Source organism: Paralichthys olivaceus, chromosome 3, assembly GCF_024713975.1.
Source record: "Paralichthys olivaceus isolate ysfri-2021 chromosome 3, ASM2471397v2, whole genome shotgun sequence".
In the NCBI taxonomy this organism is placed as follows: Eukaryota; Metazoa; Chordata; class Actinopteri; order Pleuronectiformes; family Paralichthyidae; genus Paralichthys; species Paralichthys olivaceus.
The window spans coordinates 27,260,007-27,332,095 of NC_091095.1; the positions used below are offsets into that span (position 1 = coordinate 27,260,007).

At 39.8% G+C, this 72,089-nt stretch overlaps 1 long non-coding RNA gene across 1 annotated transcript; it reads right to left on the minus strand.

The window, feature by feature from the left end:
- Positions 1-9,351: 9,351 nt before the first annotated feature.
- LOC138407321 (uncharacterized) lies at positions 9,352-21,159 on the minus strand. The gene is made up of 5 exons (XR_011240751.1): positions 20,825-21,159; positions 19,328-19,440; positions 17,746-18,649; positions 16,953-17,065; positions 9,352-11,728 (listed from the first exon to the last, which is right to left on the minus strand). It is a non-coding gene; the product is annotated as an uncharacterized lncRNA (long non-coding RNA).
- Positions 21,160-72,089: the final 50,930 nt, after the last annotated feature.

Genomic DNA, 72,089 nt, shown 5'->3' on the forward strand with positions numbered 1-72,089 from the left:
TTCTGTGTCAGTTGCCAGTTGCAGCTCGAGGCATGTATCCAAAATTATCTTTTCCAGGCACTATACTGATACTGTAGTCATTACAAGTTACGCACGTTCCATTTTGCCTGGGGGACATTTAAAACAAACCAGTCTACAACACAATAAAAATCACATGAAAATCAACCTCCCTCCTCATCTTTTCATATTTTCTTCTCCTCAATTTTTTAATGTGGATTTAGAATTTGATACTGAGCATAGCCGTGAAGTTGCCCCCCCAAATAGAAATGGTACAAGTTGTCAAATAAATGTTATCTACATAAATCCCCACAGATTTCAAAAACCTTCTCAGAACAAAGTTAACATCACAGTATATTGTAAGGTATCACATTTTTTATTACTCACCTTATTGATGGAACCTCAACCATATTTACTGTCCCTGGCTCAGACTCTCTCTCAAGCATCTACAGTAGGTGTTTTCATTCCCAAAACACAGGCTCTCTTGTGGTTCCAAGAGTCTGTAAGAGTAGAACAGGAGGTAGAGCATTCAGCTACCAGGCAGACAACTTCTGTGCATTTACGGTTAAACTTAAAACACCCCCCCCCCCACACACACACAATCCACAATGGGACCATGGTTGTTCTCATCTGCATGGAGGAAACTGACTGTCACAGAGTCATCAGCAAATTTGAAAAGTAATCTGTTGTCATGCCAGCTGCGGCAGTCATCAGTATACACATTATAGAGGGGAGGTGAAAGGACACAGGAGGAGACCCTGTGGATGATGACAATGTGTCTTACATGCATTACTTTCTGTGTCAGTTGCCAGTTGCAGCTCGAGGCATGTATCCAAAATTATCTTTTCCAGGCACTATACTGATACTGTAGTCATTACAAGTTACGCACGTTCCATTTTGCCTGGGGGACATTTAAAACAAACCAGTCTACAACACAATAAAAATCACATGAAAATCAACCTCCCTCCTCATCTTTTCATATTTTTTTCTCCTCAATTTTTTAATGTGGATTTAGAATTTGATACTGAGCATAGCCGTGAAGTTGCCCCCCCAAATAGAAATGGTACAAGTTGTCAAATAAATGTTATCTACATAAATCCCCACAGATTTCAAAAACCTTCTCAGAACAAAGTTAACATCACAGTATATTGTAAGGTATCACATTTTTTATTACTCACCTTATTGATGGAACCTCAACCATATTTACTGTCCCTGGCTCAGACTCTCTCTCAAGCATCTACAGTAGGTGTTTTCATTCCCAAAACACAGGCTCTCTTGTGGTTCCAAGAGTCTGTAAGAGTAGAACAGGAGGTAGAGCATTCAGCTACCAGGCAGACAACTTCTGTGCATTTACGGTTAAACTTAAAACACCCCCCCCCCCACACACACACAATCCACAATGGGACCATGGTTGTTCTCATCTGCATGGAGGAAACTGACTGTCACAGAGTCATCAGCAAATTTGAAAAGTAATCTGTTGTCATGCCAGCTGCGGCAGTCATCAGTATACACATTATAGAGGGGAGGTGAAAGGACACAGGAGGAGACCCTGTGGATGATGACAATGTGTCTTACATGCATTACTTTCTGTGTCAGTTGCCAGTTGCAGCTCGAGGCATGTATCCAAAATTATCTTTTCCAGGCACTATACTGATACTGTAGTCATTACAAGTTACGCACGTTCCATTTTGCCTGGGGGACATTTAAAACAAACCAGTCTACAACACAATAAAAATCACATGAAAATCAACCTCCCTCCTCATCTTTTCATATTTTTTTCTCCTCAATTTTTTAATGTGGATTTAGAATTTGATACTGAGCATAGCCGTGAAGTTGCCCCCCCAAATAGAAATGGTACAAGTTGTCAAATAAATGTTATCTACATAAATCCCCACAGATTTCAAAAACATTCTCAGAACAAAGTTAACATCACAGTATATTGTAAGGTATCACATTTTTTATTACTCACCTTATTGATGGAACCTCAACCATATTTACTGTCCCTGGCTCAGACTCTCTCTCAAGCATCTACAGTAGGTGTTTTCATTCCCAAAACACAGGCTCTCTTGTGGTTCCAAGAGTCTGTAAGAGTAGAACAGGAGGTAGAGCATTCAGCTACCAGGCAGACAACTTCTGTGCATTTACGGTTAAACTTAAAACATTCCTTTTTGATAAAGCCTTGCTGGATCAGGTGAGTCCTGAACCATCCCTTAAGCTGCTATAGGTCTAGACTGCAGGGGAAACTCCCATCATCCACAGAGCACTTCTCCACTTCTCTCTGTCTCTCTGCCCCCCCCCCACCCCACACTCATTTATTTTTTTTAATAAATGTCAAAAACTATGTTATTGACGTGTCTCTTTTCTCCCATAGTCCCTCTCTCTCTTTCTCTCTCTCATTGCAGATACCTCTGACTCAAGAACTGAAGGAGAACAACTATTATTATTATTATTATTAACAACAATGCTTATTATATTAATTGTTGCTGCTATCATTGATAATCAATAACTTCTTTACACTGTTATTGTTTACATTTTAACTAGTAAGAGCTGATACCAGATGATCCAGGCAGATGATCGTCCACACTGTGGGCTGAGTGTCATAAAATTAACAACACATTCATAGCATCTGCAAACAATACTATATAACAACATTCAAGCATACTATCTATATAACAACAGATCTTAACTGTGTTTGTTCTCAAGTGTGGGGTGTTTTATACATTTTTAATAACATTATACGGATCACATTATAGCGTGACATATTTCTGGTTGAGGACAGGAGGAAATTACTGCAGTAAAGTGTGAAAGATGGGTAAAGAAGAGTTGAAGTGGAGTATAAAATGACCGTGGTATTAATGATAAACTAATCACATGAGGGATCGTCTCAGTTGTTCATTTGGAAAAAGGGAAACTGTAATAAAGTTATTGCATTACCTGAAAGGTTTCACAATGTAACTTGATACGAATCCCCTTGTGAGTCTGCTATTGATCCGAAAAGTCTGAATCTGTGAATGTCTTTCACACTTTCCTTCAGTCACTTTCCTCTTGTTAATCGTTCCTGCTTCAGCTCACCGGTCGTAGCCAGAGGTGTGTTCCATCCAGGGCCGAAGGTGATGTTGCTTACTGCGGGGTTAACCCCCTTCACTTCCACCAGCAATTGGAAAACAACACAGGGAGCTCCGCATCATATCAACTCGTTACGCTATAATGTAATCCATATAACGTTATTAAAAATTAAAAAACAAAAAAGATCTTACCAGCCTATACACCTCTCCTACACAGGGGAAGACCACGCCTCCACGACACACACTTTCATCAGAAATGAAACTTATCTCTCTCTCTCTCTCTCACGTGTCTGTGTGTGTCGGGTCAGATCAAGGTGATCAGCGGGACCTTTCATGTGACACCTGCATTTAGAGACGCGGTCTTTCAGTCGCCTGCAAAGACCCCCTCCTTTGCGCTTACCGCTCTGAACGCTGTCTCTGTCCACGCGCACAGTATGGAAGCCCTTGATGGTGGTGTTTTCGTCGGGAACATCCTGGTGCAGCCATGTCTCCGTAAAGCATATTAAACTACACTCACGATACTCCTTCTGACTTTGGACCAGTGCAGTCAGCTCGTCCATCTTATTCCCCAGCGATCTCACGTTTCCCATGACAATGGAGGGAAGACTCGCCTTTTCCTCCGTAGTTTTTTGCGTCCTCTGCATCCCCTGTGTGTCCGTATCAAGATTTCAGCCGGAATATCATTGTCCGTGGTCACCGAAGGTCGCTTGCTCTCTCCAACTCCACGCAGGGAAAGACCGCGTCTCTAAATGCAGGAGTCACGTGAAAGGTCCCGCTGACCACCTTGATCTGACCCGACGCACACACACACACACACACACACACACACACACACACACACACACACACACACACACACACACACACACACACACACACAGACACGTGAGAGAGAGATAAGTTTCATTTGTGTGTGTCGTGGAGGCGTTGTCTTTCCCTGTGTGGCAGGAAAAGTGCAAAGGTAAGATCTTGCTTGTTTTTAATAACGTTATACGGCTAGAAGGCAGCAGGGGCAGACAGGGAATTTCTTGAGATTATATCAAAGAATAAAGTGATTGAAGAGAGTAAGGTATTGAGATGAATCGCATATGATTCAGACTTCACACCAAACACAGCAGATAGTAGATTCAGTAGATGGGACGCGGGACCAAAAATATTTTGGGAACTTTTTAAAAAGAAGACCATCAAAAGTTTTCAGGATCTAAAAAATCGGTATGGATTAAACAATCAAGATTTATACAGATATCTACAGATGCGGCATTATATGGAGAAAACTATAAAAAACTTTAATTCAGATGAGCCTGAGTCAGGAATCATTAAGTTCTTTATCTCAGCATATGATTCAGACCAGGGAAAGAAACTAATCACAAAACTATATAAAGAAGTGGAAAGATTAAAGGGTAACAATATGACATATATAAAAGAAAAGGGGGGAAAAGAGGCTGGGTGGCAGTTAGATAGATAGATAGATAGATTACTTTATTCATCCCCGGAGGGAAATTAAGTTGTCATAGCAGCTCGTATATCAGAACACAACAAAACACAATACAATAGAACAAAACAAAACATTGAGGTAAAAATGAACAAAAACAGAAACACAAGATGAATAGGCAGACAAGTAGTGCAGTGGCAATATGATGGTAATAGTAATGATGATATGATGGTAATGTTATTGTTAGACAGTATATAAGAATAGTAGTACAGTATATATATATATATATATATATATATATATATATATATATAGTATACAATATAACATAATATATATTTATATAGATAGTACTTATACCAATATAATAGCAGTATATAGTAATAATGGCAGCAACAGTATATATAATAATAATAGTAATAGTAGTAGTAATAATATAATAATAATAACATGTACACATGTATAAATATGTGTATATAGACTTATATATACGAAGAATATACAGAGAATATACAGAGTATGATATAATATGATATGATATATAGTATATAGTAGGGTATAAATATAAGTACTTGACTATACAATATACTATCAGTGTAAGAATATGTAGACTGGGTGTGCAAAAGACAATATTATTGTATAAAATGGTCTGTAATATCAAAATGGTTTAATTAACACATATCACAGAAGTAAATGTTCCAGTATATGGGGCGTAGTGTAGTACAGGGTACATGGTGCAAGGGTGACAGGTATGTTAGTGCAGTTCTGTGATGGTGGCTCTGACAGAGGTAGATGAGTTATAGAGTCTTATTGCGGTTGGAATGAACGATTTCCTGTATCGCTCCTTAGAGCAGCGGGGTTGGATGAGCCTGTGGCTGAAGCTGCTCTTTAGCTTGTCCAGTGTTTTGTGGAGGGGGTGAGAGGGATTGTCCATGATTGCCAGCATCCTGTTCTCCACCACCTCCTCCATGGTGACAAGCTTAGAGCCAACCACAGACTCTGCTTTCCTTATGATTTTGTTCAGTCTGTTGGCATCCTTTGTCCTGATGCCCGCACCCCAGGACACCACAGCAAAGAAGATGGTGCTCGCCACAACAGACTGATAGAACATCTGCGGGCATTTTGTTCCAGACATTGAAGGACCCGAGCCTCCTCAGGAAGTAAAGCCGGCTCAGGCCCTTCTTGTAGACGGCCTCTGTGTGGGTGGACCAGTCCAGTTTATTGTTCAATGTGATACCGAGGTCCTTGTATGCAGGTACCACCTCCACATCCGTCCCACCGATGCAGACAGGAGAGGGCAGGGGCTTGTTCCTCCTGAAATCCACCACCATCTCCTTCGTCTTCTCCACGTTGAGCTGCAGGCGGTTCTCCCCACACCACTTCACAAAGCGGTCGACCAGGTCCCTGTACTCAGCCTCCCTCCCGCCCTCAATACACCCCACAATGGCTGTGTCATCAGAGAACTTCTGCAGATGACACGACTCAGTGCAGTGCTTAAAATCAGCAGTGTATGTGGTGAAGAGGAAGGGGGACAGTACAGTTCCCTGGGGGGCCCCGATGTTACTGATCAGACGATCAGACACACAATTCTGTAATCTCACAAACTGTGGTCTGCCCGTCAGATAGTCATCGACCCAAGTGATGAGGGGAGCACTCACCCGCGTGCCCTCCAGTTTGGCCTTCAGCAGTCTGGGCTGGATGGTGTTGAAGGCGCTGGAGAAATCAAAAAACATGATCCGGACTGAGGTGTTGGGTCTGTCCAGGGAGGAGTAGGCCTTCTGCAGCAGGTAGATGATTGCATCATCAACCCCAACATGGGGCTGATATGCAAACTGCAGGGGGTCTTGTGATGGGCACACCAGTGGTCTGAGGTGTGCCAATACCAGTCTCTCCATGACCTTCATGATGTGAGAGGTCAGTGCCACCGGCCTGTAGTCCTCCAGTGCAGCAGGATGTCCTTTTTTGGGCACTGGGACCAGGCAGGATGTTTTCCAGAGCACTGGCACTCTCTGAAGGTGTAGGCTCAGGTTGAAGAGGTGCTGGAGAACTCCACAGAGCTGGCTGGAACATGCCTTCAGCACACGAGGGCTGATGCGGTCCGGTCCAGCAGCTTTCCTCTGTTTGAGCCTCTCCAGCTCTCTCCTCACCTGGCTGGCTGTGATGTGTAGTCCAGACTGGAGGGTAGGGGATGTCAGTGGTGGGTTTGAGGGTGGTGCAAAGAGGTGTGTGTTGCAGGAGGTGGTGGTGGTGGGGGACTGTGGGTGATGTGAGGATGTCCTGGGGGTGGGAGGTTTGAAAAAGTCTGTGGTGAAAGCCAGCGGAGGGGTGGGGGGAGATGGTGACGGGTGTGGTGTGGGGCAGAGGATGATGGGGGGAGGTGGGGGGTTGTTGCTCTGAGAAGCAGTAGAGGCAGTCGTAGAGGCAGTGGAGGGTCCGCTGGGGGTGGGGGGGTTGTTGTTGAACCTATTGAAGAACGTGTTCAGCTCGTTCGCACGTTATCAGAGGAGGAATGGGACAAGGTAAATGAAGGACAGTGGAAAACAACATGCTCCCTCTCATGTAGAGAATATGGTTGGAAGAACATTGTAAGATACTTTATTACACCAACACAACAGAAATCTCAAGACACACGACGTTGGAGACTGTGTGGGGAAAATAAGGCCAACCATTTTCATATCTTTTGGGGATGCCCTTGTATTATACCTTTTTGGCAAGAGTTAAAGAAGAGTATGGAAACAATTCTGAAAGTGCAAATTCCACTTTCATTTGAAGTTTTATATTTGGGAAAAGAGAACCAGGAGATTAAATACATATTTCGAATAATGGTGGTGGTGCCTAAAAAGGCCATCACCAGAAAATGGCTAAAAAAAGATCCACCAAAAATAGAGGATTGGGTAGATGTAATGCTCGATATATATAGAATGGAGAAGCTGACTTTCTCAGCTAGACTAAAATCAGAAACTTTTAAAAACTACTGGGAAAACTGGATTGATTTTGTGTCTCCATTGAGAGTAGACTTTGTGCAATAAGGACAGTGTGTATTGCAGAGTGTTGACCCCCTTGGTTCAGGCTACAAACTTGTTTATTGTTCATTTATTTATTTGATATGTTTACCCCAATCAGGAGACAAGGAACAATGCAGGAGAGGTGTGAAAATAAGGACAAGAGTGAAAAAGCGGTTCATTTTACTTCACATTTACTCTACTGTAACTTTACTTGAGAATTCATGTCCAATTATGTCTCTGCTCTGCGGTGGAAGTATAGGAATGTTTTATACTGTTGTAAAATTATACACATTATGTAAAATATTGATGGAATATTGATATGTGGAATCAATAAAAAAGATAATTGAAAAAAAAAAAAAGCTCTGGGTGTTGCAGGTCAAAAGATCAAATTTGGAGCCTTTTGGGTTCAAATGTCTGGTTAGGGTAACTACACATGCTCTTACTGCTGCTGGTGTTAGAATAACTTTTTGAACATAAAAACACAAGAATAAACAAAAATACTGTTCTCTAAGTGCTGCAACTGACAGTAAACATTACAACCATAACATGAATATGCTCTAGTATTAGAATTAAAGAAATTTAATGTTGAGGTCGTATTTAAAGAGACCACTTTGGTGAGAGAATGGGCTGTGATTGGTGGGTGACTGACGAGCACCCATAAACCTATCGGTAGCTGAGCACACAGAATCAAATTGTCATATATCACAAATCATAAACTGGATTTATTTTCATAATTAATTATGGATAAAATTACAAAGTATGTTGCAGAAATCTGAAATGGATATCTATATAATTGAGCATTGTACAAGTTACATGTTCTACTGAATAAGGGATCAGCCACTTGCTATCTGTAAACCCCCAACCCCCAAGTGAATCTCCTTATATTATGCTAGGTGTTGTTTGGGCAAAGAAAAAATTAAAAGAAAAAAAGTCTAATTTTTGCATTTTAGCAGGTGCTCTTAATAAAAAGGTTCCCTTTTTAGCACCATGCATCGTATCCACTGAAATATCCACACTTACATCACTGATATAAACATATACCTATTGAGATTTAATTAAAGTAAATGGAGAATTACAGGATTACCTCCACATTTGCTATGGTTTGAGATACTGCTGCTAGTGCGACATCTAGTGGCAGTGAATATCGCTAATGAATATCATATGTACATAAACACTCTCAGAGGTGGGAAGTAGAACCTGTGGTGAACTTCAGCTGACATAAAAACTCAAAAGCTTTAGTTTGTCCAGTTTGGACGCACTCCTGATGTAAATATAAAGTATTTAAATCTAGCAGGGCCCATTCTGTTCAATCTGTACAATTTTGACGATTGCCCACTGGTGGATTATTTTATATTCAATTCTTGCCAATAGATCACTTTCTCCTAAGTCTTATACACTGGACCTTTTAAGAAAATACTTCATTCAATACATTGTACTCATTTTCTTGTGGACAGTTTTTCATGCTCAAAAATCTTTGCTTTAACCCTCCGTTTAAGTGAATTGTTTTTTACTTTATTTGAAGTAAGAGTAGTTCAGTTAAAGAAGTCAAAGTACATTTCAGAACCTGTACTTTTATACTTTTACTTGGTTAAAGAATCCGAAACAGTGGTTAAACTTCAGCTCAAGTTATTTTTAATACAAGTACCTGTACCTCTACTTGAGTAAAGTATGTGTGTGCTTTTATCACCTCTGCACACACATACACACACACAGTGGATTTTTTTTAACAACAGGGAGAGCACAACTTCGCAATAACACAACGATACCCACAAGCAACAGTTAAATTCGAAAAAACAAGCTGCAAAGCAAATAAAACTCACGCCATGCAGTAGCAAACTGCCAATACAACTGACTGGACACTCCAAACAATTTGTAGAGCAACACATAATGTCCTGAGCACGTATTTACATAGGCATCAGGACAAACACCAAATGTTAGCTCTCAACTTGAACCCGGTTATGATGCTGTGGCAAGACTTTAGAGTACAGCATGAATGTACAGTTCATGCTCAAAAACCTATGTGCTGGATTTTAAAAAGTCCTGCAATGGCAATGAACTAGGTGAACTACACTGGCCATGCTCTTTCTGCAGATTTATTGCAGAGTTTAAACAGCAACATGGATTTGTTATTATGTTCAGTTAATAATGAAATTGCCTTTACACCACAGTGATGGACATGAATTGGAAAGAGAGAGAGCTGAGGGAGAGTTCAAGACAATAAGAAAACAATTACTCTTTCTTAAGTAATTATTCACTGACAAAAATGATCACCTCCGATAAAATGTGAAGATCGATACCTAACACCATAATTCTCACAAAGTCATCAGGATTAATTGTTCTCTTTAAATTTACCAGCTGGGGGCAGATGTTTATTTAACACTGTGCCATCCTCTCTTTTTATGTTGTTGAAAGATAAAAGGATATTCAAATTTCTTCTGTTATTCTATTGAGGAAATGTCAAAGACAAAGGCCTGTGAGGCTGGGCGTCATCCAGCACTTCCTGTTTTGCAAACTTGTTACTTCTGGCATATTTACCAGGAGCATAAGCCTGCATCCTCTAAGAGAGGATGTGGTCATCTTAGTATTTCATGTAAATGAATTGGCAAGTCACGGGTCCTTAAATATCTATTTACAACATTAAACAACTTTACAATAAACCTTTGAATAATATTGACAAGCTGCGGGAATGGGGATTGTCTGTCTAATGGAAGGAGACAGTGTGTAAACTGAGGTCTGCTGGGAGTCAGTCAGTAAGCCACCATCGTAAACCTTAAAGTTGCACTTTTAGATGAACAATTTGGTCAACCATTTGGTCAGTCCTCCACATATATCTTTGCTCATGCAATTATACATACACAAATGTAACATTTCCATTACAGTGCTAAAAGTGTTATAGCTGAGCAGGGATCAGTGAGGATGAGGTCGTATTTAAAGGGACCGCTTTGGTGAGAGAATGGGCTGTGATTGGTGAGTGACTGATGAGCACCCATGAACCTATCGGTAGCTGAGCACATGACTCTGTGTCCTGCATGAACTAACACAATGCTTCATTAGTCACAATTCAAGTTCAGGATTTCTACTATGACATTCTCACTTTAAACTTAATACAAAGTATCTTGAATTGAGGCAAATTAAAGCTGACCTTGAATTATGATCAGTCAGAATCAAATTGTCATATATCACAAATCATAAACTGGATTTATTTTCATAATTAATTATGGATACAATTACAAAGTATGTTGCAGAAATCTGAAATGGATATCTATATCATTGAGCATTGTACAAGTTACATTGTGCAAGTACATGTTCTACTGAATAAGGGATCAGCCACTTGCTATCTGTAATACAAACAGCCATCATCAGGAACATCAGAGAGATCATAGTTAATAATCATCCCAAGGTACTTGTAGTTCTCTACAAAGTCTACCACATGTCCCTTGATGATAGTATTCTAAGAGTTTGAGGACTGATGCCTAAAACTTATGTCCTTGGTTTTTGTCACATTTAGTAGTAAAAATGCACAGTCACACCAATACAGATTCACAATCCACAATGGGACCATGGTTGTTCTCATCTGCATGGAGGAGACTGACTGTCACAGAGTCATCAGCAAATTTGAAAAGTAATCTGTTGTCATGCCAGCTGCGGCAGTCATCAGTATACACATTATAGAGGGGAGGTGAAAGGACACAGGAGGAGACCCTGTGGATGATGACAATGTGTCTTACATGCATTACTTTCTGTGTCAGTTGCAGCTCGAGGCATGTATCCAAAATTATCTTTTCCAGGCACTATACTGATACTGTAGTCACTACAAGTTACGCATGTTCCATTTTGCCTGGGGGACATTTAAAACAAACCAGTCTACAACACAATAAAAATCACATGAAAATCAACCTCCCTCCTCATCTTTTCATATTTTTTTACTCCTCAATTTTTTGATGTGGATTTAGAATTTGATACTGAGCATAGCCGTGAAATTGCCCCCCCAAATAGAAATGGTACACGTTGTCAAATAAATGTTATCTACATAAATCCCCACAGATTTCAAAAACCTTCTCAGAACAAAGTTAACATCACAGTATATTGTAAGGTATCACATTTTTTATTACTCACCTTATTGTTGGAACCTCAACCATATTTACTGTCCCTGGCTCAGACTCTCTCTCAAGCATCTACAGTAAGTGTTTTCATTCCTTAAACACAGGCTCTCTTGTGGTTCCAAGAGTCTGTAAGAGTAGAACAGGAGGTAGAGCATTCAGCTACCAGGCAGACAACTTCTGTGCATTTACGGTTAAACTTAAAACATTCCTTTTTGATAAAGCCTTGCTGGATCAGGTGAGTCCTGAACCATCCCTTAAGCTGCTAAGGGATGGTTTAGCAGCTTTAGCAGCTGGAGCTCCACCGAGAGGACAACCACAGCCAGCAGCGGTGCAGTGTGATGACCAGCAGGACACTCAGCTGCTACCGGTGCAGAGGGCGCAGGCGGCAGCTCCAGCCGTCCCTAACCTCCATCCAGACCTCGAGCTTGTTGCAGCAGAGGAGGTGGACAGGCCTCCATCATGCACCACTCCATATGTGGCAGCACATACTCCACGGCGCACCGGGAAGGAGGCAATTTATGATTTGAATGCAACCCCGCAAGCACCGATGGTGGAGGTGGCTGCAGGAGATGGAAACACTCAGCTGATCTACAGACCATGGACATTCACCAATATGAAAGAACCTACCACTTCATCTCTCCCACAAGTGTTAAGTGGGGGAGCGGTATGCAGTGCAACTGGAACCAGCACTGAACAGCAAAGACTGCTGATGACTGAGATGGGGACTCAGTATTCGAAAGTGGCAAGATCCGTCTCTGCACAGGAGCGGAGAATGGTGAATCCAGCATGGGGTAATGCTGATTATGCAGAAAAACTCTTGAACAGCAAGAAAAAGAAAAAGGCAACGCAGTTGACAGAGGGACTGCAAATGGCACAGCTGGCAGCATATCAAAACCAAGTCTGCGGGCACAAGAAAGGTCATGGAGGGAGAGGAAGGGGACGTGGAAGAACTGACGCTTGTTTCAAATGTGGCAAAATTGGACATTGGATCAGGGATTGCCCTGAGAACCAATACACATAGTGCGATTGAGTAGCGGTGGAGCTGGGGACAGTGAAGGATTCATCTGGTGCAGACGCGGAGACAGAGAGAAAGTTTCAACCTACTCACCAAATTCGTAAGAGCACTGTAACACGCACACCATATGAATTACTGTTAGAACTGATGCATATATGCAAAAACACACAATCAAAGTAAATGGTAAAGACATCACATTTTTGGTAGATTCAGGTGAAAACAGAATCAGTCTCCAAAAATGAATGTTAGAGATGTTTTAAAACAATTGAAGCAACAGGTACGACAGTGCTAGAGAGATACACTGTACCATTGTTTTAAAAAAAAAAATGAGGTTAAGGAAATTTTAAACATTAATTTTTGTTGTCACCACGCTGGCTGATAGATATTATTGGTAGAGATTTCATGTGTTCATTGAGTAATATGCTAATTTTAACATCACAAGGCGTAGATGTAACTAGAGGATTTGATATATGCATATCAATGGAAGATTCTGAACGCTTCCCTCACCTCTGTAAGTAACACTTTCTTGTGAGATGCTGAGGTACTCACCCAGATGTAATTACAGATGTTATCCTAACACAAAGGATGGTAGAGAAGGTTAGAGTAAGTAGTTAAAGAATGTGATAGAGAAAGTTAGATTAAAGATTAACGATAGGTTAGGTTGGTTATACTAGAACAGTAATCACTGTGTTGTCTCAGTAGCTTAGATTGACTCACTGGACAAATTGTTTAAGGTATCAAATTCTGATCTCCATGTTCTATTAAGCAAAGGAGAACAAAAACAATTGGTATTGAAAGTTTTGGAACTTTGGACCAAAAGGGGTTATGGGAAGGGAAAAAACATCTGATCCCAATAATAAAAATAATTTAATCAGAGGTTTAGAGGTAAATCACAAAAGATTTCTGCAGTGATAAATGCAATTAGGACTGTGGAATTTATTATTGTCAGACTGAACACTTTTCAAAAGCTAAGTGACTCAGATACAGTACAGCTGATAAATGCAGATATGAAGCTGTTTGTGGACGACTCAGCATTAAAAGATCCAGCAACTGGTAGAAGCCAAGTGGGTTTTGACGTTACAACTTTGTATGACAAATTTGGCTGAATCACTCATTACATTATTCTGCAGAAGCTGCAGAATTGGTTGCATTGATTGAGAAATGCAAATATGTAAGTGACAGGTGTCAACATATACACTGGTAGCAGGTATGCATTGGGAGTGGTATATGATTTGGCAGATTTTTGGCTAAAGGGAAATTCTCAAACCCATTACCTACCATACATTGGTTGCTGTTCTGATTGATGCTGTGTTGTTATTCAAACTAATTGCGTTCTGCAAATGTGAAGCATTTTTTAAAGACTTTTCAGTTTCACAGGGGAATGTGAGAGCAGAAGCTGCTGCAAAAGCTGCAGCAAAGCACAGTCTGCTTGTCCGAGGCGTTTCTGAATCTGATAGGTCATTAACACCTAATGTATTTGATGGGTCATTAACATTTAAATACAGATTTAAAGGAGCTGCAGATAAGGGCAGCTCAGTTAAAAACAAACAAAAAAACTGTTTGAAGGGAAGTGGATTGTTTGGTGGCTATACATTTTGGTCTGGAACAAATAGGAAATCCTGTTTAGAAAGATATCTGTTTCCTCATAGTTGACACATGGTCAGAACCAAGTGTCAAAGGGGGGATGCCAAATGTAGGAAGAGATACAGATATATTGGTTTACAAAAGAATTGTCAAACTCACAAATGACTCACAAATTATTTTTAAATTTTCATTAGAGTTATATAATTGGTACTATAATAATATACAAAGAGGAATCCAGATTATATAAAGTGAACTGTTTGAGGGATTTTATGGAAGAACAAAGTGAGGGAAAGCAATACTGTCTTGATTTTATTGACATGTGTGTTTCTCCACATTTAAACAGGACTCTTCAGCAGTTGCGAAGGCACTGCTCAGGGAAATGTTTTATTGTGCAACCTGTCCCCTATGCTTTTTGAGATCCACAGATAGGTGAAGGAAGCCCTACCAAAATCCTGGCAAAATAGATGGCAGTGAAGGCTGCTGAAAGATCAACTTGGATGTATGCAAGCCATTGCAGGTTCCTGAGCAAGGAGTGGATTCTTCAGAACACAGCGTGCATTGATGTCAGTGAGTGCACCTCAGCCTTCAACTGCTTTGTGTCCGCGAGCAAGGAGGGGGTGGAATTCTCTAGGACCACACGTCTCCAATCTCACGAAGAGGCGGCACATTGATTAGGGGGTTGGCTAGGGTGACGCTGCTGATAAACGATGACGCCGACAGACAAAAAGTGACACCTGATGGGACGACTGGGATGCAGTTCAAGGGAAAAGATGTGTTCCCTATCCTTGCTCACAGTCATCATCGTCCTGCCAACATTGCTATGGCAGGTGAAACCTTGGCAGGAAGAACAACACCAAACTAAACTGAGCATCATAGGCAAAAAAAAAAATGGAAACTCTTGTTTGAACTGACAAAGCCTGAAGTCAATTCATGGTATGCAGCCATGAAGACAACTGCGAGGAAAGATCATCAATGAGAGACCTAACCTCACTTACTTCCATACAGATTGCACTCACTATTATGAAGATATGAGTGTTCCACATTGAAAGTGTCTTCAAAGGATTTGAGGGACTCTTCCCATGGTGGGGGAATGTGCGAACAACACACAGAATAGATGGGATTGTACTTAGTGGGGGTTGGGTTTTCATTTTTGTTTCTCCCAATATTCAGGGCCTCAGAAATGTGGCTCTGCGAAATAGGATGGCTTTGGACATTATGCTCACCAGCCAAGGAGGTGTTGGTCACATAATCTGATTTGATTGCTGCACATACATACATACATACATCTGACAATTTGATGCATATTGTTTTTCATTTAAATTGCCTATTGTTTGAGGAAAAGAACAAGGACACACAGATTCCTGAAGCATGGAATTGGTGGTCATAGTATATTTTAAATGTGAAAAATGTGTCATTGGAATATTTGACATCGATTCAGATTTTTGTTTGTATTTAAGTGTTGTTGGTCTGGTGTATTGATTGTGTACTATTTGTGTACTTTAATCAAGAATGCAATTGGATATGTTAAATTTCCGGGCCCTCATCTAGAATGAAATTCTCAATTTCAAGATGATGCGTTTGTCTAAAAATGATAGTTGTTTAGTGAGCATGAAATGCTCAAAGGGGGGAAATGTAATGGAAATATTTACATTTGTGAATGTTTAATTGCATTAGCAGACATGTATGTGGATGACTGACCAAATGGTTCACCAAATTGTTTATCTGAAAGGGCAACCTTAAGGTTTACGATGGTGGCTTAAGAGACTTGAGTTGTATGGCCTCGAGAAACCAAATCTTTATGGCTTCTCATGGTATCTCTGATTGGGATCAAACAACTGGGATCTCACAGGGGGGGTCATCCACAGAACATGTAAACAAATGGCCAGGATGTCTCCTCCACTGAGTGAAACTACAGGAGGGTAATAAATACCTTTGAATGCTTAGTGGGAGGGGGCTGAGAGTTATAAGAACACAGATTCTCCTATGTTCTTTGCTCATTTGTGCATGTCATTCAGGTGATGTGTACTGATGAGTCCATCTGCAGATGCTGAATTAAACTTTCAGAAAGAAGTGTTTGACTTTGTGCTTGTTTCACAGAAATTGCCACCACAGTATCACATTTTTTATTACTCACCTTATTGTTGGAACCTCAACCATATTTACCCCCCCCCCCAATCCACAATGGGACCATGGTTGTTGTCATCTGCATGGAGGAAACTGACTGTCACAGAGTCATCAGCAAATTTGAAAAGTAATCTGTTGTCATGCCAGCTGCGGCAGTCATCAGTATACACATTATAGAGGGGAGGTGAAAGGACACAGGAGGAGACCCTGTGGATGATGACAATGTGTCTTACATGCATTACTTTCTGTGTCAGTTGCCAGTTGCAGCTCGAGGCTTTTATCCAAAATTATCTTTTCCAGGCACTATACTGATACTGTAGTCACTACAAGTTACGCACGTTCCATTTTGCCTGGGGGACATTTAAAACAAACCAGTCTACAACACAATAAAAATCACATGAAAATCAACCTCCCTCCTCATCTTTTCATATTTTTTTCTCCTCAATTTTTTAATGTGGATTTAGAATTTGATACTGAGCATAGCCGTGAAGTTGCCCCCCCAAATAGAAATGGTACAAGTTGTCAAATAAATGTTATCTACATAAATCCCCACAGATTTCAAAAACCTTCTCAGAACAAAGTTAACATCACAGTATATTTTAAGGTATCACATTTTTTATTACTCACCTTATTGATGGAACCTCAACCATATTTACTGTCCCTGGCTCAGACTCTCTCTCAAGCATCTACAGTAGGTGTTTTCATTCCCAAAACACAGGCTCTCTTGTGGTTCCAAGAGTCTGTAAGAGTAGAACAGGAGGTAGAGCATTCAGCTACCAGGCAGACAACTTCTGTGCATTTACGGTTAAACTTAAAACACCCCCCCCCCCCCACACACACACAATCCACAATGGGACCATGGTTGTTCTCATCTGCATGGAGGAAACTGACTGTCACAGAGTCATCAGCAAATTTGAAAAGTAATCTGTTGTCATGCCAGCTGCGGCAGTCATCAGTATACACATTATAGAGGGGAGGTGAAAGGACACAGGAGGAGACCCTGTGGATGATGACAATGTGTCTTACATGCATTACTTTCTGTGTCAGTTGCCAGTTGCAGCTCGAGGCATGTATCCAAAATTATCTTTTCCAGGCACTATACTGATACTGTAGTCATTACAAGTTACGCACGTTCCATTTTGCCTGGGGGACATTTAAAACAAACCAGTCTACAACACAATAAAAATCACATGAAAATCAACCTCCCTCCTCATCTTTTCATATTTTTTTCTCCTCAATTTTTTAATGTGGATTTAGAATTTGATACTGAGCATAGCCGTGAAGTTGCCCCCCCAAATAGAAATGGTACAAGTTGTCAAATAAATGTTATCTACATAAATCCCCACAGATTTCAAAAACCTTCTCAGAACAAAGTTAACATCACAGTATATTGTAAGGTATCACATTTTTTATTACTCACCTTATTGATGGAACCTCAACCATATTTACTGTCCCTGGCTCAGACTCTCTCTCAAGCATCTACAGTAGGTGTTTTCATTCCCAAAACACAGGCTCTCTTGTGGTTCCAAGAGTCTGTAAGAGTAGAACAGGAGGTAGAGCATTCAGCTACCAGGCAGACAACTTCTGTGCATTTACGGTTAAACTTAAAACACCCCCCCCCCCACACACACACAATCCACAATGGGACCATGGTTGTTCTCATCTGCATGGAGGAAACTGACTGTCACAGAGTCATCAGCAAATTTGAAAAGTAATCTGTTGTCATGCCAGCTGCGGCAGTCATCAGTATACACATTATAGAGGGGAGGTGAAAGGACACAGGAGGAGACCCTGTGGATGATGACAATGTGTCTTACATGCATTACTTTCTGTGTCAGTTGCCAGTTGCAGCTCGAGGCATGTATCCAAAATTATCTTTTCCAGGCACTATACTGATACTGTAGTCATTACAAGTTACGCACGTTCCATTTTGCCTGGGGGACATTTAAAACAAACCAGTCTACAACACAATAAAAATCACATGAAAATCAACCTCCCTCCTCATCTTTTCATATTTTTTTCTCCTCAATTTTTTAATGTGGATTTAGAATTTGATACTGAGCATAGCCGTGAAGTTGCCCCCCCAAATAGAAATGGTACAAGTTGTCAAATAAATGTTATCTACATAAATCCCCACAGATTTCAAAAACCTTCTCAGAACAAAGTTAACATCACAGTATATTGTAAGGTATCACATTTTTTATTACTCACCTTATTGATGGAACCTCAACCATATTTACTGTCCCTGGCTCAGACTCTCTCTCAAGCATCTACAGTAGGTGTTTTCATTCCCAAAACACAGGCTCTCTTGTGGTTCCAAGAGTCTGTAAGAGTAGAACAGGAGGTAGAGCATTCAGCTACCAGGCAGACAACTTCTGTGCATTTACGGTTAAACTTAAAACACCCCCCCCCCCACACACACACAATCCACAATGGGACCATGGTTGTTCTCATCTGCATGGAGGAAACTGACTGTCACAGAGTCATCAGCAAATTTGAAAAGTAATCTGTTGTCATGCCAGCTGCGGCAGTCATCAGTATACACATTATAGAGGGGAGGTGAAAGGACACAGGAGGAGACCCTGTGGATGATGACAATGTGTCTTACATGCATTACTTTCTGTGTCAGTTGCCAGTTGCAGCTCGAGGCATGTATCCAAAATTATCTTTTCCAGGCACTATACTGATACTGTAGTCATTACAAGTTACGCACGTTCCATTTTGCCTGGGGGACATTTAAAACAAACCAGTCTACAACACAATAAAAATCACATGAAAATCAACCTCCCTCCTCATCTTTTCATATTTTTTTCTCCTCAATTTTTTAATGTGGATTTAGAATTTGATACTGAGCATAGCCGTGAAGTTGCCCCCCCAAATAGAAATGGTACAAGTTGTCAAATAAATGTTATCTACATAAATCCCCACAGATTTCAAAAACATTCTCAGAACAAAGTTAACATCACAGTATATTGTAAGGTATCACATTTTTTATTACTCACCTTATTGATGGAACCTCAACCATATTTACTGTCCCTGGCTCAGACTCTCTCTCAAGCATCTACAGTAGGTGTTTTCATTCCCAAAACACAGGCTCTCTTGTGGTTCCAAGAGTCTGTAAGAGTAGAACAGGAGGTAGAGCATTCAGCTACCAGGCAGACAACTTCTGTGCATTTACGGTTAAACTTAAAACATTCCTTTTTGATAAAGCCTTGCTGGATCAGGTGAGTCCTGAACCATCCCTTAAGCTGCTATAGGTCTAGACTGCAGGGGAAACTCCCATCATCCACAGAGCACTTCTCCACTTCTCTCTGTCTCTCTGCCCCCCCCCCCACCCCACACTCATTTATTTTTTTTAATAAATGTCAAAAACTATGTTATTGACGTGTCTCTTTTCTCCCATAGTCCCTCTCTCTCTTTCTCTCTCTCATTGCAGATACCTCTGACTCAAGAACTGAAGGAGAACAACTATTATTATTATTATTATTAACAACAATGCTTATTATATTAATTGTTGCTGCTATCATTGATAATCAATAACTTCTTTACACTGTTATTGTTTACATTTTAACTAGTAAGAGCTGATACCAGATGATCCAGGCAGATGATCGTCCACACTGTGGGCTGAGTGTCATAAAATTAACAACACATTCATAGCATCTGCAAACAATACTATATAACAACATTCAAGCATACTATCTATATAACAACAGATCTTAACTGTGTTTGTTCTCAAGTGTGGGGTGTTTTATACATTTTTAATAACATTATACGGATCACATTATAGCGTGACATATTTCTGGTTGAGGACAGGAGGAAATTACTGCAGTAAAGTGTGAAAGATGGGTAAAGAAGAGTTGAAGTGGAGTATAAAATGACCGTGGTATTAATGATAAACTAATCACATGAGGGATCGTCTCAGTTGTTCATTTGGAAAAAGGGAAACTGTAATAAAGTTATTGCATTACCTGAAAGGTTTCACAATGTAACTTGATACGAATCCCCTTGTGAGTCTGCTATTGATCCGAAAAGTCTGAATCTGTGAATGTCTTTCACACTTTCCTTCAGTCACTTTCCTCTTGTTAATCGTTCCTGCTTCAGCTCACCGGTCGTAGCCAGAGGTGTGTTCCATCCAGGGCCGAAGGTGATGTTGCTTACTGCGGGGTTAACCCCCTTCACTTCCACCAGCAATTGGAAAACAACACAGGGAGCTCCGCATCATATCAACTCGTTACGCTATAATGTAATCCATATAACGTTATTAAAAATTAAAAAACAAAAAAGATCTTACCAGCCTATACACCTCTCCTACACAGGGGAAGACCACGCCTCCACGACACACACTTTCATCAGAAATGAAACTTATCTCTCTCTCTCTCTCTCACGTGTCTGTGTGTGTCGGGTCAGATCAAGGTGATCAGCGGGACCTTTCATGTGACACCTGCATTTAGAGACGCGGTCTTTCAGTCGCCTGCAAAGACCCCCTCCTTTGCGCTTACCGCTCTGAACGCTGTCTCTGTCCACGCGCACAGTATGGAAGCCCTTGATGGTGGTGTTTTCGTCGGGAACATCCTGGTGCAGCCATGTCTCCGTAAAGCATATTAAACTACACTCACGATACTCCTTCTGACTTTGGACCAGTGCAGTCAGCTCGTCCATCTTATTCCCCAGCGATCTCACGTTTCCCATGACAATGGAGGGAAGACTCGCCTTTTCCTCCGTAGTTTTTTGCGTCCTCTGCATCCCCTGTGTGTCCGTATCAAGATTTCAGCCGGAATATCATTGTCCGTGGTCACCGAAGGTCGCTTGCTCTCTCCAACTCCACGCAGGGAAAGACCGCGTCGACCCGACGCACACACACACACACACACACACACACACACACACACACACACACACACACACACACACACACACACACACACACAGACACGTGAGAGAGAGATAAGTTTCATTTGTGTGTGTCGTGGAGGCGTTGTCTTTCCCTGTGTGGCAGGAAAAGTGCAAAGGTAAGATCTTGCTTGTTTTTAATAACGTTATACGGCTAGAAGGCAGCAGGGGCAGACAGGGAATTTCTTGAGATTATATCAAAGAATAAAGTGATTGAAGAGAGTAAGGTATTGAGATGAATCGCATATGATTCAGACTTCACACCAAACACAGCAGATAGTAGATTCAGTAGATGGGACGCGGGACCAAAAATATTTTGGGAACTTTTTAAAAAGAAGACCATCAAAAGTTTTCAGGATCTAAAAAATCGGTATGGATTAAACAATCAAGATTTATACAGATATCTACAGATGCGGCATTATATGGAGAAAACTATAAAAAACTTTAATTCAGATGAGCCTGAGTCAGGAATCATTAAGTTCTTTATCTCAGCATATGATTCAGACCAGGGAAAGAAACTAATCACAAAACTATATAAAGAAGTGGAAAGATTAAAGGGTAACAATATGACATATATAAAAGAAAAGGGGGGAAAAGAGGCTGGGTGGCAGTTAGATAGATAGATAGATAGATTACTTTATTCATCCCCGGAGGGAAATTAAGTTGTCATAGCAGCTCGTATATCAGAACACAACAAAACACAATACAATAGAACAAAACAAAACATTGAGGTAAAAATGAACAAAAACAGAAACACAAGATGAATAGGCAGACAAGTAGTGCAGTGGCAATATGATGGTAATAGTAATGATGATATGATGGTAATGTTATTGTTAGACAGTATATAAGAATAGTAGTACAGTATATATATATATATATATATATATATATATATATATATATATATATATATATATAGTATACAATATAACATAATATATATTTATATAGATAGTACTTATACCAATATAATAGCAGTATATAGTAATAATGGCAGCAACAGTATATATAATAATAATAGTAATAGTAGTAGTAATAATATAATAATAATAACATGTACACATGTATAAATATGTGTATATAGACTTATATATACGAAGAATATACAGAGAATATACAGAGTATGATATAATATGATATGATATATAGTATATAGTAGGGTATAAATATAAGTACTTGACTATACAATATACTATCAGTGTAAGAATATGTAGACTGGGTGTGCAAAAGACAATATTATTGTATAAAATGGTCTGTAATATCAAAATGGTTTAATTAACACATATCACAGAAGTAAATGTTCCAGTATATGGGGCGTAGTGTAGTACAGGGTACATGGTGCAAGGGTGACAGGTATGTTAGTGCAGTTCTGTGATGGTGGCTCTGACAGAGGTAGATGAGTTATAGAGTCTTATTGCGGTTGGAATGAACGATTTCCTGTATCGCTCCTTAGAGCAGCGGGGTTGGATGAGCCTGTGGCTGAAGCTGCTCTTTAGCTTGTCCAGTGTTTTGTGGAGGGGGTGAGAGGGATTGTCCATGATTGCCAGCATCCTGTTCTCCACCACCTCCTCCATGGTGACAAGCTTAGAGCCAACCACAGACTCTGCTTTCCTTATGATTTTGTTCAGTCTGTTGGCATCCTTTGTCCTGATGCCCGCACCCCAGGACACCACAGCAAAGAAGATGGTGCTCGCCACAACAGACTGATAGAACATCTGCGGGCATTTTGTTCCAGACATTGAAGGACCCGAGCCTCCTCAGGAAGTAAAGCCGGCTCAGGCCCTTCTTGTAGACGGCCTCTGTGTGGGTGGACCAGTCCAGTTTATTGTTCAATGTGATACCGAGGTCCTTGTATGCAGGTACCACCTCCACATCCGTCCCACCGATGCAGACAGGAGAGGGCAGGGGCTTGTTCCTCCTGAAATCCACCACCATCTCCTTCGTCTTCTCCACGTTGAGCTGCAGGCGGTTCTCCCCACACCACTTCACAAAGCGGTCGACCAGGTCCCTGTACTCAGCCTCCCTCCCGCCCTCAATACACCCCACAATGGCTGTGTCATCAGAGAACTTCTGCAGATGACACGACTCAGTGCAGTGCTTAAAATCAGCAGTGTATGTGGTGAAGAGGAAGGGGGACAGTACAGTTCCCTGGGGGGCCCCGATGTTACTGATCAGACGATCAGACACACAATTCTGTAATCTCACAAACTGTGGTCTGCCCGTCAGATAGTCATCGACCCAAGTGATGAGGGGAGCACTCACCCGCGTGCCCTCCAGTTTGGCCTTCAGCAGTCTGGGCTGGATGGTGTTGAAGGCGCTGGAGAAATCAAAAAACATGATCCGGACTGAGGTGTTGGGTCTGTCCAGGGAGGAGTAGGCCTTCTGCAGCAGGTAGATGATTGCATCATCAACCCCAACATGGGGCTGATATGCAAACTGCAGGGGGTCTTGTGATGGGCACACCAGTGGTCTGAGGTGTGCCAATACCAGTCTCTCCATGACCTTCATGATGTGAGAGGTCAGTGCCACCGGCCTGTAGTCCTCCAGTGCAGCAGGATGTCCTTTTTTGGGCACTGGGACCAGGCAGGATGTTTTCCAGAGCACTGGCACTCTCTGAAGGTGTAGGCTCAGGTTGAAGAGGTGCTGGAGAACTCCACAGAGCTGGCTGGAACATGCCTTCAGCACACGAGGGCTGATGCGGTCCGGTCCAGCAGCTTTCCTCTGTTTGAGCCTCTCCAGCTCTCTCCTCACCTGGCTGGCTGTGATGTGTAGTCCAGACTGGAGGGTAGGGGATGTCAGTGGTGGGTTTGAGGGTGGTGCAAAGAGGTGTGTGTTGCAGGAGGTGGTGGTGGTGGGGGACTGTGGGTGATGTGAGGATGTCCTGGGGGTGGGAGGTTTGAAAAAGTCTGTGGTGAAAGCCAGCGGAGGGGTGGGGGGAGATGGTGACGGGTGTGGTGTGGGGCAGAGGATGATGGGGGGAGGTGGGGGGTTGTTGCTCTGAGAAGCAGTAGAGGCAGTCGTAGAGGCAGTGGAGGGTCCGCTGGGGGTGGGGGGGTTGTTGTTGAACCTATTGAAGAACGTGTTCAGCTCGTTCGCACGTTATCAGAGGAGGAATGGGACAAGGTAAATGAAGGACAGTGGAAAACAACATGCTCCCTCTCATGTAGAGAATATGGTTGGAAGAACATTGTAAGATACTTTATTACACCAACACAACAGAAATCTCAAGACACACGACGTTGGAGACTGTGTGGGGAAAATAAGGCCAACCATTTTCATATCTTTTGGGGATGCCCTTGTATTATACCTTTTTGGCAAGAGTTAAAGAAGAGTATGGAAACAATTCTGAAAGTGCAAATTCCACTTTCATTTGAAGTTTTATATTTGGGAAAAGAGAACCAGGAGATTAAATACATATTTCGAATAATGGTGGTGGTGCCTAAAAAGGCCATCACCAGAAAATGGCTAAAAAAAGATCCACCAAAAATAGAGGATTGGGTAGATGTAATGCTCGATATATATAGAATGGAGAAGCTGACTTTCTCAGCTAGACTAAAATCAGAAACTTTTAAAAACTACTGGGAAAACTGGATTGATTTTGTGTCTCCATTGAGAGTAGACTTTGTGCAATAAGGACAGTGTGTATTGCAGAGTGTTGACCCCCTTGGTTCAGGCTACAAACTTGTTTATTGTTCATTTATTTATTTGATATGTTTACCCCAATCAGGAGACAAGGAACAATGCAGGAGAGGTGTGAAAATAAGGACAAGAGTGAAAAAGCGGTTCATTTTACTTCACATTTACTCTACTGTAACTTTACTTGAGAATTCATGTCCAATTATGTCTCTGCTCTGCGGTGGAAGTATAGGAATGTTTTATACTGTTGTAAAATTATACACATTATGTAAAATATTGATGGAATATTGATATGTGGAATCAATAAAAAAGATAATTGAAAAAAAAAAAAAGCTCTGGGTGTTGCAGGTCAAAAGATCAAATTTGGAGCCTTTTGGGTTCAAATGTCTGGTTAGGGTAACTACACATGCTCTTACTGCTGCTGGTGTTAGAATAACTTTTTGAACATAAAAACACAAGAATAAACAAAAATACTGTTCTCTAAGTGCTGCAACTGACAGTAAACATTACAACCATAACATGAATATGCTCTAGTATTAGAATTAAAGAAATTTAATGTTGAGGTCGTATTTAAAGAGACCACTTTGGTGAGAGAATGGGCTGTGATTGGTGGGTGACTGACGAGCACCCATAAACCTATCGGTAGCTGAGCACACAGAATCAAATTGTCATATATCACAAATCATAAACTGGATTTATTTTCATAATTAATTATGGATAAAATTACAAAGTATGTTGCAGAAATCTGAAATGGATATCTATATAATTGAGCATTGTACAAGTTACATGTTCTACTGAATAAGGGATCAGCCACTTGCTATCTGTAAACCCCCAACCCCCAAGTGAATCTCCTTATATTATGCTAGGTGTTGTTTGGGCAAAGAAAAAATTAAAAGAAAAAAAGTCTAATTTTTGCATTTTAGCAGGTGCTCTTAATAAAAAGGTTCCCTTTTTAGCACCATGCATCGTATCCACTGAAATATCCACACTTACATCACTGATATAAACATATACCTATTGAGATTTAATTAAAGTAAATGGAGAATTACAGGATTACCTCCACATTTGCTATGGTTTGAGATACTGCTGCTAGTGCGACATCTAGTGGCAGTGAATATCGCTAATGAATATCATATGTACATAAACACTCTCAGAGGTGGGAAGTAGAACCTGTGGTGAACTTCAGCTGACATAAAAACTCAAAAGCTTTAGTTTGTCCAGTTTGGACGCACTCCTGATGTAAATATAAAGTATTTAAATCTAGCAGGGCCCATTCTGTTCAATCTGTACAATTTTGACGATTGCCCACTGGTGGATTATTTTATATTCAATTCTTGCCAATAGATCACTTTCTCCTAAGTCTTATACACTGGACCTTTTAAGAAAATACTTCATTCAATACATTGTACTCATTTTCTTGTGGACAGTTTTTCATGCTCAAAAATCTTTGCTTTAACCCTCCGTTTAAGTGAATTGTTTTTTACTTTATTTGAAGTAAGAGTAGTTCAGTTAAAGAAGTCAAAGTACATTTCAGAACCTGTACTTTTATACTTTTACTTGGTTAAAGAATCCGAAACAGTGGTTAAACTTCAGCTCAAGTTATTTTTAATACAAGTACCTGTACCTCTACTTGAGTAAAGTATGTGTGTGCTTTTATCACCTCTGCACACACATACACACACACAGTGGATTTTTTTTAACAACAGGGAGAGCACAACTTCGCAATAACACAACGATACCCACAAGCAACAGTTAAATTCGAAAAAACAAGCTGCAAAGCAAATAAAACTCACGCCATGCAGTAGCAAACTGCCAATACAACTGACTGGACACTCCAAACAATTTGTAGAGCAACACATAATGTCCTGAGCACGTATTTACATAGGCATCAGGACAAACACCAAATGTTAGCTCTCAACTTGAACCCGGTTATGATGCTGTGGCAAGACTTTAGAGTACAGCATGAATGTACAGTTCATGCTCAAAAACCTATGTGCTGGATTTTAAAAAGTCCTGCAATGGCAATGAACTAGGTGAACTACACTGGCCATGCTCTTTCTGCAGATTTATTGCAGAGTTTAAACAGCAACATGGATTTGTTATTATGTTCAGTTAATAATGAAATTGCCTTTACACCACAGTGATGGACATGAATTGGAAAGAGAGAGAGCTGAGGGAGAGTTCAAGACAATAAGAAAACAATTACTCTTTCTTAAGTAATTATTCACTGACAAAAATGATCACCTCCGATAAAATGTGAAGATCGATACCTAACACCATAATTCTCACAAAGTCATCAGGATTAATTGTTCTCTTTAAATTTACCAGCTGGGGGCAGATGTTTATTTAACACTGTGCCATCCTCTCTTTTTATGTTGTTGAAAGATAAAAGGATATTCAAATTTCTTCTGTTATTCTATTGAGGAAATGTCAAAGACAAAGGCCTGTGAGGCTGGGCGTCATCCAGCACTTCCTGTTTTGCAAACTTGTTACTTCTGGCATATTTACCAGGAGCATAAGCCTGCATCCTCTAAGAGAGGATGTGGTCATCTTAGTATTTCATGTAAATGAATTGGCAAGTCACGGGTCCTTAAATATCTATTTACAACATTAAACAACTTTACAATAAACCTTTGAATAATATTGACAAGCTGCGGGAATGGGGATTGTCTGTCTAATGGAAGGAGACAGTGTGTAAACTGAGGTCTGCTGGGAGTCAGTCAGTAAGCCACCATCGTAAACCTTAAAGTTGCACTTTTAGATGAACAATTTGGTCAACCATTTGGTCAGTCCTCCACATATATCTTTGCTCATGCAATTATACATACACAAATGTAACATTTCCATTACAGTGCTAAAAGTGTTATAGCTGAGCAGGGATCAGTGAGGATGAGGTCGTATTTAAAGGGACCGCTTTGGTGAGAGAATGGGCTGTGATTGGTGAGTGACTGATGAGCACCCATGAACCTATCGGTAGCTGAGCACATGACTCTGTGTCCTGCATGAACTAACACAATGCTTCATTAGTCACAATTCAAGTTCAGGATTTCTACTATGACATTCTCACTTTAAACTTAATACAAAGTATCTTGAATTGAGGCAAATTAAAGCTGACCTTGAATTATGATCAGTCAGAATCAAATTGTCATATATCACAAATCATAAACTGGATTTATTTTCATAATTAATTATGGATACAATTACAAAGTATGTTGCAGAAATCTGAAATGGATATCTATATCATTGAGCATTGTACAAGTTACATTGTGCAAGTACATGTTCTACTGAATAAGGGATCAGCCACTTGCTATCTGTAATACAAACAGCCATCATCAGGAACATCAGAGAGATCATAGTTAATAATCATCCCAAGGTACTTGTAGTTCTCTACAAAGTCTACCACATGTCCCTTGATGATAGTATTCTAAGAGTTTGAGGACTGATGCCTAAAACTTATGTCCTTGGTTTTTGTCACATTTAGTAGTAAAAATGCACAGTCACACCAATACAGATTCACAATCCACAATGGGACCATGGTTGTTCTCATCTGCATGGAGGAGACTGACTGTCACAGAGTCATCAGCAAATTTGAAAAGTAATCTGTTGTCATGCCAGCTGCGGCAGTCATCAGTATACACATTATAGAGGGGAGGTGAAAGGACACAGGAGGAGACCCTGTGGATGATGACAATGTGTCTTACATGCATTACTTTCTGTGTCAGTTGCAGCTCGAGGCATGTATCCAAAATTATCTTTTCCAGGCACTATACTGATACTGTAGTCACTACAAGTTACGCATGTTCCATTTTGCCTGGGGGACATTTAAAACAAACCAGTCTACAACACAATAAAAATCACATGAAAATCAACCTCCCTCCTCATCTTTTCATATTTTTTTACTCCTCAATTTTTTGATGTGGATTTAGAATTTGATACTGAGCATAGCCGTGAAATTGCCCCCCCAAATAGAAATGGTACACGTTGTCAAATAAATGTTATCTACATAAATCCCCACAGATTTCAAAAACCTTCTCAGAACAAAGTTAACATCACAGTATATTGTAAGGTATCACATTTTTTATTACTCACCTTATTGTTGGAACCTCAACCATATTTACTGTCCCTGGCTCAGACTCTCTCTCAAGCATCTACAGTAAGTGTTTTCATTCCTTAAACACAGGCTCTCTTGTGGTTCCAAGAGTCTGTAAGAGTAGAACAGGAGGTAGAGCATTCAGCTACCAGGCAGACAACTTCTGTGCATTTACGGTTAAACTTAAAACATTCCTTTTTGATAAAGCCTTGCTGGATCAGGTGAGTCCTGAACCATCCCTTAAGCTGCTAAGGGATGGTTTAGCAGCTTTAGCAGCTGGAGCTCCACCGAGAGGACAACCACAGCCAGCAGCGGTGCAGTGTGATGACCAGCAGGACACTCAGCTGCTACCGGTGCAGAGGGCGCAGGCGGCAGCTCCAGCCGTCCCTAACCTCCATCCAGACCTCGAGCTTGTTGCAGCAGAGGAGGTGGACAGGCCTCCATCATGCACCACTCCATATGTGGCAGCACATACTCCACGGCGCACCGGGAAGGAGGCAATTTATGATTTGAATGCAACCCCGCAAGCACCGATGGTGGAGGTGGCTGCAGGAGATGGAAACACTCAGCTGATCTACAGACCATGGACATTCACCAATATGAAAGAACCTACCACTTCATCTCTCCCACAAGTGTTAAGTGGGGGAGCGGTATGCAGTGCAACTGGAACCAGCACTGAACAGCAAAGACTGCTGATGACTGAGATGGGGACTCAGTATTCGAAAGTGGCAAGATCCGTCTCTGCACAGGAGCGGAGAATGGTGAATCCAGCATGGGGTAATGCTGATTATGCAGAAAAACTCTTGAACAGCAAGAAAAAGAAAAAGGCAACGCAGTTGACAGAGGGACTGCAAATGGCACAGCTGGCAGCATATCAAAACCAAGTCTGCGGGCACAAGAAAGGTCATGGAGGGAGAGGAAGGGGACGTGGAAGAACTGACGCTTGTTTCAAATGTGGCAAAATTGGACATTGGATCAGGGATTGCCCTGAGAACCAATACACATAGTGCGATTGAGTAGCGGTGGAGCTGGGGACAGTGAAGGATTCATCTGGTGCAGACGCGGAGACAGAGAGAAAGTTTCAACCTACTCACCAAATTCGTAAGAGCACTGTAACACGCACACCATATGAATTACTGTTAGAACTGATGCATATATGCAAAAACACACAATCAAAGTAAATGGTAAAGACATCACATTTTTGGTAGATTCAGGTGAAAACAGAATCAGTCTCCAAAAATGAATGTTAGAGATGTTTTAAAACAATTGAAGCAACAGGTACGACAGTGCTAGAGAGATACACTGTACCATTGTTTTAAAAAAAAAAATGAGGTTAAGGAAATTTTAAACATTAATTTTTGTTGTCACCACGCTGGCTGATAGATATTATTGGTAGAGATTTCATGTGTTCATTGAGTAATATGCTAATTTTAACATCACAAGGCGTAGATGTAACTAGAGGATTTGATATATGCATATCAATGGAAGATTCTGAACGCTTCCCTCACCTCTGTAAGTAACACTTTCTTGTGAGATGCTGAGGTACTCACCCAGATGTAATTACAGATGTTATCCTAACACAAAGGATGGTAGAGAAGGTTAGAGTAAGTAGTTAAAGAATGTGATAGAGAAAGTTAGATTAAAGATTAACGATAGGTTAGGTTGGTTATACTAGAACAGTAATCACTGTGTTGTCTCAGTAGCTTAGATTGACTCACTGGACAAATTGTTTAAGGTATCAAATTCTGATCTCCATGTTCTATTAAGCAAAGGAGAACAAAAACAATTGGTATTGAAAGTTTTGGAACTTTGGACCAAAAGGGGTTATGGGAAGGGAAAAAACATCTGATCCCAATAATAAAAATAATTTAATCAGAGGTTTAGAGGTAAATCACAAAAGATTTCTGCAGTGATAAATGCAATTAGGACTGTGGAATTTATTATTGTCAGACTGAACACTTTTCAAAAGCTAAGTGACTCAGATACAGTACAGCTGATAAATGCAGATATGAAGCTGTTTGTGGACGACTCAGCATTAAAAGATCCAGCAACTGGTAGAAGCCAAGTGGGTTTTGACGTTACAACTTTGTATGACAAATTTGGCTGAATCACTCATTACATTATTCTGCAGAAGCTGCAGAATTGGTTGCATTGATTGAGAAATGCAAATATGTAAGTGACAGGTGTCAACATATACACTGGTAGCAGGTATGCATTGGGAGTGGTATATGATTTGGCAGATTTTTGGCTAAAGGGAAATTCTCAAACCCATTACCTACCATACATTGGTTGCTGTTCTGATTGATGCTGTGTTGTTATTCAAACTAATTGCGTTCTGCAAATGTGAAGCATTTTTTAAAGACTTTTCAGTTTCACAGGGGAATGTGAGAGCAGAAGCTGCTGCAAAAGCTGCAGCAAAGCACAGTCTGCTTGTCCGAGGCGTTTCTGAATCTGATAGGTCATTAACACCTAATGTATTTGATGGGTCATTAACATTTAAATACAGATTTAAAGGAGCTGCAGATAAGGGCAGCTCAGTTAAAAACAAACAAAAAAACTGTTTGAAGGGAAGTGGATTGTTTGGTGGCTATACATTTTGGTCTGGAACAAATAGGAAATCCTGTTTAGAAAGATATCTGTTTCCTCATAGTTGACACATGGTCAGAACCAAGTGTCAAAGGGGGGATGCCAAATGTAGGAAGAGATACAGATATATTGGTTTACAAAAGAATTGTCAAACTCACAAATGACTCACAAATTATTTTTAAATTTTCATTAGAGTTATATAATTGGTACTATAATAATATACAAAGAGGAATCCAGATTATATAAAGTGAACTGTTTGAGGGATTTTATGGAAGAACAAAGTGAGGGAAAGCAATACTGTCTTGATTTTATTGACATGTGTGTTTCTCCACATTTAAACAGGACTCTTCAGCAGTTGCGAAGGCACTGCTCAGGGAAATGTTTTATTGTGCAACCTGTCCCCTATGCTTTTTGAGATCCACAGATAGGTGAAGGAAGCCCTACCAAAATCCTGGCAAAATAGATGGCAGTGAAGGCTGCTGAAAGATCAACTTGGATGTATGCAAGCCATTGCAGGGAGGTTCCTGAGCAAGGAGTGGATTCTTCAGAACACAGCGTGCATTGATGTCAGTGAGTGCACCTCAGCCTTCAACTGCTTTGTGTCCGCGAGCAAGGAGGGGGTGGAAATCTCTAGGACCACACGTCTCCAATCTCACGAAGAGGCGGCACATTGATTAGGAGGTTGGCTAGGGTGACGCTGCTGATAAACGATGACGCCGACAGACAAAAAGTGACACCTGATGGGACGACTGGGATGCAGTTCAAGGGAAAAGATGTGTTCCCTATCCTTGCTCACAGTCATCATCGTCCTGCCAACATTGCTATGGCAGGTGAAACCTTGGCAGGAAGAACAACACCAAACTAAACTGAGCATCATAGGCAAAAAAAAAAATGGAAACTCTTGTTTGAACTGACAAAGCCTGAAGTCAATTCATGGTATGCAGCCATGAAGACAACTGCGAGGAAAGATCATCAATGAGAGACCTAACCTCACTTACTTCCATACAGATTGCACTCACTATTATGAAGATATGAGTGTTCCACATTGAAAGTGTCTTCAAAGGATTTGAGGGACTCTTCCCATGGTGGGGGAATGTGCGAACAACACACAGAATAGATGGGATTGTACTTAGTGGGGGTTGGGTTTTCATTTTTGTTTCTCCCAATATTCAGGGCCTCAGAAATGTGGCTCTGCGAAATAGGATGGCTTTGGACATTATGCTCACCAGCCAAGGAGGTGTTGGTCACATAATCTGATTTGATTGCTGCACATACATACATACATACATCTGACAATTTGATGCATATTGTTTTTCATTTAAATTGCCTATTGTTTGAGGAAAAGAACAAGGACACACAGATTCCTGAAGCATGGAATTGGTGGTCATAGTATATTTTAAATGTGAAAAATGTGTCATTGGAATATTTGACATCGATTCAGATTTTTGTTTGTATTTAAGTGTTGTTGGTCTGGTGTATTGATTGTGTACTATTTGTGTACTTTAATCAAGAATGCAATTGGATATGTTAAATTTCCGGGCCCTCATCTAGAATGAAATTCTCAATTTCAAGATGATGCGTTTGTCTAAAAATGATAGTTGTTTAGTGAGCATGAAATGCTCAAAGGGGGGAAATGTAATGGAAATTTTTACATTTGTGAATGTTTAATTGCATTAGCAGACATGTATGTGGATGACTGACCAAATGGTTCACCAAATTGTTTATCTGAAAGGGCAACCTTAAGGTTTACGATGGTGGCTTAAGAGACTTGAGTTGTATGGCCTCGAGAAACCAAATCTTTATGGCTTCTCATGGTATCTCTGATTGGGATCAAACAACTGGGATCTCACAGGGGGGGTCATCCACAGAACATGTAAACAAATGGCCAGGATGTCTCCTCCACTGAGTGAAACTACAGGAGGGTAATAAATACCTTTGAATGCTTAGTGGGAGGGGGCTGAGAGTTCTTAGAACACAGATTCTCCTATGTTCTTTGCTCATTTGTGCATGTCATTCAGGTGATGTGTACTGATGAGTCCATCTGCAGATGCTGAATTAAACTTTCAGAAAGAAGTGTTTGACTTTGTGCTTGTTTCACAGAAATTGCCACCACAGTATCACATTTTTTATTACTCACCTTATTGTTGGAACCTCAACCATATTTACTGTCCCTGGCTCAGACTCTCTCTCAAGCATCTACAGTAGGTGTTTTCATTCCCAAAACACAGGCTCTCTTGTGGTTCCAAGAGTCTGTAAGAGTAGAACAGGAGGTAGAGCATTCAGCTACCAGGCAGACAACTTCTGTGCATTTACGGTTAAACTTAAAACATTCCTTTTTGATAAAGCCTTGCTGGATCAGGTGAGTCCTGAACCATCCCTTAAGCTGCTATAGGTCTAGACCCCCCCCCCCACACTCATTTATTTTTTTTAATAAATGTCAAAAACTATGTTATTGACGTGTCTCTTTTCTCCCATAGTCCCTCTCTCTCTTTCTCTCTCTCATTGCAGATACCTCTGACTCAAGAACTGAAGGAGAACAACTATTATTATTATTATTATTAACAACAATGCTTATTATATTAATTGTTGCTGCTATCATTGATAATCAATAACTTCTTTACACTGTTATTGTTTACATTTTAACTAGTAAGAGCTGATACCAGATGATCCAGGCAGATGATCGTCCACACTGTGGGCTGAGTGTCATAAAATTAACAACACATTCATAGCATCTGCAAACAATACTATATAACAACATTCAAGCATACTATCTATATAACAACAGATCTTAACTGTGTTTGTTCTCAAGTGTGGGGTGTTTTATACATTTTTAATAACATTATACGGATCACATTATAGCGTGACATATTTCTGGTTGAGGACAGGAGGAAATTACTGCAGTAAAGTGTGACAGATGGGTAAAGAAGAGTTGAAGTGGAGTATAAAATGACCGTGGTATTAATGATAAACTAATCACATGAGGGATCGTCTCAGTTGTTAATTTGGAAAAAGGGAAACTATAATAAAGTTATTGCATTACCTGAAAGGTTTCACAATGTAACTTGATACGAATCCCCTTGCGAGTCTGCTATTGATCCGAAAAGTCTGAATCTGTGAATGTCTTTCACACTTTCCTTCAGTCACTTTCCTCTTGTTAATCGTTCCTGCTTCAGCTCACCGGTCGTAGCCAGAGGTGTGTTCCATCCAGGGCCGAAGGTGATGTTGCTTACTGCGGGGTTAACCCCCTTCACTTCCACCAGCAATTGGAAAACAACACAGGGAGCTCCGCATCATATCAACTCGTTACGCTATAATGTAATCCATATAACGTTATTAAAAATTAAAAAACAAAAAAGATCTTACCAGCCTATACACCTCTCCTACACAGGGGAAGACCACGCCTCCACGACACACACTTTCATCAGAAATGAAACTTATCTCTCTCTCTCTCTCACGTGTCTGTGTGTGTCGGGTCAGATCAAGGTGATCAGCGGGACCTTTCATGTGACACCTGCATTTAGAGACGCGGTCTTTCAGTCGCCTGCAAAGACCCCCTCCTTTGCGCTTACCGCTCTGAACGCTGTCTCTGTCCACGCGCATACTGTGCTTCAAGGGCTTCCACAGAATTGTGGTGTTTTCGTCGGGAACATCCTGGTGCAGCCATGTCTCCGTAAAGCATATTAAACTACACTCAAGATACTCCTTCTGACTTTGGACCAGTGCAGTCAGCTCGTCCATCTTATTCCCCAGCGATCTCACGTTTCCCATGACAATGGAGGGAAGACTCGGTTTATAGCTCTTCTTGATAAGTCTTTGTTGTTTCACAGCCTCCCTTTTCCTCCGTAGATTTTTGCCTTCCTCTGCATCCCCTGTGTGTCCGTATCAAGATTTCAGCCGGAATATCATTGTACGTGGTCACCGAAGGTCGCTCGCTCTCTCCAACTCCACGCAGGGAAAGACCGCGTCTCTAAATGCAGGAGTCACGTGAAAGGTCCCGCTGACCACCTTGATCTGACCTGACGCACACACACACACACACACACACACACACACAGACACGTGAGAGAGAGATAAGTTTCATTTGTGTGTGTCGTGGAGGCGTTGTCTTTCCCTGTGTGGCAGGAAAAGTGCAAAGGTAAGATCTTGCTTGTTTTTAATAACGTTATACGGCTAGAAGGCAGCAGGGGCAGACAGGGAATTTCTTGAGATTATATCAAAGAATAAAGTGATTGAAGAGAGTAAGGTATTGAGATGAATCGCATATGATTCAGACTTCACACCAAACACAGCAGATAGTAGATTCAGTAGATGGGACGCGGGACCAAAAATATTTTGGGAACTTTTTAAAAAGAAGACCATCAAAAGTTTTCAGGATCTAAAAAATCGGTATGGATTAAACAATCAAGATTTCTACAGATGCGGCATTATATGGAGAAAACTATAAAAAAGTTTAATTCAGATGAGCCTGAGTCAGGAATCATTAAGTTCTTTATCTCAGCATATGATTCAGACCAGGGAAAGAAACTAATCACAAAACTATATAAAGAAGTGGAAAGATTAAAGGGTAACAATATGACATATATAAAAGAAAAGGGGGGAAAAGAGGCTGGGTGGCAGTTAGATAGATAGATAGATAGATTACTTTATTCATCCCCGGAGGGAAATTAAGTTGTCATAGCAGCTCGTATATCAGAACACAACAAAACACAATACAATAGAACAAAACAAAACATTGAGGTAAAAATGAACAAAAACAGAAACACAAGATGAATAGGCAGACAAGTAGTGCAGTGGCAATATGATGGTAATAGTAATGATGATATGATGGTAATGTTATTGTTAGACAGTATATAAGAATAGTAGTACAGTATATATATATATATATATATATATATATATATATATATATATATATAGTATACAATATAACATAATATATATTTATATAGATAGTACTTATACCAATATAATAGCAGTATATAGTAATAATGGCAGCAACAGTATATATAATAATAATAGTAATAGTAGTAGTAATAATATAATAATAATAACATGTACACATGTATAAATATGTGTATATAGACTTATATATACGAAGAATATACAGAGAATATACAGAGTATGATATAATATGATATGATATATAGTATATAATAGGGTATAAATATAAGTACTTGACTATACAATATACTATCAGTGTAAGAATATGTAGACTGGGTGTGCAAAAGACAATATTATTGTATAAAATGGTCTGTAATATCAAAATGGTTTAATTAACACATATCATAGAAGTAAATGTTCCAGTATATGGGGCGTAGTGTAGTACAGGGTACATGGTGCAAGGGTGACAGGTATGTTAGTGCAGTTCTGTGATGGTGGCTCTGACAGAGGTAGATGAGTTATAGAGTCTTATTGCGGTTGGAATGAACGATTTCCTGTATCGCTCCTTAGAGCAGCGGGGTTGGATGAGCCTGTGGCTGAAGCTGCTCTTTAGCTTGTCCAGTGTTTTGTGGAGGGGGTGAGAGGGATTGTCCATGATTGCCAGCATCCTGTTCTCCACCACCTCCTCCATGGTGACAAGCTTAGAGCCAACCACAGACTCTGCTTTCCTTATGATTTTGTTCAGTCTGTTGGCATCCTTTGTCCTGATGCCCGCACCCCAGGACACCACAGCAAAGAAGATGGTGCTCGCCACAACAGACTGATAGAACATCTGCGGGCATTTTGTTCCAGACATTGAAGGACCCGAGCCTCCTCAGGAAGTAAAGCCGGCTCAGGCCCTTCTTGTAGACGGCCTCTGTGTGGGTGGACCAGTCCAGTTTATTGTCCAATGTGATACCGAGGTACTTGTATGCAGGTACCACCTCCACATCCGTCCCACCGATGCAGACAGGAGAGGGCAGGGGCTTGTTCCTCCTGAAATCCACCACCATCTCCTTCGTCTTCTCCACGTTGAGCTGCAGGCGGTTCTCCCCACACCACTTCACAAAGCGGTCGACCAGGTCCCTGTACTCAGCCTCCCTCCCGCCCTCAATACACCCCACAATGGCTGTGTCATCAGAGAACTTCTGCAGATGACACGACTCAGTGCAGTGCTTAAAATCAGCAGTGTATGTGGTGAAGAGGAAGGGGGACAGTACAGTTCCCTGGGGGGCCCCGATGTTACTGATCAGACGATCAGACACACAATTCTGTAATCTCACAAACTGTGGTCTGCCCGTCAGATAGTCATCGACCCAAGTGATGAGGGGAGCACTCACCCGCGTGCCCTCCAGTTTGGCCTTCAGCAGTCTGGGCTGGATGGTGTTGAAGGCGCTGGAGAAATCAAAAAACATGATCCGGACTGAGGTGTTGGGTCTGTCCAGGGAGGAGTAGGCCTTCTGCAGCAGGTAGATGATTGCATCATCAACCCCAACATGGGGCTGATATGCAAACTGCAGGGGGTCTTGTGATGGGCACACCAGTGGTCTGAGGTGTGCCAATACCAGTCTCTCCATGACCTTCATGATGTGAGAGGTCAGTGCCACCGGCCTGTAGTCCTCCAGTGCAGCAGGATGTCCTTTTTTGGGCACTGGGACCAGGCAGGATGTTTTCCAGAGCACTGGCACTCTCTGAAGGTGTAGGCTCAGGTTGAAGAGGTGCTGGAGAACTCCACAGAGCTGGCTGGAACATGCCTTCAGCACACGAGGGCTGATGCGGTCCGGTCCAGCAGCTTTCCTCTGTTTGAGCCTCTCCAGCTCTCTCCTCACCTGGCTGGCTGTGATGTGTAGTCCAGACTGGAGGGTAGGGGATGTCAGTGGTGGGTTTGAGGGTGGTGCAAAGAGGTGTGTGTTGCAGGAGGTGGTGGTGGTGGGGGACTGTGGGTGATGTGAGGATGTCCTGGGGGTGGGAGGTGTGAAAAAGTCTGTGGTGAAAGCCAGCGGAGGGGTGGGGGGAGATGGTGACGGGTGTGGTGTGGGGCAGAGGATGATGGGGGGAGGTGGGGGGTTGTTGCTCTGAGAAGCAGTAGAGGCAGTCGTAGAGGCAGTGGAGGGTCCGCTGGGGGTGGGGGGGTTGTTGTTGAACCTATTGAAGAACGTGTTCAGCTCGTTCGCACGTTATCAGAGGAGGAATGGGACAAGGTAAATGAAGGACAGTGGAAAACAACATGCTCCCTCTCATGTAGAGAATATGGTTGGAAGAACATTGTAAGATACTTTATTACACCAACACAACAGAAATCTCAAGACACACGACGTTGGAGACTGTGTGGGGAAAATAAGGCCAACCATTTTCATATCTTTTGGGGATGCCCTTGTATTATACCTTTTTGGCAAGAGTTAAAGAAGAGTATGGAAACAATTCTGAAAGTGCAAATTCCACTTTCATTTGAAGTTTTATATTTGGGAAAAGAGAACCAGGAGATTAAATACATATTTCGAATAATGGTGGTGGTGGCTAAAAAGGCCATCACCAGAAAATGGCTAAAAAAAGATCCACCAAAAATAGAGGATTGGGTAGATGTAATGCTCGATATATATAGAATGGAGAAGCTGACTTTCTCAGCTAGACTAAAATCAGAAACTTTTAAAAACTACTGGGAAAACTGGATTGATTTTGTGTCTCCATTGAGAGTAGACTTTGTGCAATAAGGACAGTGTGTATTGCAGAGTGTTGACCCCCTTGGTTCAGGCTACAAACTTGTTTATTGTTCATTTATTTATTTGATATGTTTACCCCAATCAGGAGACAAGGAACAATGCAGGAGAGGTGTGAAAATAAGGACAAGAGTGAAAAAGCGGTTCATTTTACTTCACATTTACTCTACTGTAACTTTACTTGAGAATTCATGTCCAATTATGTCTCTGCTCTGCGGTGGAAGTATAGGAATGTTTTATACTGTTGTAAAATTATACACATTATGTAAAATATTGATGGAATATTGATATGTGGAATCAATAAAAAAGATAATTGAAAAAAAAAAAAAGCTCTGGGTGTTGCAGGTCAAAAGATCAAATTTGGAGCCTTTTGGGTTCAAATGTCTGGTTAGGGTAACTACACATGCTCTTACTGCTGCTGGTGTTAGAATAACTTTTTGAACATAAAAACACAAGAATAAACAAAAATACTGTTCTCTAAAGCCTAGTTTATGCTTCTGCGTCATGTCGACGCCGTAGCTAGATGCAGACCCCTACGCCGTAGCCTGACGTGCGCCTCCCAAAAATCCTAACTACGCGGACGTCGACGGGGACCGTAAGCGCTGTGATTGGTCCGCTCAGAACGTAAGTTCCGGCGGTTGCTTTCCGGTCTTTCTTCCTCGTCGTAAAAACCAACTCCGCAAACGTTTTCTTTGTAGCTTGCGCTTCAACATTTGCAATATAAGCATTTGTTCTTCGTTTTTGATGAGCTCCAACAACAAATACAGCTGCTCCACCTCGGTCGCCATTGTTTACTTTACGGAAGAAAAGGCGAGGATTCGGCTATAACCACAAAAACACACCGCTACACCCCCTAGCGGCATGGCGGTGAATTGCAGAGCAACGCGTTCCCTCGACGCAGAACTTCGAATGCTCAACGACCTACGGCGTAGGTACGGCGTCGACGTGACGCAGAAGCATAAACTAGGCTTAAGTGCTGCAACTGACAGTAAACATTACAACCATAACATGAATATGCTCTAGTATTAGAATATGAGAAATTTAATGTTGAGGTCGTATTTAAAGAGACCACTTTGGTGAGAGAATGGGCTGTGATTGGTGGGTGACTGACGAGCACCCATAAACCTATCGGTAGCTGAGCACACAGAATCAAATTGTCATATATCACAAATCATAAACTGGATTTATTTTCATAATTAATTATGGATAAAATTACAAAGTATGTTGCAGAAATCTGAAATGGATATCTATATAATTGAGCATTGTACAAGTTACATGTTCTACTGAATAAGGGATCAGCCACTTGCTATCTGTAAACCCCCAACCCCCAAGTGAATCTCCTTATATTATGCTAGGTGTTGTTTGGGCAAAGACAAAAATTAAAAGAAAAAAAGTCTAATTTTTGCATTTTAGCAGGTGCTCTTAATAAAAAGGTTCCCTTTTTAGCACCATGCATCTTATCCACTGAAATATCCACACTTACATCACTGATATAAACATATACCTATTGAGATTTAATTAAAGTAAATGGAGAATTACAGGATTACCTCCACATTTGCTATGGTTTGAGATACTGCTGCTAGTGCGACATCTAGTGGCAGTGAATATCGCTAATGAATATCATATGTACATAAACACTCTCAGAGGTGGGAAGTAGAACCTGTGGTGAACTTCAGCTGACATAAAAACTCAAAAGCTTTAGTTTGTCCAGTTTGGACGCGCTCCTGATGTAAATATAAAGTATTTAAATCTAGCAGGGCCCATTCTGTTCAATCTGTACAATTTTGACGATTGCCCACTGGTGGATTATTTTATATTCAATTCTTGCCAATAGATCACTTTCTCCTAAGTCTTATACACTGGACCTTTTAAGAAAATACTTCATTCAATACATTGTACTCATTTTCTTGTGGACAGTTTTTCATGCTCAAAAATCTTTGCTTTAACCCTCCGTTTAAGTGAATTGTTTTTTACTTTATTTGAAGTAAGAGTAGTTCAGTTAAAGAAGTCAAAGTACATTTCAGAACCTGTACTTTTATACTTTTACTTGGTTAAAGAAGCCGAAACAATGGTTAAACTTCAGCTCAAGTTATTTTTAATACAAGTACCTGTACCTCTACTTGAGTAAAGTATGTGTGTGCTTTTATCACCTCTGCACACACATACACACACACAGTGGATTTTTTTTAACAACAGGGAGAGCACAACTTCGCAATAACACAACGATACCCACAAGCAACAGTTAAATTCGAAAAAACAAGCTGCAAAGCAAATAAAACTCACGCCATGCAGTAGCAAACTGCCAATACAACTGACTGGACACTCCAAACAATTTGTAGAGCAACACATAATGTCCTGAGCACGTATTTACATAGGCATCAGGACAAACACCAAATGTTAGCTCTCAACTTGAACCCGGTTATGATGCTGTGGCAAGACTTTAGAGTACAGCATGAATGTACAGTTCATGCTCAAAAACCTATGTGCTGGATTTTAAAAAGTCCTGCAATGGCAATGAACTAGGTGAACTACACTGGCCATGCTCTTTCTGCAGATTTATTGCAGAGTTTAAACAGCAACATGGATTTGTTATTATGTTCAGTTAATAATGAAATTGCCTTTACACCACAGTGATGGACATGAATTGGAAAGAGAGAGAGCTGAGGGAGAGTTCAAGACAATAAGAAAACAATTACTCTTTCTTAAGTAATTATTCACTGACAAAAATGATCACCTCCGATAAAATGTGAAGATCGATACCTAACACCATAATTCTCACAAAGTCATCAGGATTAATTGTTCTCTTTAAATTTACCAGCTGGGGGCAGATGTTTATTTAACACTGTGCCATCCTCTCTTTTTATGTTGTTGAAAGATAAAAGGATATTCAAATTTCTTCTGTTATTCTATTGAGGAAATGTCAAAGACAAAGGCCTGTGAGGCTGGGCGTCATCCAGCACTTCCTGTTTTGCAAACTTGTTACTTCTGGCATATTTACCAGGAGCATAAGCCTGCATCCTCTAAGAGAGGATGTGGTCATCTTAGTATTTCATGTAAATGAATTGGCAAGTCACGGGTCCTTAAATATCTATTTACAACATTAAACAACTTTACAATAAACCTTTGAATAATATTGACAAGCTGCGGGAATGGGGATTGTCTGTCTAATGGAAGGAGACAGTGTGTAAACTGAGGTCTGCTGGGAGTCAGTCAGTAAGCCACCATCGTAAACCTTAAAGTTGCCCTTTTAGATGAACAATTTGGTCAACCATTTGGTCAGTCCTCCACATATATCTTTGCTCATGCAATTATACATACACAAATGTAACATTTCCATTACAGTGCTAAAAGTGTTATAGCTGAGCAGGGATCAGTGAGGATGAGGTCGTATTTAAAGGGACCGCTTTGGTGAGAGAATGGGCTGTGATTGGTGAGTGACTGATGAGCACCCATGAACCTATCGGTAGCTGAGCACATGACTCTGTGTCCTGCATGAACTAACACAATGCTTCATTAGTCACTATTCAAGTTCAGGATTCCCACAGTGACATTCTCACTTTAAACTGAATTTAAGGTATCTCAAATTGAGGCAAATTAAAGCTGACCTTGAATTATGATCAGTCAGAATCAAATTGTCATATATCACAAATCATAAACTGGATTTATTTACATAATTAATTATGGATACAATTACAAAGTATGTTGCAGAAATCTGGAATGGATATCTATATCATTGAGTATTGTACAAGAAGACAAGTAAATTATTTTTAAATAAACAGCATGGAACATGGACATGTTATATCATGCAGGACACAGAGTCATGTGCTCACTCACCAATCACAGCCCATTCTCTCACCAAAACGGTCCCTTTAAATACAACCTCATCCTCACTGATCCCTGCTCAGCTATAACACTTTTAGCACTGTAATGGAAATGTTACATTTGTGTATGTATAATTGCATGAGCAGACATGTACTGTATGTTGAGGACTGACCAAATGGTTGACCAAATTGTTAATCTAAAAGGGCAACTTTAAGGTTTACGATAGTGGCTTAAGAGACTTGAGTTTTATGGCCTTGAGAAACCACAACTTTATGGAAAGTCTGTTAAATTTTAATTATGGCATCCATAACCTTCTCCTATTATGTGTTAGGATAGGTCTTTATTTTACCTAAAAAAAAATCCTTAAGAGCTGACTTAGAATCTTCACCTCATCCTCGTTCAGGATGATGCCCACTATTTGTTTATAATATTTCAATTTTTTTTACGAAATTTTTTTTGAGAAAGTGAAAGGCAGCTCAATTTTCATTATGGCAAAAATATTAACCCAAAAAAGTCCTTAAAAGGTAACCCTAACCCTCTATCTATATTACAAGTTTCCAGTAATTTTAAACATTATTAAGACTAAATTCATATAAGGTCACTGTGAACCTTGACCCTTGACCACTTTAATTTGTTTGAGTCCAAGTGACTCCATTGAGAAGGAATTCCCTCAAGCAGTGAGTCCAAGTTACCAGATATAATGAAATTCCCTACTGACAGTCCTAATATATCACATTCACAGTGACGTGAGGTAACTCTGACCTTTAACTTCGAAGGGAATAAAATCCTTCATCTTTGAGTTTAAGTTAATGTTTTTACCAAGTTTGACGACATTCCCATGAGCTGATCTTTAGATATCAATTTAAGGAAAAATATTTACATACTTTGTGAGAACACTGTGACATTTGGCTACCAAAATGAAATCCAAATTCATGTGAATGTTTGTGCCAAATATGAAAGAATTCCCTGAAGGCATTTTGGATATATATTGCATATACAAGGCAAGAAGTGTGCTTTGTGAGGTGCTAGTGACCTTGCCATTTGATCTTTGATCCTTCATCAATCACATCCAAAAGATGTCCCTACTTTTGGTGTATGTCTGACAATGATAAAGTTTAATCAGGAAGGAGCTCAACACTCCTAATTGCATTTATCACTGCATAAATATTTTGTGATTTATTGCCCTTTTCGATTAACAATTTGGTCAACCATTTGTTCAGTCCTCCACATACATCTTTGCTCATGCAATTATACATACAAAAATGTAACATTTCCATTACAGTGCTAAAAGTGTTAGAGCTGAGCAGGGATCAGTGAGGATGAGGTCATATTTAAAGAGAGAGAATGGGCTGTAATTGGTGGGTGACTGACGAGCACCCATACACCTATCGGTAGCTGAGTACATGACTCTCTCCTGCATGAACTAACACAATGCTTCATTAGTCACAATTCAAGTTCAGGATTTCTACGATGACATTCTCACTTTAAACTTAATTTAAAGTATCACAAATTAAAGCTGACCTTGAATTATGATCAGTCAGAATCAAATTGTCATATATCAAAAATCATAAACTGGATTTATTTTCATAATTAATTATGGATAAAATTACAAGGTATGTTGCAGAAATCTGGAATGGATATCTATATCATTGAGCATTGTACAAGTTACATTGTACAAGTACATGTTCTACTGAATAAGGGATCAGCCACTTGCTATCTGTAATACAAACAGTCATCATCAGGAACATCAGAGATATCATAGTTAATAATCATCCCAAGGTACTTGTAGTTCTCTAAAATGTCTACCACATGTCCCTTGATGATAGTATTCTAAGAGTTTGAGGACTGATGCCTAAAACTCATGTCCTTGGTTTTTGTCACATTTAGTAGTAAAAATGCACAGTCACACCAATACAGATTCACAATCCACAATGGGACCATGGTTGTTCTCATCTGCATGGAGGAAACTGACTGTCACAGAGTCATCAGCAAATTTGAAAAGTAATCTGTTGTCATGCCAGCTGCGGCAGTCATCAGTATACACATTATAGAGGGGAGGTGAAAGGACACAGGAGGAGACCCTGTGGATGATGACAATGTGTCTTACATGCATTACTTTCTGTGTCAGTTGCAGCTCGAGGCATGTATCCAAAATTATCTTTTCCAGGCACTATACTGATACTGTAGTCACTACAAGTTACGCATGTTCCATTTTGCCTGGGGGACATTTTAAACAAACCAGTCTACAACACAATAAAAATCACATGAAAATCAACCTCCCTCCCCATCTTTTCATATTTTTTTACTCCTCAATTTTTTAATGTGGATTTAGAATTTGATACTGAGCATAGCCGTGAAATTTCCCCCCCCAAATAGAAATGGTACAAGTTGTCAAATAAATGTTATCTACATAAATCCCCATATATTTCAAAAACCTTCTCAGAACACAGTTAACATCACAGTATATTGTAAGGTATTGTAATGGAAATTTTTACATTTGTGAATGTTTAATTGCATTAGCAGACATGTATGTGGATGACTGACCAAATGGTTCACCAAATTGTTTATCTGAAAGGGCAACCTTAAGGTTTACGATGGTGGCTTAAGAGACTTGAGTTGTATGGCCTCGAGAAACCAAATCTTTATGGCTTCTCATGGTATCTCTGATTGGGATCAAACAACTGGGATCTCACAGGGGGGGTCATCCACAGAACATGTAAACAAATGGCCAGGATGTCTCCTCCACTGAGTGAAACTACAGGAGGGTAATAAATACCTTTGAATGCTTAGTGGGAGGGGGCTGAGAGTTGCATGGAGGAAACTGACTGTCACAGAGTCATCAGCAAATTTGAAAAGTAATCTGTTGTCATGCCAGCTGCGGCAGTCATCAGTATACACATTATAAAGGGGAGGTGAAAGGACACAGGAGGAGACCCTGTGGATGATGACAATGTGTCTTACATGCATTACTTTCTGTGTCAGTTGCCAGTTGCAGCTCGAGGCATGTATCCAAAATTATCTTTTCCAGGCACTATACTGATACTGTAGTCACTACAAGTTACGCACGTTCCATTTTGCCTGGGGGACATTTAAAACAAACCAGTCTACAACACAATAAAAATCACATGAAAATCAACCTCCCTCCTCATCTTTTCATATTTTTTTCTCCTCAGTTTTTTAATGTGGATTTAGAATTTGATACTGAGCATAGCCGTGAAGTTGCCCCCCCAAATAGAAATGGTACAAGTTGTCAAATAAATGTTATCTACATAAATCCCCACAGATTTCAAAAACATTCTCAGAACAAAGTTAACATCACAGTATATTGTAAGGTATCACATTTTTTATTACTCACCTTATTGATGGAACCTCAACCATATTTACTGTCCCTGGCTCAGACTCTCTCTCAAGGATCTACAGTAGGTGTTTTCATTCCCAAAACACAGGCTCTCTTGTGGTTCCAAGAGTCTGTAAGAGTAGAACAGGAGGTAGAGCATTCAGCTACCAGGCAGACAACTTCTGTGCATTTACGGTTAAACTTAAAACATTCCTTTTTGATAAAGCCTTGCTGGATCAGGTGAGTCCTGAACCATCCCTTAAGCTGCTATAGGTCTAGACTGCAGGGGAAACTCCCATCATCCACAGAGCACTTCTCCACTTCTCTCTGTCTCTCTGCCCCCCCCCACCCCACACTCATTTATTTTTTTTAATAAATGTCAAAAACTATGTTATTGACGTGTCTCTTTTCTCCCATAGTCCCTCTCTCTCTTTCTCTCTCTCATTGCAGATACCTCTGACTCAAGAACTGAAGGAGAACAACTATTATTATTATTATTATTAACAACAATGCTTATTATATTAATTGTTGCTGCTATCATTGATAATCAATAACTTCTTTACACTGTTATTGTTTACATTTTAACTAGTAAGAGCTGATACCAGATGATCCAGGCAGATGATCGTCCACACTGTGGGCTGAGTGTCATAAAATTAACAACACATTCATAGCATCTGCAAACAATACTATATAACAACATTCAAGCATACTATCTATATAACAACAGATCTTAACTGTGTTTGTTCTCAAGTGTGGGGTGTTTTATACATTTTTAATAACATTATACGGATCACATTATAGCGTGACATATTTCTGGTTGAGAACAGGAGGAAATTACTGCAGTAAAGTGTGAAAGATGGGTAAAGAAGAGTTGAAGTGGAGTATAAAATGACCGTGGTATTAATGATAAACTAATCACATGAGGGATCGTCTCAGTTGTTCATTTGGAAAAAGGGAAACTGTAATAAAGTTATTGCATTACCTGAAAGGTTTCACAATGTAACTTGATACGAATCCCCTTGCGAGTCTGCTATTGATCCGAAAAGTCTGAATCTGTGAATGTCTTTCACACTTTCCTTCAGTCACTTTCCTCTTGTTAATCGTTCCTGCTTCAGCTCACCGGTCGTAGCCAGAAGTGTGTTCCATCCAGGGCCGAAGGTGATGTTGCTTACTGCGGGGTTAACCCCCTTCACTTCCACCAGCAATTGGAAAACAACACAGGGAGCTCCGCATCATATCAACTCGTTACGCTATGATGTAATCCATATAACGTTATTAAAAATTAAAAAACAAAAAACATCTTACCAGCCTATACACCTCTCCTACACAGGGGAAGACCACGCCTCCACGACACACACTTTCATCAGAAATGAAACTTATCTCTCTCTCTCTCTCTCACGTGTCTGTGTGTGTCGGGTCAGATCAAGGTGATCAGCGGGACCTTTCATGTGACACCTGCATTTAGAGACGCGGTCTTTCAGTCGCCTGCAAAGACCCCCTCCTTTGCGCTTACCGCTCTGAACGCTGTCTCTGTCCACGCGCACAGTATGGAAGCCCTTGATGGTGGTGTTTTCGTCGGGAACATCCTGGTGCAGCCATGTCTCCGTAAAGCATATTAAACTACACTCAAGATACTCCTTCTGACTTTGGACCAGTGCAGTCAGCTCGTCCATCTTATTCCCCAGCGATCTCACGTTTCCCATGACAATGGAGGGAAGACTCGGCTTATAGCTCTTCTTGATAAGTCTTTGTTGTTTCACAGCCTCCCTTTTCCTCCGTAGATTTTTGCCTTCCTCTGCATCCCCTGTATGTCCGTATCAAGATTTCAGCCGGAATATCATTGTACGTGGTCACCGAAGGTCGCTCGCTCTCTCCAACTCCACGCAGGGAAAGACCGCGTCTCTAAATGCAGGAGTCACGTGAAAGGTCCCGCTGACCACCTTGATCTGACCCGACGCACACACACACACACACACAGACACGTGAGAGAGAGATAAGTTTCATTTGTGTGTGTCGTGGAGGCGTTGTCTTTCCCTGTGTGGCAGGAAAAGTGCAAAGGTAAGATCTTGCTTGTTTTTAATAACGTTATACGGCTAGAAGGCAGCAGGGGCAGACAGGGAATTTCTTGAGATTATATCAAAGAATAAAGTGATTGAAGAGAGTAAGGTATTGAGATGAATCGCATATGATTCAGACTTCACACCAAACACAGCAGATAGTAGATTCAGTAGATGGGACGTGGGACCAAAAATATTTTGGGAACTTTTTAAAAAGAAGACCATCAAAAGTTTTCAGGATCTAAAAAATCAGTATGGATTAAACAATCAAGATTTATACAGATATCTACAGATGCGGCATTATATGGAGAAAACTATAAAAAAGTTTAATTCAGATGAGCCTGAGTCAGGAATCATTAAGTTCTTTATCTCAGCATATGATTCAAACTAATCACAAAACTATATAAAGAAGTGGAAAGATTAAAGGGTAACAATATGACATTTATAAAAGAAAAGGGGGGAAAAGAGGCTGGGTGGCAGTTAGATAGATAGATAGATAGATTACTTAATCATCCCCGGAGGGAAATTAAGTTGTCATAGCAGCTCGTATATCAGAACACAACAAAACACAATACAATAGAACAAAACAAAACATTGAGGTAAAAATGAACAAAAACAGAAACACAAGATGAATAGGCAGACAAGTAGTGCAGTGGCAATATGATGGTAATAGTAATGATGATATGATGGTAATGTTATTGTTAGACAGTATATAAGAATAGTAGTACAGTATATATATATATATATAGTATACAATATAACATAATATATATTTATATAGATAGTACTTATACCAATATAATAGCAGTATATAGTAATAATGGCAGCAACAGTATATATAATAATAATAGTAATAGTAGTAGTAATAATATAATAATAATAACATGTACACATGTATAAATATGTGTATATAGACTTATATATACGAAGAATATACAGAGAATATACAGAGTATGATATAATATGATATGATATATAGTATATAGTAGGGTATAAATATAAGTACTTGACTATACAATATACTATCAGTGTAAGAATATGTAGACTGGGTGTGCAAAAGACAATATTATTGTATAAAATGGTCTGTAATATCAAAATGGTTTAATTAACACATATCACAGAAGTAAATGTTCCAGTATATGGGGCGTAGTGTAGTACAGGGTACATGGTGCAAGGGTGACAGGTATGTTAGTTCAGTTCTGTGATGGTGGCTCTGACAGAGGTAGATGAGTTATAGAGTCTTATTGCGGTTGGAATGAACGATTTCCTGTATCGCTCCTTAGAGCAGCGGGGTTGGATGAGCCTGTGGCTGAAGCTGCTCTTTAGCTTGTCCAGTGTTTTGTGGAGGGGGTGAGAGGGATTGTCCATGATTGCCAGCAGTTTTGCCAGCATCCTGTTCTCCACCACCTCCTCCATGGTGACAAGCTTAGAGCCAACCACAGACTCTGCTTTCCTTATGATTTTGTTCAGTCTGTTGGCGTCCTTTGTCTTGATGCCCGCACCCCAGGACACCACAGCAAAGAAGATGGTGCTCGCCACAACAGACTGATAGAACATCTGCGGGCATTTTGTTCCAGACATTGAAGGACCCGAGCCTCCTCAGGAAGTAAAGCCGGCTCAGGCCCTCTGTGTGGGTGGACCAGTCCAGTTTATTGTCCAATGTGATACCGAGGTACTTGTATGCAGGTACCACCTCCACATCCGTCCCACTGATGCAGACAGGAGAGGGCAGGGGCTTGTTCCTCCTGAAATCCACCACCATCTCCTTCGTCTTCTCCACGTTGAGCTGCAGGCGGTTCTCCCCACACCACTTCACAAAGCGGTCGACCAGGTCCCTGTACTCAGCCTCCCCCCGCCCTCAATACACCCCACAATGGCCGTGTCATCAGAGAACTTCTGCAGATGACACGACTCAGTGCAGTGCTTAAAATCAGCAGTGTATGTGGTGAAGAGGAAGGGGGACAGTACAGTTCCCTGGGGGGCCCCGATGTTACTGATCAGACGATCAGACACACAATTCTGTAATCTCACAAACTGTGGTCTGCCCGTCAGATAGTCATCGACCCAAGTGATGAGGGGAGCACTCACCCGCGTGCCCTCCAGTTTGGCCTTCAGCAGTCTGGGCTGGATGGTGTTGAAGGCGCTGGAGAAATCAAAAAACATGATCCGGACTGAGGTGTTTGGTCTGTCCAGGGAGGAGTAGGCCTTCTGCAGCAGGTAGATGATTGCATCATCAACCCCAACATGGGGCTGATATGCAAACTGCAGGGGGTCTTGTGATGGGCACACCAGTGGTCTGAGGTGTGCCAATACCAGTCTCTCCATGACCTTCATGATGTGAGAGGTCAGTGCCACCGGCCTGTAGTCCTCCAGTGCAGCAGGACGTCCTTTTTTGGGCACTGGGACCAGGCAGGATGTTTTCCAGAGCACTGGCACTCTCTGAAGGTGTAGGCTCAGGTTGAAGAGGTGCTGGAGAACTCCACAGAGCTGGCTGGAACATGCCTTCAGCACACGAGGGCTGATGCGGTCCGGTCCAGCAGCTTTCCTCTGTTTGAGCCTCTCCAGCTCTCTCCTCACCTGGCTGGCTGTGATGTGTAGTCCAGACTGGAGGGTAGGGGATGTCAGTGGTGGGTTTGAGGGTGGTGCAAAGAGGTGTGTGTTGCAGGAGGTGGTGGTGGTGGGGGACTGTGGGTGATGTGAGGATGTCCTGGGGGTGGGAGGTGTGAAAAAGTCTGTGGTGAAAGCCAGCGGAGGGGTGGGGGGAGATGGTGACGGGTGTGGTGTGGGGCAGAGGATGATGGGGGGAGGTGGGGGGTTGTTGCTCTGAGAAGCAGTAGAGGCAGTCGTAGAGGCAGTGGAGGGTCCGCTGGGGGTGGGGGGGGTTGTTGTTGAACCTATTGAAGAACGTGTTCAGCTCGTTCGCATGTTATCAGAGGAGGAATGGGACAAGGTAAATGAAGGACAGTGGAAAACAACATGCTCCCTCTCATGGAGAGAATATGGTTGGAAGAACATTGTAAGATACTTTATTACACCAACACAACAGAAATCTCAAGACACACGACGTTGGAGACTGTGTGGGGAAAATAAGGCCAACCATTTTCATATCTTTTGGGGATGCCCTTGTATTATACCTTTTTGGCAAGAGTTAAAGAAGAGTATGGAAACAATTCTGAAAGTGCAAATTCCACTTTCATTTGAAGTTTTATATTTGGGAAAAGAGAACCAGGAGATTAAATACATATTTGAAATAATGATGGTGGTGGTGGCTAAAAAGGCCATCACCAGAAAATGGCTAAAAAAAGATCCACCAAAAATAGAGGATTGGGTAGATGTAATGCTCGATATATATAGAATGGAGAAGCTGACTTTCTCAGCTAGACTAAAATCAGAAACTTTTAAAAACTACTGGGAAAACTGGATTGATTTTGTGTCTCCATTGAGAGCAGACTTTGTGCAATAAGGACAGTGTGTATTGCAGAGTGTTGACCCCCTTGGTTCAGGCTACAAACTTGTTTATTATTCATTTATTTATTTGATATGTTTACCCCAATCAGGAGACAAGGAACAATGCAGGAGAGTTGTGAAAATAAGGACAAGAGTGAAAAAGCGGTTCATTTTACTTCACATTTACTCTACTGTAACTTTACTTGAGAATTCATGTCCAATTATGTCTCTGCTCTGCGGTGGAAGTATAGGAATGTTTTATACTGTTGTAAAATTATACACATTATGTAAAATATTGATGGAATATTGATATGTGGAATCAATAAAAAAGATAATTGAAAAAAAAAAAAAGCTCTGGGTGTTGCAGGTCAAAAGATCAAATTTGGAGCCTTTTGGGTTCAAATGTCTGGTTAGGGTAACTACACATGCTCTTACTGCTGCTGGTGTTAGAATAACTTTTTGAACATAAAAACACAAGAATAAACAAAAATACTGTTCTCTAAGTGCTGCAACTGACCGTAAACATTACAACCATAACATGAATATGCTCTAGTATTAGAATATGAGAAATTTAATGTTGAGGTCGTATTTAAAGAGACCACTTTGGTGAGAGAATGGGCTGTGATTGGTGGGTGACTGACGAGCACCCATAAACCTATCGGTAGCTGAGCACATGACTCTGTGTCCTGCATGAACTAACACAATGCTTCATTAGTCACAATTCAAGTTCAGGATTTCTACAATGACATTCTCACTTTAAACCTCATTTAAAGTATCTTGAATTGAGGCAAATTAAAGCTGACCTTGAATTATGATCAGTCAGAATCAAATTGTCATATATCACAAATCATAAACTGGATTTATTTTTATAATTAATTATGGATAAAATTACAAAGTATGTTGCAGAAATCTGAAATGGATATCTATATCATTGAGCATTGTTCAAGTTACATTGTACAAGTACATGTTCTACTGAATAAGGGATCAGCCACTTGCTATCTGTAAACCCCCAACCCCCAAGTGAATCTCCTAATATTATGCTAGGTGTTGTTTGGGCAAAGAAAAAATTAAAAGAAAAAAAGTCTAATTTCTGCATTTCAGCAGGTGCTCTTAATAAAAATGTTCCCTTTTTAGCACCATGCATCTTATCCACTGAAATATCCACACTTACATCACTGATATAAACATATACCTATTGAGATTTAAATAAAGTAAATGGAGAATTACAGGATTACCTCCACATTTGCTATGGTTTGAGATACTGCTGCTAGTGCGACATCTAGTGGCAGTGAATATCGCTAATGAATATCATATGTACATAAACACTCTCAGAGGTGGGTAGCAGAACCTGCTGTGAACTTCAGCTGACATAAAAACTCAAAAGCTTTAGTTTGCCCAGTTTGGATGCGCTCCTGATGTAAATATAAAGTATTTAAATCTAGCAGGGCCCATTCTGTTCAATCTGTACAATTTTGACGATTGCCCACTGGTGGATTATTTTATATTCAATTCTTGCCAATAGATCACTTTCTCCTAAGTCTTATACACTGGACCTTTTAAGAAAATACTTCATTCAATACATTGTACTCATTTTCTTGTGGACAGTTTTTCATGCTCAGAAATCTTTGCTTTAACCCTCCGTTTAAGTGAATTGTTCTTTACTTTATTTGAAGTAAGAGTAGTTCAGTTAAAGAAGTCAAAGTACATTTCAGAACCTGTACTTTTATACTTTTACTTGGTTAAAGAAGCCGAAACAGTGGTTAAACTTCTTTATTTTTAATACAAGTATCTGTACCTCTACTTGAGTAAAGAATGTGTGTGCTTTTATCACCTCTGCACACACATACACACACACAGTGGATTTTTTTTAACAACAGGGAGACCACAACTTCACAATAACACAACGATACCCACAAGCAACAGTTAAATTCGAAAAAACAAGCTGCAAAGCAACCAAACTCACGCCATGCAGTAGCAAACTGCCAATACAACTGCCTGGACACTCCAAACAATTTGTAGAGCAACACATAATGTCCTGAGCACGTAGGCATCAGGACAAACACCAAATGTTAGCTCTCAACTTGAACCCGATTATGATGCTGTGGCAAGACTTTAGAGTACAGCATGAATGTACAGTTCATGCTCAAAAACCTATGTGCTGGATTTTAAAAAGTCCTGCAATGGCAATGGTTCAAAAATTCCTCCACAGGGATGTAAAAGACTTAAAGTTATTGCAAATAGAACAGTATTTAGGTTTTGGGGTGGATTACCTTTCAATGGGGGATTTAGATTAACTCTTTCCTTTCAATAAATCCAATGATGTACTCACATTGTCTTTACCTTATATTAAAATGTGTTTGATGATCTGCAACATTGCTCAAAAAACATTCCTCTGTTACGTCATGCTGTCAAAAAATAACTTGATGATGTGAAGAGCTATTTGTTTCTCTTATCTGTGAAGATAGTTCTTGATAAATCTTTATAAGGCTATATGTTTGGAGTCATTGCTATGTGCATGATTGTATTATGCATGTTATTAATTATAATATTTTTGCACGGCACTAAATACAAACGATTTCTGCATCATCATGCCACTCTCAATTAACATACAGAAACAGAAGCAAATGAGACAGAACTGTGGTTGTTCTCTAAGATGTGATACAGTTACATTTTGTTCTGTTGTTGCCTTTTAACTGAAGTGCCAGTATGTATGACATGTGTCATATCAGCCTATGTTGTGGTGGCTGGTCATTATACTGTCTGGTCCATCGGCCATCACGGACCAACATCCTGTCTGGTCAACAGACTGAGGCCCCTGCTGAAGAAATACAGAGTCACTGTGTACTTGTCTGGCCATGACCACAATCTGCAGGTATGTAAGTGAGTGCACGCTCAATCATAAAAAATATCATGTGTAAATGATACACATCAAGGAAGTGTATCTCAGTGTGTTGTTATTTGTCTGTCTGTCTCTTTGACAGTTATTTATTCTTTTTCATATCCCACTTATCACACTGTGTTTGAGAAGAGCATGTGCAAGATTGCCCCTCTCTGTACAGGAGGTGGCATTCACTAGTGGGTGCTACAAAGACTGTACTTGTTGATAGTTCAAAGCTAGTTTGCATCATTTTCTGGCACCAAGACTGGCATGTGCCCACATTACACAATCACAGGTTTTATACATTTCCAAAAATTAGAAACCATCCAGATAGTTATTGGGTTAAATGATACTTTGTTTCAACGGATATTACTGGTCAATATAATTAGTCATAAAGATGAAATCTTATTTATTTTATATGAGCCAATGTTGACATATTGTTCCAGGAAGATGAGCATTTGTTTTTCCTGCAGTTGTATAACTTACAGTCCAACAATTGGCTTCAACTTATCTCAATGAAGTAAATGATTGCACAATGTGATGGCTACTGAGTAAAGACAACATTAAGAATGGTACACTGTAAGCCTTATCTTCACTACGCAAGTCTGTATGGCACAAAATGACCGTAAAAAAACTAAAGTCACTGCACAACAGAAGCAGAAAGAGAGGGGGGATTGAAAAGATGGAAACAATAACATAGAATGATACAATGTGATGGAATATCTGGTAACTTCATCTACCACTTGTATGATATGGTTTTATATTTAATTTTATAATTACCTCAACATTATGAAGTGATCTGTGTGTCTGTAAAACACGTTGGAGCAAGAGGAATTTACTGTGCAACGTGAGTGTTGCAGTCTAAGCATTCAGATGTGTTATTGTCAATATGTGTGTGTCAGTGTAAGAGGGAATCAATGTGCTGCATAAAGCCCTACAATGAAATAAGATTGGAAACAAGTGGTTGATATGAGAACAGTTCAATCAGGAGAGACTTTAACTTGACAGTTGAATATTTTTTTTATTTCTATGCAATTAAGTCTTTTGGCATTTTGACCCCTATGTGATGTCATCGGCATCAGAGGGGTTGATGGAGAAATAATTATGAATGACTCTGCTGGATTGGACCATGGCTTCGGATTAAACCGGAGGAGATTGGGTTGAAGGGGAGTTACAGCGGATCACTAATGACAGCTGACTGCCGGAGAGAGGAGAAAGGATTTCAAATTTGATCACAACCGCACGACTGGCTGGATGAGATTGTGGCAATATCTGAATGGCCATTCAAAATGCCCACAATCAGCTGATTAATAAGAAGAAATATATATAGAGAGATAGATTTGTGAGTAATTGAATATTTCAAATTTCAAATTTATATAGCACGGTATCACAACAAGCAGTTGTCTAAGGGTGCTGCACAAAAGTCCAAGTCCAAGAAGAAACACAAAATCCAACTTGTTCCACACCGAGCAAGCATGAGCAACAGCGGGGAGGAAAAACTCCCAGGTGTAAGAAACCTCCGGCAGAACTGGGCTCTGTGTGGACGGCCTCTGCCAGGAACGGTTTATGAGAAAGTCTTCCTGAATTATACTTCCTACTTATACTGAGCAGCTTCATGTTGCAGCTGAATACCCCTCATCTTACCCTCCTCTTCCAAACATGAAAGAGAACCTGTGGCAGCCTTCACTTGTCATAAAAACTCAAGAGGCGTTTAGTTTGTCCAGTTTTTACTACTGTAAAAACATGGCGGCCTCTGTAGAGAGGACCTGCTCCACATGTAAATATAAAGTATTTAAATATAGATGGCTCATTCTAAGAAAACAACAATCGTACAATTTAGATAAAACACACTAGTGAAAACATCACTAGGATTACTTTGTATTCAGTTTCTGCTCCCTTTCACCTAAATCTTACACACTGAACCTTTAATGAATTTTGTCGCTGTATCTTGGTCTAATTGAGCACAACATTGATGCCTTTAATGCTGTCTGTCTCTGTATTTTTAACAGTTCATCAGAGAGGATGATGGGAGCTCATATGTAGTCAGTGGGAGTGGGGTGGTCAGCGATCCTGACACCACTCACAAGGACAGTGTTCCTCAGTCCTGGCAGCTCTACTCCAGTCCTGTCAATCACACAATAGGAGGCGTGGCTTACTTCCAGGTCACTGAGCATAAGATGTCAGTCACCTTCATGCAGACTAACGGGAAATGTGTTTACCGCACAGAGCTGCCAACACGTATAGTCAGAAGTAATGGAATGCTCTAAAACTGAAGATATGATTACTGATATCTTTGGGCGATGGCATGTTACTATTAAGTGAAATGTGTATATTCATAGTATTTTGTACTGTATGTAATGTAACAAAATATAAACTGTTTTATGTCTTTTGTTGTGCATTGTATTTCATGATGGAGGCCTCAATGTGCAGGATGAATTATAGCTCTACTTGCATACAAGTAAGTAGTAGAGCAATAGTAGAGCCAAGTAGAGCATTGTTAGGTTTGCAACCAAAACATCTGCTCTGCCATTTTCACTAAAAATTGGACCAAATTAATATTTGATTGTCATATTACTGCTTTTATTTGTTCAAGTTTGTATTTACTTTGCTTGCTTTTCAGTCAAAGCACTTCCGTTTTTTAAAGTGCTATATGAATAAAGTGTATTAATAGTAGTAGTAGTAGTAATAGTATCAATATTATTATTATTATTATAGTATTCAAGTGAGTTTACTATAAGTGAGTGACTACAACAAGTTTCTGGAATCAGTGTGGGCGCCCATCTGCCTTGACTAGAGGAGAATAATGGAGGAGAGGAGAGATGAGTGGATAAGAGGGGAGAGAAGAGAGAGAGAGAGACAGAGAGAGACTGTTGTTGTCATAAAAATATAAATATAATGAATAGTGATACATTGAGATGCAATTATATTATTAATTATAACAGTTTATCATCATCATCATAATCATAATATGGTGGTAGTATTAGTAGTGAAATTTGGAGAGAGAGGGAGAGAGATAGAGAGATGGAAGCACAAACAATGGACTTTAGTTACATGAAGTAATATGATAAAAAATATGGGGCCACAGGCACAGTTCAGTGCATGTTGGGAGTTGTAGAAGAAAATTGTTGTTGTTTTCTCTATTTCTTTTGATATTTTTATGCACCTTTCAAGTTCCTGCTTTTCTTCATGACATCGATCTTTGTGTTTACTGTATCTACTTTCCCAGGAGGATGGCTTTTGAGACAGCTTTCCTGATTACATGTTGTTATGGCCTGGCTGGCTGAGACCATAACAATAATAATAATAAATGTATTTATACATAAAATGCAGCTAAAATGTATTATCATAGCAACAGGTCTTGAGTTGTTTCTTAAAACTATCAACAGAAGAAGCATGTCTGATGTGTGGTGGGAGTTTGTTCCAAACCTTTGGATAGCATAGCATAGGAAAGCATAGCAAGAGAAAGCTGCTTCCCCAAACCTTTTATTGTTTGTTTTGGGGACATTGAGCAAGCCCGCTGTAGACGACCAGAGGGAATGATTCGTAACATATTCCGATAAACAGTCAGAGATGTATGACGGTGCTGTACCATTAAGAGAATTAAAAACAAGTAAAATAATTTTAAAATCAATCCTCAGTGATGCTAGAAGCCAGTGTAAAGACACTAAAATAAAAGTAATATGGAATCTTTTCCTATTTCTCATTAAAACCATGGCTGCTGGATTTTGCAAAAGCTGTAGGCGATCGATGGATTTTTTCGGTAATCCTGAATATAGTGCATTACAGTAGTCCAGGCGAGAAAGTATAAAAGCATGAATCAACTTTTGGCAGTTTCCAAAGTGAGGAACAGTCTTACTCTTGCAATGTTTCTTAAATGATAAAAGGCAATCTTTGTGACATTGTTTATGTGTGGATTAAAATCTAGTCCTGAATAACACCCAGGTTCTTTATTTTTGATTTGTTTTGCTGCTCCAACTTTGCTGATAATCTTTTGTCCTTGAACATTACAAAATTTTCAGTTTTACTTTCACAGGCAATTTATAACTTGGTTTGGCGCATCAGAGTCATCTGGCACTAAATAAGGGAAGACACATGATGGCTCAGATTTTTCTAACAAAAAGTAATTTTCAAAGAACTAAAACAAAAAAGAAATTCAACTGATAAGGCTGACAGGAACTGAATTCCAGACCAAAACAAGATCAAATTAATGCTACAGAAATCAAAACTCATCTGAATGGCAGGATGAGCATGGCTATTATTATATGAGGCAGTGGCCAGCTACCTCTACTTCACTGATGGCCCCCAGCTCCAGCCAAAGCAGGATCTTGCAACACAAGACACACAAGCAAGTATACCTAGGCAAGATGCTGAACCCCAAATTGCCCTTCATTGAAAAAAAAACTGTATGAATATGTGTGTGAATGGGTGAATTGCAAACTGTATTGTAAAGTGCTTTGAGTGATCATCAAGACTAGAAAGGTGCTATATAAATACAAACCATTCACAAGCTCTCACATCACAGTGTGAATTCAATTTACTTGAACCCCCAATGCATACAGATATGCCACATCAGCAGGGGTGCTGAAGGTGTTTATCACATGACTTAGTGAATGATTGGAGCATAATTGTATAATAAATTAGCCTGTCCAGGACTTCCTGGAGTTGTATTCACATTTGTTTTCACAGAGACCCCTCCATCGGCAAAGAGATGAGTAGATAATGAGTGAATTTTCTTTTTGCGTTGAACTATCCATTTAAGTGATGATTCAAAACCTAAACTCTGAATGTTGACCATTAGAAAGAATTGTACCGCCTTGTGTGATGTCTCTCCCCATTCTGCAGTGAGTCAAACACATCTGAACAAGCCACAACATTTTTATTCTTTCACAGAATTCCCCAAGCGGTCGACAGGTAACAAATGCATGGACTACTTTTTCAGCATTCTTTGAGACGAGATCTTTCTCATTTTCATATTTTGTAGGTGGAAGAAGGCTGTCCCAGAGGCTTGTTTTCATGTAACTCCAAGGTTCCCCAAAGTAAAGCTGGGGGCCAGGCTTAAGCCATGCAAGATAACTGGGTTCAGACCTCTTTATATACAGTCTATGGTTCAGACAATGTTTCTCTGAGACATTTAAGTACTTCTCTTTTGTTTGCCGTAAACCATATTATATTGTATGGCATCAAGATGTAATTATCTGTAGAAATGTCAGTCTGTGAATGTAACAAATGGTTTCATTTGAGGTTTAATTGATGGGTGCAGAATGGCCCTGAAACACGATATTTCCTTTGATTACTATCCTACCTCATTACCTCTACCTTCACTGTGGCTCTTCATATTATAGGCATGGACAAGGCTATTCTTAATTCTTGGTTATTTACCCAAATTTGTAAAAGACTATGGTTTATCTTTTCTACTTTGTATTTGTATTTTGGTTTTCTTACATGATGCCCATGGGTGATCATGACCATCTCATTGCTGAATATTAGTTGTGAAACCTTATTGTTGTTTCTATCTTGGCATAGAAATTGTGTTATCTCCCTGCTAAAATTTGTAGAATCAACAAAATGCATTCTGTCCACTTTACTCTTTGGATTGACTAAATGAAAATAATGAAGTTAATCTGGGTAACTTTACAGCTTTAACTGTAACTGGTGAGATTACTCGTCTCTCAATGCCAGAAGACAAAAAAAAAACTAAATTTATGAGGGAGGCTACTAAAGTAGATTACATAACATATAAGTATCTGCTAGAGTGGATTTTTTTCAAACCCATACAGAATTATAGAATCTAGAATTATTAAGGTAAGAGTGTAAAAATATGAATGCCTTTTGTCAAGATTTAATAGACATAAAATGGATCAGGTTTCACTTTTTAGATTTTTTTGTCACCCTTTGATGAAGATGCACAGAACTCCTTTTACAGTGAAGTTCATAAAACTATAGATGGATGTAAGCCCCCTGGACATCACTTAGGGTTAATTAACAAGTACTATTGTTTATTCAGTGTGTTGGGGTTCTGGGTTCTGCACATTCAGTCCAAGCATTTTTGCAATCCTGACATCTCCAATTCCATCTCTAATAAGGCACAGACACAAATTGTAATATTTGCTATTTTCCATTTAACAGAACTGAGATAATAAATGGTTCTGTTTATAACAATATTTATCAAATGTTAAATATTTTCACCAAATACAAAATTATCTGCAAAAAACAGACGTATAACAAAAGCATCATATACAAATGTGTTAATTTCAATTATACACAATAAGTTAAGCATCAGATACAAAATAATATACACAAAGTCTTGATTTTCCATAAAGTGTTGCTTTCACCAGACTAAAAAAATAAATGTGAAGTTAGAAAGGTCTCTATAAAATGAAATAAATAAAATGAAATGGTAGTCTTTATCTACAATTATCAAATACCACTAAGCAAATACAAAAGAAAATGAATGAAATATAACAGCTTCAGTAAGATGACTATCAGTGTTTCTATCTTTTATTTTTTGCAGCATGAAATGATAGTAGTAGATGAAGTAAGAATAAAATATGTTCAACATATTCAGTTTCACAGAAACTAAAGGAAGGGTGGATTCCAGTGTTTGACAGTGGAACTTTGAACTATTACTTTCGTTGCAGGCCTCAGTCCAGTTCAGCTGTACCGCTTGTTCCCACAATAATATGTGTGCATGTGTGTGCATGTGCTGAAACACACACACACTAAACATCCCGGAGTGGCACTCCTTCTTTGTCCTTTCTCAGAGCTTTCTTCCTCCACTTGCAACAGACCACTGCAATGGCAATGATTATGCCAATCAGTAGCAGGATGAGGAAGATGGCAGCAGCAGACTATGGGTAAACTCTGTAGCCGATACTGCTCACTTTACCTATCATATCTAAAAATGGCTGTCAATGCTCACAATTTTTTTGCCTCTAACATAATTAAAATGGTAACTTCCATGAGAGATACAGTGGTGTACATGCACAGGTGACAGTCTCCCTCCCTTCTCCACAGCTGAGATAGGCAAACCTGACTGATATGTTTATATCAGTGATGTAAGTGTGGATATTTCAGTGGATAAGATGCATGGTGCTAAAAAGGGAACATTTTTATTAAGAGCACCTGCTAAAATGCAAAAATTAGAGTTTTTTTCTTTTAATTTTTTCTTTGCCCAAACAACACCTAGCATAATATAAGGAGATTCACTTGGGGGTTGGGGGTTTACAGATAGCAAGTGGCTGATCCCTTATTCAGTAGAACATGTACTTGTACAATGTAACTTGTACAATACTCAATTATATAGATATCCATTTCAGATTTCTGCAACATACTTTGTAATTTTATCCATAATTAATTATGAAAATAAATCCAGTTTATGATTTGTGATATATGACAATTTGATTCTGACTGATCATAATTCAAGGTCAGCTTTAATTTGCCTCAATTCAAGATACTTAAAATTAAGTTTAAAGTGAGAATGTCATCGTAGAAATCCTGAACTTGAATTGTGACTAATGAAGCATTGTGTTAGTTCATGCAGGACACAGAGTCATGTGCTCGGCTACCGATAGGTTTATGGGTGCTCGTCAGTCACCCACCAATCACAGCCCATTCTCTCACCAAAGTGGTCTCTTTAATACGACCTCATCCTCCCGCAAGTTGGCTGAAGTAGCAGAGTAACATTAAATTTCTCATATTCTAATACTAGAGCATATTCATGTTGTAATGTTTACTGTCAGTTGCAGCACTTAGAGAACAGTATTTTTGTTTATTCTTGTGTTTTTATGTTCAAAAAGTTATTCTATCACCAGCAGCAGTAAGAGCATGTGTAGTAACCCTAACCAGACATTTGAACCCAAAAGGCCCCAAATTTGATCTTTTGACCTGCAACACCCAGAGCTTTTTTTTTTTTTTTCAATTATCTTTTTTATTGATTCCACATATCAATATTCCATCAATATTTTACATAATGTGTATAATTTTACAACTGTATAAAACATTCCTATATTTCCACCGCAGAGCAGAGACATAATTGGACATTAATTCTCAAGTAAAGTTACAGTAGAGTAAATGTGAAGTAAAATGAACTGCTTTTTCACTCTTGTCCTTATTTTCACACCTCTCCTGCATTGTTCCTTGTCTCCTGATTGGGGTAAACATATCAAATAAATAAATGAACAATAAACAAGTTTGTAGCCTGAACCAAGGGGGTCAACACTCTGCAATACACACTGTCCTTATTGCACAAAGTCTGCTCTCAATGGAGACACAAAATCAATCCAGTTTTCCCAGTAGTTTTTAAAAGTTTCTGATTTTAGTCTAGCTGAGAAAGTCAGCTTCTCCATTCTTACCATTCTTACTTACTTTGTCTCCCACACTCATCTCCTTTTACCGCCTGCCTCTAAAGGTTGCCTATATAAACTAGTTTATGACAGTGGAGCCACGCTTTTTGGATCTTTTAATGTTTGTTTTTTTATCTTTCTATTAATCGTTCTATTACAATATTCATTCTTGTAGAAGGGTCTCTTAAAATTGAGTTTTGATACTTTATTATCATTATTTAAAAGTGCAGTGTGTAAGATTTAGGTTAAAGGGAACTACTGGCAGAAATTTAAGGAAGTACAATCCTCATGATGTTTTCACTAGTTTTCTTTACCCCAGAAAAGGCCCTTTATATTTAAATACTTTATATTTACATGTAGGGGGGTCCTCTCTAAGGAGGCCACCATGTTTTTTACATTAGTCCAGACTGGACAAACTAAACACCTTTTGAGTTTTTATGACAACAAAGGCTACAACGGATTCTTTTTCATGTTTGGAAGGAGAGGGTGAGGTGAGCTGCAACATGAAATTTAAACACTAGATATCACAAAATTCTACAAACTGTACCTTTAAGTTGATATGCTAAATATGTTATATTTATATACTGAAGAGATCTGTTTTTATGGGCGCTCTGTGTCTGGACAAAATCTAATGAGGCTGTGTAGTCTGCTGGATGCTGTTTACTTGATGGCTTTTCAAAGGCAACAGGACATATACTGTATAATGCAAAGCAATTAATTGAGGTATGGGGAGGGCAAATGAAAAATAAAATCTACATCAGAGGAATTATCTAGAGCTATTGTTATGGACTTTTAATGGGGATTCATGTGGAACCCCTGTTCTGACACTGTACAAACTGCATCTGGGCTGTTATATTTCTCTCTCTATATATAAGACATAAGCCCCAGAAGCCTCAGGTTCAATCTGCATCATTTCTCTCTACATAATTTGATTAATCAAACATTTGTTAGAAATATACTGCACTAAAGTAGAATATGATTGGATATGAAGATCTACCAAAGATCTTGTGTTCTACTTCTTTTTGGTTATTTAACACATCTATTATTTTACTATCACAGAAAACCATATAGTCATAAAAGTAAGCCAAAATTGGGGAAAATGCAGTGATGGGTTTGTCATCACCCAATTAATATAATGTGATAATTTATTTAAGAAAATGCCTTGTTTATATTTCTTTTAGCAAATGTAAAATTACTACAGGGTGTATCTATGTATCTATATGTATCAGCTTTTCAAATGTGGACAGAAGCTGTAGCTATTCACAAAGATGTGAGTGCAGTAGTTCGTGTGAGTGGCTCGTGTGAGTAGCCAGAGTTCATTTCCAGCTGAATGCTCCGATGGTATTTAAAGTTTGTTGCTCAGAGAACAACGGGCCTCACACACATGTACACACACATAACTCTCTTACCATTTCTGTGAGAGGTTCAGGTTTGAACACTGCTGTTATATCGTGCTTCCTTGTTGCATATTTTTGTGCTCTCAAGAGTTTGTTTAAACAAATCGTAAATTAATCAATGTCAACAGAAAATTTATCAGAAAATTAATCTGCACAGGAAACCTTTAAGAAGATTCAAATGAATGGAATTGTCATGTGCTCATGTTTCCCGGTTCCCGGTTCCCGGTTGTTGAGTGAAGTCAAAACCCAAATCGTTCATGAAGAAGCATAACTAACTTCTAGCTCTATAACTACTAATTATTTTTGTTGACCATTATTGGAGGCACTGTAAAATTGTAACATGCTTTTTAAATCCTTTTCTTTTCAGCTACTTGCAGATATACATCTGCATTTAAGGTTTAAAAACATTCCTTTTTGATAAAGCCTATAGTAAGGGCTGGATCAGGTGAGTCCTGAACCATCCCTTAGTTATGCTCCTATAGGGTAGACTGCTGGGGGAACTCCCATCATGCACTGAGCACTTCTCCCCTTCTCTCTGTCTCTCTGCCCCCCCACATTCATTTATTTATTTTAATACATATCAATTACTATGTTTCATTTTTCTTCCATAGTCCCTCTCTCTCTTTCTCTTATTGCAGATATCTCTGACTCCAGAACTGCAGGAGAAAAACTATTATTATTATTTTATTAACAATAATACTTCGGTAATTAATTATTATATGAATTGTTGCTGCTATCATTATTAATCAATAACTTCTTTACACTGTTATTGTTTTCATTATAAGTAGTCAGATCTGATACCTGATGTTGCTCGAATGTTCCTGGTCTCTCTCGCCTCTCTCTCCCCCTCCTCACTATCTCTCTCTCTTCTCTCCCCTCTTTTCCACCCATCTACCCTCTCCTCCCCATTTTTCTCTGCTCACCCCAACTTGTCGAGGCAGATGACCGCCCACATTGAGCCTGGTTCTTCTAGAGGTTTCTCCCTGTTAATGAGGGAGTTTTTCCTCTCCACAGTCTCCAAAGTGCTGCTTATTGAGGGAACTGTTGGGTTTCTCTATATTTAACACAATTTTAAGGTCCTGACCTTTTATATAAAGTGCCTTGAAATAATGTATGATTTGGTGCTATACAAATAAAATTGAATTGAATTGAATTGAATACACTCAACTAGCAAGTGGCTGCAAATGGGTCGTCCCACTATAGAGCTGCACCCAGATAATTGCCAAAAGTAGGATTTTCTAACTTCAGAACCAGGACAATGGAAATGAGCAATAAACTTAAATCTAAGGTTGAAGATAACATATATATCAATAAATCAATCAAATTGTATTTGTATAGCCTATATTCACGAATCACAAATTCAACTTGTCTCATAGGGCTTTAACAAGGTGTGACATCCTCTGTCCTTAACCCTCAACAAGAGTAAGGGGAAACTACCAAAAAAACCTTTTTAACAGAGGAAATAGAACTCAGAAAGAGCCACATGTGATGAATCCCTCTCCCAAGATGGACAGAAGTGCAATAGATGCCACGTGTAATGGAGAATATCAGAAAAATAAGAGTATTTACAGCATTGGTTAGAATAAACAGTTTGTAGCATGATGGAAGGTAAATGAATTGAGGAATTATTGTCAGTAATGGTAGCGTATCTGAGTAGACATATTGTATATCAAGCAGTCTTTTTGTAATCATAGTCCACGATCAGCTGCCACCACGATTAGGATACACCATTATAATCCATCATCATGATCCACCACCATCAGCAGCCACCTTAATCATGGTCCACCACTACGATCAGATGCCAGCACGATGCAGGATCCACCATTATGATCACGATCTCTGATTCGCGATCCACCATCATAATCCACGACGAGGCCGCAGTCGCAGCCCTGGATCTGCGAACGATAAGGCACAGGGACTCAGGGAAAGAAGTCAAGTCAGTAACATGAGACATTAAGTTATTTGATGTGATGAGGAGGGAGAAGAGGAAATAGAAGCTCCATGTGTCATGTGTCCCTCGACATTGTAAACCTCGAGGGACACATGACAAAAATTAGCAGCACAACTAAGAGCAGATTTAAGACAAGCCTGGACCAGCTCTAACTATAGCTATATCATGATGTATAAAGAAATAATAGATACATAATAATAATAATAATAATAACAATAACAATAAATAATAGACAGATAGACTGGGACATCCCTGGACTGTTGAAAGAAGGCAGGATGGCTCTATGGATTTTTACAGTTAACTCCAGATTCAGAACATCTACAGCCTCAGCAGCTCTCAATCCAGTCTACAACTGTACAGTGTTGGACAGTCTTTGTCCACTGCAGCCTTACGTCTGTTCTTGGCTCACAGAGTGGAACCTGATGTATAGACCATCCACCTCAAGGCTGGATGTGTTGTTCATCCTGAAATGCTTCTCTGCTCACCACAGTTGTAAAGAGTAGTTATCTGAGTTACTGCAGCCTTTTTGTCTTCTCCAACCAGTAAGACCATTCTCCTCTGACCTCTCTCTTTAACACTCTGTCTACAGAACAGAAGATCAGCAGTTACAGAAGAAGTCAAACCATGCTGAATACCATACCACAAGTCACTGTAATCACATATTTCATCATTCTGATGTAAAGGTCAAGCTGTATCTGCTTTCCCCAGGCTTTTGGTCTTTGTCCTTACCTGGGCTAAAAAATAGCCCCTAATTTCTTCACTGTACGAGACATGCAGAGATTAATTAATGTGAATTTTTCTTATCTCTGTGTAAGAAAAGATGTATTTCTACAACATCAGTGTGTTCTTTCAGTCATAACATTAACTTGTTTTAAACCTTAAGGAAAATCAAGTCTTGCTGTCACAAAATCATCTGTATGACCTACAGACAGATTATTTTATACTCACATGAAGAATTTGACTACATTCCCTTACAGTGTGCTCAGACAAGGATAGAGATAACTGAATTACAATTTCCCCTCACCATTACTGTCTCTGCCTGCACTTTCAAATGTTGCTGGAAAACTGAACAGTGCAGATGATGGATGGATATTGACAAAGAACACCGGCTGTGAAGAACATCACAGCTATAGTTGTATGTTGTAGACAGTGAATGTTATTCTGTGAAGTTGTAGATGTCATTGTGAACTAAGGTATATTTAGGATGTACAGGATGGTGTATATAAAGTGAAGTGAAGCCAGTGTAGGAGTTTAATGGCAGCTTTGGTGCTGAGTCAATGATGATACTGACCTCCTGTGGATTTTCTCCAGAATTACTATTGTACTTCAGTCAAGGGAACAAGTCCTTCCCTTGATAATAGAACAACAAAAAGTGCTGCTATTAGATGCACTGTATGTATGAATGTGTGTGTGAATGTGTGAATGGCAACCTGTAGTGTAAAGCGCTTTGGGTGACCAAGTTACCATGACGTAAAAAAATATTTTGTCTTTGGGTTCAGGAGGCAGACACAGTCTCTACATTTATGGAAAGACTGCTTGCTCAGGTGGGCCCTGAACCATCCCCTAGTGATGCTGATATAGGCCTGAAGACTGCTTGGGGAACTCCATCATCATTTATATTCATATTTTCATTATGAGAAGTACAGTGTTTGTATTTTTTATTTCTACGTTTTGAATGAAATACAAAGGATTGCAATCCAATTCAGTATTATTTGTATAGCGCAAAACCATTATTTACATTATTTCAAGGTCAGGACCATACAAAATTATGGAGAAACCCAACAGTTCCCACAATGAGCAAGCACGTTGACAAATGTGGAGTGAAAAACTCCCCTTTAACAGAATGTAACCAATAGCAGAACCAGACTCAATGTGGGCGGCCATCTGCCTCATCCTTTTGGGTTGAGCAGAGAAAAAAATGGGGAAGAGTAAAGAAGTAGGTGGAAAAGAGGTGGGAGAAAAGAGAAAGGGAAGGAAGGGGAAAGAAAGGGGAAGAGAGAGGTGAGCAATACCAGGAATAGCTGTGCAACCATTATATTTAAGCTCTGTCATGGTTGTTATAATGGAAAATAATAAGAGTGATATTTATAGATGTAATTGTGTTATTAATAATAGCAGCACCAGTTTCACCAGTTGGAATTACACCACTCCTGTTAGACACATATTTAGTCACTCCTTATGTCTGGTTCAATCAGAGCAGAGAGACAAACACAGCCAGAGCCTACAGATTGTGTGAGCCAAAATCTGAGGAAATACGTCTCCCAAGGACTTTCCTGTTGTTAACTAACACAAACAACCGACTGACAGGAAACATGGAGTCTCTTTCAAATAATATCAACATCTAACCCAAACCTAATCAGCCCTCACCCTCTCTCCCTTGACGAAGTCCCCAAAGCAAACAGACAGCTACCCATCAAAATTGTATTGTCTTCATATTTTCATTATTATTACCCTGTGTAGAGTTGTTGTTGTTGTTTGTTGTTCAATGTACTGTTCTGCAACTGCTGTACCTTGGCCCAAGACAAATTTCCCTATAGGACAATATAGTATATTTGATTTGAAAATTGACTCTCATTAGACTACGAAATAGTACGCTCTACAACATCTATGCACACACAAACACACTACACATGACATGTAACCTCTTGGCCTTATTACATAAACTCCATATAAATGGTCTGTATTTATAGAGCTTATAGTCTTGATCACAAATACTTAAAGCAGTTAAGCGTACTGTTTTACATTTACCCATTCATACAGTGTATCTATGTGCAGTTTTCTCTTCTTTCTCAATGAGAAGAGGGTTCAGTATTTTGCCCAAGGGAAGACTGGGATCAAACTGCCGACCTTCTGGTTAGAGGACGACTGCTCTAGCCCCTGAGCACAGCCACCCCTTAACTGGACAAAACTGCCTTCCTTGATTTACTACTCCACTAATTGAGAAAATTGTAATTAATAAGTGGTTGTACTTATATAACGCTTTCTAGTCTTGAAAACCACTCAAAGCGCTTTACACTACAGTTTTTGCCATTCACCCATTCACACACACATTCATACAGTGCATCTATTAGCAGTACTTTTTGTTGTTCTATGGGGAAATTTGGGGTTCAGCATCTTGCTCAAGGACACTTTGGCATGCAGATTGGGAAGATTGGGGATTGAATTGCTGACCCCCTGGTTGGAGAATGACCACTCTACCCCTCAGCCACAGCCGCCCTAGTATTAGAGACTTTGTGAAATGGCTACAACCTTTCACAGGCTGGGTGAACTAAATACTTGTTAATGATGGGGATTTTTGGTGCGTAGGAGATTAATACATAAACTATATGACTCAGCCAGGAGCAATCAGGAGACCAACTGCAATTTCAAAATGTCCCAGTTTGTATAATCAGAGAAGAATTTTCCTGACAACTTTTTACTTTTACTTCCTATATTTAAACACAAATATCTGCACTTTATAGTCCTTAAATTCTCAAAACTGGCTCGTTACTTGTTTCAACCTCCACGGATGATGACACGACGTAAAAGACATAACAAGACAGAGAGGACCTCAGACGACCTCACTAAACCATCCAATCTATGGTAGTGACAGGGGGTGTGTACAAAGGGCAGGGACTAAATCAACACAAATACATTCCCCATCCATTTAATCCCTGTACAAAATGATCCAGGTGCTCATGCAGGACCATGGTTCACTTCAGTCTTTATTACTCTGTCTGAAATTTGGCAGCAAAGCTAGATTGTGTCCAGTTCTGTGCAGGTTGTTACCAAAAGAGGAAAACTATCCCATTATATGTGCCTAGCATTTTTTTTAGTTTTGCAGAGTTATCAAAATAAAGCATTGTGTATTGTTGAAGTAAAAAATTCATTTTTACTTTTTTACTTATGTACTTGAGTACATTTCAGAGCCTGTACTTTCTTACTTTTACTAGAGTAAAGTAGTTGTATCAGTACTTTTACTTTTACCAGAGTCTTTTTTTACTCAAGTATCTGTACTTCTACTTAAGTAAAGAATTTGAGTAATTTTGCCACCTCTGCCTAAAACCCCAAAAAGATCCTGTTAGTTACTTTACTCCTAGTTAAAAGGCTAAAATTGTCTTTTTTCTCCAATTTAGATTAAAGCTGGAAAAAAAAGTTGGAGACTAAATCTTCATCTTTATAGCCACCCAATAAATATGACATTTCTGGTCTTTCAGGTTTATATATAAAATGTCACATTCTTAGCTGAGCTTGGCCAAAACATTTTCCTCATGAGAGCCACCCTATGGAAATTACCCCCCAGATGAACTTGAGGAGATGAATTTTATGTTTATTCAGTGGAGACCTGTAGCTTGAAATCCTCTTCTCTTTTGTTTATTTCCTGTTAGGGCAGGGTGGGCTGCAAAAAACGAGGTTAAACAAATCCAGCAGGATTTGGACAACTCAACATAATGTCACATCCAGGATCAGACAAAACAGAGATGATTCTGAGATAGCCTTACAAAACACGTCGACATGAGACTAGAGACTGAGATTGGAACGTTGTAAAGCTTGTGTTCTGGATATTTTCAGTGAGGCACATAGATGTTTGAGATAGAGACATGAGAATGTCCATGATCTAAATGTCTAAACCTTATTTGGATCTGTTTCCACCCAAAACAGTCACAAAAGTATTAAATTGACCACTGAACACCCCAGATAAGGTTTGTTCTGCTCTCAGCCTCTCCTCCGTGTGAACTGTCATCTCACAACTCATTTAGTAATCAGACAGCTGGAACAACAGACCCTGCTATGCTAACTATACAAGATTGCAGGAAATACTTTGTCAAACTCTCTGAGGGAAAGGTTTGGGGTGCTGTGAAGCTCATGGTATCCTGCTGGTATGCTGCTGACACTTACAAATATACACGCAAATATTTGACATAGTTCAATGATTCCAGTCAGGAGCAGCCTGTGGACAAAAGGTCCTGAATGCTAATAAACATGAAGAAGCACTGAGCACTCTGTCTCTCTGCCCCCATTTATTAATTAATTATGTTAATATACTATGATATAACAATAACAGGTGACAAGGCCTTACATCTATAAGTATCCGCACATACATATACAGATCAGAAAATACTGTGACTTGCATGCTGTGTCCAAAAACTTCTGAATTTAAGAAGATATCTCTCTATATATACAATAGTGATTTTTATTAATGATTTTTCTGTATATTGTGCTTTATATATACTGTATTTTTTCATTTACCAATACCAGTACACATTTTAGAGACATTACAGTAGTAACAGCTCTACACTGTGTTTGCTTGATAGTAGAGACATCAAGAGGAGTCTGTGCTTCAGAGAGACTCGCTGGGAAACAGTGAACCTCTCAGTTGGATTGATCTCTGCTGTCATCTACAGCCCTGGAGAAGCCAGAGATAACCAACACAGAACCTTATTTAAACTTGGACAGCATTTTTTTGTGTCCCAGATGAGTAGGCTGAGGTAGACATGGAGAGGGAGTTCTTAGTCTGAATGATTGATTTCATTTCAACATTACATTTCTATTGCTGTCTTAATTTCTACTTTGTTTTCATTTTTTGTTGTTTTTATTTTTTCAAATTTGAAATGTTCTATCTGTTACAGCGAAGACACAAATAGGACAGGATAGTAACACTTGTGCTAACTGAGCTGAGACTTGACTGGCTAGTTGCAGTCAACAATTATGTAA